The sequence below is a fragment of the Chanos chanos genome, chromosome 6 (genome assembly GCF_902362185.1).
Source record: "Chanos chanos chromosome 6, fChaCha1.1, whole genome shotgun sequence".
In the NCBI taxonomy this organism is placed as follows: domain Eukaryota; kingdom Metazoa; phylum Chordata; class Actinopteri; order Gonorynchiformes; family Chanidae; genus Chanos; species Chanos chanos.
In genome coordinates this window covers 41,369,558-41,439,028 of record NC_044500.1, presented here as the reverse complement: position 1 = coordinate 41,439,028, position 69,471 = coordinate 41,369,558, and the positions used below count along the sequence as shown (strand labels likewise).

Below are 69,471 nucleotides of genomic sequence, written 5' to 3'. Positions count from 1 at the left end.
AGTGTGTATGTGTGTGCTGCTGAGGTGTCACTTTGGCTGAGAGAGTAATTCAGTGTCTGATAACCGGACCGAACTTGGGTGGACCCGTCAGCGTTTCCTGGGGTCAGAGGCCTGGTGTAACCTTCTCGCATGAAGGTGTCACATACGATACTTCCTAAAGCCCCTGGCCAAACACCACCTGATCCGTCCTCGCCGTGGCCAGAACAGAGACCCCCCCCCCCCGCCTCTCCCCCTCTCTCCTCCCCTCTCTGCACATCTCATCTTCCAGCTGATCGGCATGTTCCCTTATTTTCGCAGGTCAAATGTACAATACAGCTTACAGATCAAAGTGCAGTTATGTTTACTCTATCATGAACTGTATTGCTTACCTATTTTTGCACAGTTTTGTGTGTATCAGCATTTTGAGTGTTAAGCTTTTCGCATATGACAGTATCTCTACGTACACTCATCGAACAGTTTGTGTATTTTGTTAATCTAGGGGCCTGACACAGATCTGAGTGTGATAAAAGGAAAGTAGCTGTTATCTAACAAACAAGAGAGAACATGGTTTACTTTTCTTTCTTTCTTTCTTTCTTTCTTTTTTTTTTTTTTTTTGGTCGGTGACGTATAACGTTTCTCAGTTCAGAAGAAGCCGTGGCACACTGGGAATAAAGTGTTACTAACGCGCAACAAAAGTCCTCTTAGATTGTATTGTAATTGATTAAGTAGGGCAGAAATCCATTTTACAGCATAAAAAAAACCAAAACATAGCAGTTCCATTGTTCCATTTGACAGTAGTTTAACTGAAGTTGAGCAGATGCACATGTTGACTCTGTTGATCTTTATTAAGTCCAATCTTTTGGGGGTGGCCATGCTAATGTTTAATCACAGATAAACAGATTAATTCAAGAGACGAAGAAAAAGAAAATATTATACCGTTCTCCATGGAGACGTCATCTAAGCCCGCGCCGCGAGTTTATGCCGTACCCGGCCCGTCTCTGTCTCGTAGGAATGCAATAAATTTAGACCGTGGCCCTCTGTTCCCAGATCAGAGAGTACATTCACAGTCCTCTGGAGCTCATGATGCTAAAAGTGTGACAGGCAGAGAAAAAGGATAAGCGGGAATATTCTCAATGGAGGACATTCAACAAACAGACAGTTCTCCTGCTCCTGATACTCTCTCGGCTTTTTTGCTGCCCTGGGAGGCGTTTTTTTGTTTGGGCTCTGGATTTTTCGACGTCTCGTAAGTGAAAAAACAGCTCCCAAGATTGTCATACTCCCTCCGTTCTTTTTGGATGGATTTAACAGCAAAGGATAACTGTAGATTTCCACTGTTCTCCTACAGTACTGTCTTCCATAAGGGATAAAAGACATTGTCCAAACAAGCCAGTGTTGTACTGTTTGCCTGCATTTTGGCAGCGCTGTTCTCCCCCTAGTCACCTACCCTCAGGACGTATAGATCTTATAGAGAATAAAATATCTTTTTTTTTTTATCATTTATTTATTTATTTAAGCCAAACAGGCTTGAAGAATTTGGGAAATTTTTTTTCTCATGGACACACCTTACAAAGTGCATGAAGTATCAAACCATCGATCTGGTCTATGAAATATATTGGAAGATTCTTTCCAAATTTACCTGAACCACAGAGCCAAATCCATAAAATGCTCAAGTAAAACAGAACGTTCATGTGCGAAGACACTTTAGAAATACTTTAGAGCATAAAAAGTCTGTGTTTCAAGATGAGTTTTGATAATGTGATCATGAAATGGCTTATTTTTTGTTGATTTTACAACCTGTGAGGAACATCTTAAGTCAATCTTGTAACCACAGCTTTTAAAAGTTTGATTACTGCAGCCCCGTTCATCTACAGTTTGATGTTATTTTCCCATATATTTCCAAGTTTAAACTTAAAATGTGCATTTACTTGTTAGTAACTCTATGTCCATGTGTGAAAATTAGCTCCAACACCTGCCTCCCCCCCTCCCCCCCCCCCACTGGAATAACACCCCCAGATCTGCCTGTATGAACCGGTCTGCCTGTCAGCCTTGAGCCGTTGTGCTGATGAGTGTCAGCGCCTGAAGAAAATAGCTGACTGTATCTGCATTCCCTCCTCTGCCAAGATCCACCTCACAGGATCGTTCACAAGCTTGTCTCACCTACGGGGTTTCAAATTCCTGCACTCTGAGAAAGAAACACTTATTTCACAATTAAACTGACCTGCTCCTATTAGTCCGATGTCCTCAAGGGATCACTTTGTGCTAGGTGGTGACAAATTGCTATTTGAACAGAAGGCTGGGATTGTTAGGAACCAACAGAGAGTTTGTTTACCAATCTGTGCATGCTAATAGATGCTAATTATATGGAGCTGCTTTCAAGATGCATCAAGACAGGAACATGTTCTAAAATAACTGAGCAGAATGCATTCTGAGTAGCCTTGAGCAGGACTTTATTATTATTTTATTATTTTTATGAAATACTTGCTGTTTATAATCATATTTATGGTTTTCGTTTCTTTATGTCGCGCCAGACCACAGATCTAAACTCCAAACTCTGTCAATGACACTAAATTTTGTTTTTATGACAAAACATGAATGGACATTTTGTTTCCATTTCTGCCAGAACAATAAACAGAGGACAGTGTAGAAATCCAGTGAATATCTCCTTTTTGGTAAGGAACACTTGAGTCAGGGAATGTAAGTATCGTTTTTTGGAGCCGATGAACTTTTCCCCAGTTTTACCTGGCTGCAGCCACAAGGTTTTCAGCCATGGCAAGCCCGTGGGACCTAGTTTTAAACAGAGCAGACCGCTCTCATATTCTGGCGATGGAAAAAAAAAAAAAAAGACAGTTTAAAAAGACAGCTGGATGGCTCACCTTCCTCCCTTGGACTGTCCGTTACAATTACTGCAAATGACAGTAGGGGCTGTGTCCTAGCACACACCAGCTGCTCATCTTCCTAAAAGCTCCAAGAACACAACCATTGTTAATGTTGTTAATCTGGCTTGTACTTTATCTTTGAAGTTTAAATAAATACACAAGAGAACAAACAGACAGACAGCGAGAAAGAGAGAGAGAGGAGGGGTGGTGGTGGTGGGGGTTTAAGACCATGAAGAAGATGCAGAGAGAGGGAAGGAGAGACTGAGAGACTTTAGCGCAGAGGCTGGACAGAGAGCTGGCAGCTCTTTCCCTGTGTTTCAGTGCGTGCAGGAGGCCAGGTCTGGGGAACAGGAAGTGGTCTCAAACACCTGTGGTTCTCATTGCTGTTCCCTTGACACATCAGCACCAAAAGCAGTAGAGCAGCTTTCTTTGTAATGTGTGTGTGTGTGTGTGCGCGGGTGTGCGCATGTGCACGTGTGTGTGTTTAAGAGCTCTAATCTAGTCCAATATCTGACCTTCAAGTCTAGTGGAAGTGCCATGTCTGCTATTTACCGGGAGCTTGCTGTCCACTAATAGATTCTCATAATCCAAACCACAGACAAAACATTCACCCACTGTTAACTGACCCCCCCCCCCCCCCCCCAACCCATGTAACCCTGCGTGATGTTGCCATGGCAACGTTAAAGGCTTTTCCAGATGTTGCAGGGGCCCTTGTTGAGTAAACTCCCCCAGCAAAGTCCTTGCTTTGGACTCAAAAACAACTTCTGGATTAGCGTCTGTGTACCCACCTGCCTCCAATCTACAGCTCTAACCCTTAACATGTCCTTGTTGCATCACTGCCACGGCCCAACGGGAGTTTTGGTCGTGTCAGCAGTCAGGGACTGTGAACAAAACAGATCCAGTTTCTGTTGTGTAACAATAGAGCATTCTTCTATCACGTAACTGAGGTCGATTAAACTGAAATCTAGGAGGATAAGGAAAATCCTGCTTTTATTTGCTCGTTTGGTTTTCCCGAAGATTTCATAAAGCTCATGATGAACTTTCCGCCTGTTTTGCGCGGTGTTAGCGGTGTTTTTCTAGGACAGACGGAACAGTCCCAGTGAAGGACAGAGCGAGAGCGTGCGTGTCCGGCCGTACCCCTCCAGCTCCGCCTTATTTTGTTTGCTTTGGCAGTTGCGTGAACATCCGTCATGCCACCTGCCATCCTAACGCTGGGAGGCCTTTGCTGGCATGTCGAAAGGGGGCCACGTGGCCCTGCCACCCCCTAAACGGGTGACAATGCCGCTGTCCTCGCCCAGTAGGATTAGGACCTGTCACCTCCAGCCCCTGCCACAGGCGCTCCGTAAAGGGGGAGGAAAAAGAGCAACAGGTGCATGTTTTTAATAGTACCATGTGGAATACACATTTTTCACTGTCTCTTATGAACTCAATGAGGAGGAGGAGGGGGGGGGTGCAGATTTGGTATTCATAAAGCTTACAGCTTGGTTTGTCTTTTTTTTTTTTTAATAAGCCAGTCTTCAAAACTATCAATGGCAAAATTTGTAAACCAGCAAATTAGTTTATTTTGAGGTTAAATAGGTCAGCCAGTGTGCAGTGTAAATTGCTTTTTAGGTCAGCAATGATAAATGCAGGCGCAGGTGGACAGGGCCGACGGCCCATTACGCCCGTGGTGCTATGAACCTGAGGAATCCAACACTGTGTCCTTTCACGGTACGTGGCATCTCCTGATACCCGCGCTGAAGCCTTTTGTTCCCGTGCCCATATGTGCAGCGTAGGAGCTGCTCTACAGCTAGGCCGCAGCGTAAGAAAGAGTAGCTGCCTTTGTCCCCATAATGGACTGATTAGATCTTAAGGACCTCCTCCTCTTCCCCTTCTCCTCTCATGTGAACGCTGGACATGCAAGGTGACGGACAATGTCCCGGCCAATCCCGAGCCCCCGCCTTTCAGAGAGACTCTGTGAGAGAACTACCCTTGTTGCCCAGTGACCTTGGCCTCTGATCCCCTGTCACTAACTACAGTGGACGCTTCTTCTCAGGGGCTGCATTTGTTCCTATAGGGCTACACCGAGGTACCTTGTGAAGCAGTGAGGTGGGGGGGGGGGGGGGGGGGGGGGGGGGGGGGATTCGAGTTGGGGGGGGGGGGGGGCAGGATCGCTCCGATGTCAGACCTCCCAGGGGGGTAATCAGGTCTCTGGGCTGGCCAAACAGCAGACATCACCTCCTGATTCTTTCACCATGCGAGAAGATCCCTGTCGCTGCACACGGAATGAAAGGGTTTCATTCTTCCCCTGCTACCCTGGCCATCTGAAAATACAATCTGGTGGGTCTGTGGTAACTAGACACTGCCATAGCTCCAGTTCCTCTGATAGGACTTTTTTTTTTCTCACTCCTCTCTCCTTTTCTCCTCTTCTGACTCCTTTCTTTTTCTTTTTCTTTTTTTTCCAGAAATCCATAGAGTGCTGATCATTTGCAAGTGCAGGTGTCTGATTTTCATTAAAATTGCAAATTGAAGTGGATGCCTCATCTGATAAGGAGAAGGGCCAGTGACCCAGTGTGCTCTCACTGCCAGTGAAGATGAACAGCACACTCAACAACAATGAACACAGAGAAAGAGAAAAACTACTGGCAAGGAAAGTTCCCATCAATCTCTTGTAGATATGACTCCTTTAATCCATCTTAAAGAGGGAAATAAAAAAAGACCACATAAATAAACTTAAACACCATTCCCTCCATTTAATGGGTACAACAGTTTCTCGAAACTGATTTAAAAAGCATTTTCATCTTCCTGATAAACTGTCTCATATATATATATATATATATATATATATATATATATATATATATTTTTTTTTTCTTTTTCAAGCGCCTAGGATAATAGGTCATTTGAGTCCAGAAAGCAAGAAGAGGCATCTAGCAGTTTGTAGAGAGAATGGAAAAGTCAAATAGAGACAGAGACAGAGAATCTCACAAACAGACCAGCTGGAAAACGAAAGACTGGAAACAACAGCTGTGGGACCAGTTCTCATGTCCCAATGAAATGCCACAGCAAATTTCTTAGTCCAACTTCTAAGTTAACAAAGAGGATTTGCTCAGCTTCCAGGTTTGAGAACTGGTCACTTCCAGTACGCTGAGAAAAAAAAAAAAAAAAAGAGAAAGAGAAAAAACGGAACAGCTGGGACAGATCTTTTGTCAACCGTTCTCACAAAATAGAGTCATGCCCAAAAAGGAAACACATCCTAAGACTGAATCATCCTCTAACTCATCCACAGTCATTTTTCCTTAAATGACACAATATCTTGTTCTCTTGGTCAGCCCCACTGTATTGTGAGGTGTTGAAAACTATCAATGTTGTTGGCTCATTTCCATGAAGACGACTTGCAGGGGCATGGCTCTGCTTCGCTCCTACCATGCACCTGGTTGTCTTTCTGAAAAGAAAAAAAAGACAGGCCAGGACGAAGGGAACAGCTATGTCAATATGTCTAAAATGGGGAAAACAAACATTTCGAAGCAAAGTGTGGTTTCAGTTATTTTTGCCTCGAGATCCTGAATAACATATTCTCATTCTTCATTCATTCGCTCAAACGATGCATTCAGTTCCCGATGTGTCATTTGCTAAGTGTCCTTTCTTCTGACCCTCCTTTTTGTTTTCTTGTCATTGCTTCCATTCATTTTCACATTATTCATGGTTTATATGCTCCCTTGGTACCAACATAACAATACAATGTACGAACAGCGCTTAAAAGGAATTTAAGGTTGATTTATTTAAACTAATATGACGCAAAAGGTCAATCAAAACTATACGCTGAAGGAGAAAAAAACAAAGTGTATATGTGTACTAATGTCTTCTTTTCACAGGGAAGATGTTCCTTTTTACGGGAGTGATTTATGGCTTTTCGTCGGGAGGTGTCCGAGGCAGACTCAGGCCATGTGGGGGAACTGATCCATAGCCTTGGAGAAGTTTCCGGTTCTGGTTGGTTTAGCACGTGGATTCAGTGCAGCTGGACATAAGTGTACAGTTCAGTTGACCTGTCCAATCTAACATTTTCACAACACCGTGCTTTTCTGCAATGCTCGTCACTGGTCGAGCCATCCGTCATGTATGACAGTTAACGGTTGTTAAATCTTAGACTAAATTATGGTTTGCTTTAGTTAGCAAATCAATCACAGAGTTCTTAACTTTAAACACAATCTGTATCTCTCACTGAGGTTTTCAAACTTTTTCCTTACAGTATTATTCATACCAACCCTGTTGTTAAGCCTGTTATAAAGATGCATACCAATCCTGCATTAAAACAAGGCCTGCAGACTCCCACTGCAATATTTTATTATAATTCTTCTCTTAAAACCTCTGCATGATATACCTCCACTATGCATATTCATTAAATATCATCATTGGAAGTGTCAAAATAATTGCACACCAACATACTTTTCTTTGGTTGAGAATTTGCTACTTGATCTGTTACTTGTATCCTCTCTTTGGACATAACCAGTAACATTTACTTTTATAGCAAAATCCCTTGGTCACACTGACCAGCAAGATCAGCCAGTAGTAGTAACATTTACCATACAGTCTACTCAAACTCTGAGCTGCTGGACTTGACATGTGACATGCATTAGACTGAATGACATATTGGCTATCAGACTAGGGTGTGAAGGTGAATGGGTACTTGACAGAAAAAACAGAGACTACACATTCTGATATCTCAGCCAGCATAAGCACAGGTCACTAACAGATGAGTAATTGAGTGAGTGAGTGAGTGATTGAGTGAGTGAGTGAGTGAGTGAGTGAGTGAGTGAGCGAGCGAGCGAGCGAGCGAGTGAGTGAGTGAGTGAGCTAGCTTATGACTAGCAGTAAGCTGAATTTCCTGCTAAATCTGTCTCACTGTAAGCGCAGATCTCCGGCTCTCACTGTCCAAGTGATGTGACTTGTCCAAAAAAAAGTCCACGTTTTAGGGTAACTGATACCTATAATTTAACTTGACGATTTTGAGATTGGATAGCTACAAGCTACAGTGTTGAAATTTAGGTAATCATCATATATAGTGACCGTAAGAGTCTTGTTCTTTCCAAAGAGAGAAAAGAGAAGAAAGGTTTTAGCTCTTTGCACATTACTGGCGAGCCAACACAACACAGCTCTTTGAGAGAGAGAGAAACAGAGAGAGAGAGAGAGAGAAACAGAGAGAGCCATGCAGCTGCACAGCTCCCAGCACAAGTGGACAATTAAGGATTTCGGTTGCCTTGGCAATATCGCCTCCAACAGAGATATGCCATTTGCAAACATATCCAAGTAAAATTGAACAAGGCGGGCCTTGGATCAACAAAAGGGCAAATGACAGCGCTCTTCTTCTCTCCAAAAAAAAAAAGAAAAAAAAAGTATTCTCTCACACTAACTTCAAACAAACCTATCACAAAAACATTATTGTATGTTCTCTACATCACAGCGATTCTAGTGCGGTGTTTGAGTATCTTAGAGAGACGAAGCCCTCGCTTCTTTTTCAGTGGCTTTGGTGAATGGGTTGTGAGTGTGTTTGGCATGGGGACGGGACATGTCGTGGAGACTGGAGTTTGTGTCCGCTGCTCCCATCTGGTTAGTGGTAGGCAGCGGCCTGAGAAACTGTGCATGAGTGGAGGAACTCTCACACTCACACACACACACACACACACACACACACACACACACAGACAGCACAATGAGTCGATTCTGAGTGTGCGTGCTGTAAGGGAGGGAGAGACTCTGGTTTGGGATAATGGAGTCTTGTCCATCTTAGATGTGAAGAAGATGAGTTCCTTTACTTCTCTGTCCTTTTCAATGCTTCTCACACACAGATGGTCAATATGTCCATTAAGAAGAGTCGCTGAGAACGGGAGTACAAGACCAGGCATGTTCTAAATAAAATTATGTTCGCATTACTTTGGGAACTCGGCGAATGGTTTGTGCGAAAATGAAAAGGTTCATTTTGCTAAACACGCAAACAAACAAACAAACAAACAAACAAACAGCAAAACAAAACAAAAAGCAATTCTTACAGGATTCCCATTAACAATAAAATAAGAAGTAATGTCATTTTAGGTTACGTAACTACTTTTACAATAACACATGACATCACCTTGGGAGTAAAATCCATGTCTTTCAGTCATCTCAACAATCTCTTACAGATGCGAGTGCAAGTCATATTATCACAATTATGCTCCGTTCCAGTGAGGTCACACCATACTACCCTTTCTCTCTCTCTTTCTTTTTCTCTGGGCATCCTGTGCCTATGACTAGACAGTCTCTAGTGTTGGATGCACAGTGCTTTTACAACATTACCTCCTCCCTTTTAAAAGCTGATAAGATAGACTGTACTGGAAAACCATGCTAGTTCTGTATTAATGATACGCATTACGCATTAATGATACATTTTGACATTGTTTTTATCTGGTGATTACGGGAGAGCAAAATATGAATATGAATTTAGATATGTGCACCATTTATGACTTGACCTGCAGACCTATGCAAAGACCCACACATAATTTATTAATATTAAACTGAGAAATCTGAAAGATTACTAATTCCGTGAAAAAGCAACTTTGCCTTGGATAAAGTAAACATGCCATGAAACATAATCGCATCTGGCAAACACAAAGGTAGTTCTGACATTACATTTATAACGGAAGAGTGAAAAATTGATCATCCGTCATTTATAGTAAAGGGAATGGAAAAGCAGAGACGGGACGGAGTCCATGAATTCATATCTTGCCAAAGCTGTCCAATATGTTTTTGCAATACACAGGCTATTTACACCAATGGTTAGGAATTGCTAAAAGCGCCTCACACTAAAAGCAATGGGAATACGTCACTTGGGAGAGATTAGGAAAAGCAGTGAAGCTTTGTCAGTCAAATATCAGCAGATAAGCAGTCTGCAAAAAGAACTGGATAGTAATAAGTGTTTGTGGGTTAGAGAGAGAGAGAGAGAGAGAGAGAGAGAGAATGTCTGTCTATCTGTCCTGCTTCTGACATTGGAGCATCAGCAGCTGGTAAACTCCTCTCACACGCCAGGTGCAACCTGTAGCCCTCAGTGCTGCGTCAGCACCTACCCCAGCAACACGACACCATTTAACACACACACACACACAAACACACACACACACACAAACACACACATGCGTGCACACACACACACACAGCGTATTCGTCTAACATGAACACTTTGTATGAATTTTGTTCTTACAATCGTTGCCAGTTAGAGGCGATCATTTGGAGTGAGGCACAGACACATTGCATTATGGATTAAGACAAAAATCTTTAGTATTTCCCCGTAAAAATATTCGAGGAATGTACTATGAATACATTAAAGTGTATATACCCATGCGTGTTTCACTTAGCCAAGTTTCTTCAGCTAACATTGCGGTCTAGATGTATACCACAACTTAACTGAAAGGGACACGCACATGGAATAGGCAATAAATTGCACTTGGCCTCCATCTGTCTGAGTGAAGAATCTCCCATCTGCTCTTGTGATTAGACCAGCACTGGACAGCAATGCCCGAATAATATACCAGATTTAAGTTAAAGACATTATAAGTAGCTTTACAAATGTGGGGTAGGTAATTACAGTAATTCATGTGTTTGTGGTGGTAAATGAACCACTGCAATAAATTTGTGACAAATTTAAACTGACTGCTTGGTCATCACTACAATTTACTCAGAGAGAGCCATTTGGAACCAAGCTTGCACGTCAGATATTCCCAACCACAGATGACAAGTATTTCTGAAACGTACATACATCTTCATATGTAAACTATAATTAGAATTCGAGTTTTGGGTCCTTGGAACATGAAAAATACATATTAGTGTAGCCCATTGCAGAAACATCGTATATGGAGTAGAAAAACTGCTTTAAAGGAGAACATAGTCTGTATATCAGATCAATAGAGCTGACTGGATTTATTACTATATTACTAGTTCTCAAACGTCTTTGTAGTCTGCAGCGGCCAAAGCCGGCAGATATTATTTTCCAACTTATTTCCAGAAGCATAAAATTTACTATAGAACGATAGCAGTCTCGTAAAACCATCAGGAATAGGCGTCTTCCCAGAGTTTCTATGTGTGCGGCTACATGGAGTAGGTTTAATGTATCCGTTATTCCAGCCGTTTGGTTTGTGGGGTTATTTAAAGAAATTTTCTAAATGCTCAGCTCACATTAGGTCAAACGGGTAAAAACTGAAGTAATTATGTCGCAGATGTGTCGCTCTCCCCCATGAGCTACAAACCAGTAAATGTACCTAGGTTCTCTTAATAATTAAATTCAAAATCAGTTCTTAATCACGGAAATTGTACCAAGGGTCAGGCTGAGGGAAGTTTACAGAGCCCGCGGTGACGAGACAAATTGCGGTTTGTTCCGCAGTTGGACATTTGAAGGTCATCCAAGACACCTGTTTCCCGTCTCATCCCCAAAGTTAAGTTGATTCCCAAGGCCTCAAAGCACCAGGCGTCCCTTCGACCTACCCCTTAGAGGGAGTATACAGAGAGAAAGCAGGCCCAAAAGTACACAAACTAATACTGTTTGAAATAGACCCTGACTCTTAAAATAAAAGCTTTTTGAGAGAAACATTTTGCGTATGCTAACAAGATTTAGAGGCCCGTTACTTACAACGACCAGACTTCTCGCGTCAATATCTCAGCACAAACAGCGACATGAAAAAACATACCGAACGGGATTAAACTGTAGGTTTTACGGTCCTTATCAAACTTTATCGCGTATTGCAGTCAACGACGAAAGAAGCAGCATGAGGAAAGTTTGCCCCCTTGCGGCGTAGATTAATACCGACTCGCTTCCCACGCACAACATCACACGCCCAAACGTACCTCTGTGCTTTTCACGTCTTTTATGTTTTATGGTTATTATCTCATCAGGAATCGTGCTTACTTAACTTCTCTTTAGAAAGGTCCCAAACTGCAACGAACTTTTGCAAAATAAGTGATTTAAAGAGACGTTTCGGCATATTTCCCCCTTTTTTGACATTTAATATTTCTATGAGTTTCATCAAAATACTCACAAAACAAATATAAAATGCATTTTACCAGAATGGAATTAATCTCAATTTAATGCATTCCTATTTCCTGACCTTTGGAGCCTATCTGTGGTTGTGGCTGGAATGTTTAACCATTGCCTTCAACATACGGTCTTGTATAATGCTCTTTACACACCCTGAAGGCAGCTTTGTGCTGGAACTGCTCTTCAGAAAAAAAAAGAAAAAAAAAATCATTTGCCCTTTGCTGCTTTATGAGACCTCTTGCTCACTTGAGTTCGTAACAGCTGAGGCGTGAAAGTGTGGCTTGTTGGCCCTGGTCTGAGTCACAGCTGTGTGGTGACATAAGGAACACCCCCCCCCCCCCCCGCCCCCCTCTTCACCCCCCTACTCTCACCCCTGCTTTGAGCAACATGCCAAAACACTTACCCTCTCCACACATATTACATCAGTTACTGCATCCTCACTCTATGAGTAAGACTGTGTCTATGCACACTTATACTGTGTGGCATCAAGCAGTCTGATGTTCAGAAACAGTCTGTGCAGTCCCTCACATTTTCAGACGTGGCCTTTACAACGCAGGATCGTGCAGATTGCCTGTATCTATCTCAGTAACGTATCTTGTTCTCTAACAAGTAGAAAATCATTTCATCACGTAATGAATTATTTTCCACATTCATTGAGAGAGAGACAGAGAGAGAGAGGGGGGTAAAGAAAGAAAGAGAGAGAGAGAGAGAGAAAGAAAGAATGAGAGAGAGAGAGAGAGAGAGAGGGGTAAAGAAAGAAAGAGAGAGAGAGAGAGAGAGAGAGAGAGAGAGATTCATTTGGGCACCACTGTCTGTAACAGTTATATAAGAACAAATCACAGTAGCAGTGGCAGCAGGCTGCAAAATCTCTGTGATTAATTGAAAATATGAAAGTCCACACACCTGCCTTTAGATCTCTCTGTTTGGAATGCTTTCTATATTTTCCCCCTATGTTCATGTTACCATATGTTGCTTTTGGACATGCACATGTAATTTTACATGCCCGTCCTTTGCCAAATGCAGACATACCGTCGCAAATACCAATCTACAGCAACGCCAAAGGAAAGCAATTGAAACACATGTTTCGTGTCTCAGTAATGGTCGTTAGAGCAGTAAATGTATTTTAATCTTTATTACTTGGACTGAAGCTGCAGGTGGCAGTAATGCACCAGTTTTTATCTTTATGTTCCCTGCCAAATGGCCAAAATGACTCAGTTGGCAGGCTGTTTCCCATATGCTGGTCGGTTTTCTAACGCAAAAGAAAACATTTGTAAGCAAATTGGATATTGTGCTCTCTCTGATGTATCAAACTGTCGTGTAAATATCTATCATTCAGCTCTTAAAAGTTAAAGGCTGGACTGTGATATGATGCTTCGTACACAACCCCTGAGTTGGCTGTAAAGATTTGCTTGGACTTAAGTAAACTTCTCTCAGGTGCATTGCGTGACATGATCTGAACAGTTCTTATTTTTTCTTTTTTTTTTGTTCTTTTTTTTTGCACCAGAGTGCAAACCTTACGGCATTTAAAACCTCAGTTTCTCTCACTGGAAATGCAGTACATTTCCGTAGCAGCTAATCCTCTGACTTCACGATTTGGAGGGAGAGCACCTTAAATCATTATCATCAAGTTCCTGCAAGATCTCACATTGTCAAACCGTGGTGTCACCCCACTCTTCCACTGTCCCGTGAGTCTACGCTGAAGTTGTTTTTTTACACTGGACCAGGTGTTGTCACTGTGGAGACCAACTGCTGTGACAGCTGCTTTGGCAGATTTAAGTTGGCAGCTTGGCTTTGCAACCATATGGAGAAGCGGGTTAGAAGATAATCAAACTTTTATGTCCACGCCATACCATTTTATTTACAGCTAGCAAGTCTGAAATGGAGGGCTTAAGTGAAGCCGTTTACTACATTATTTTAAAACAGTGGTAGCTGTGCTTCTGTGTTCAAAGGTGCAGGTTGTGTGTGTGTGTGTGTGTGTGTGTGTGTGTTTTTGTTTTGTTTTTTCTTGTATTTTGTGCCCTGTGATTTGGTTTAGTAAAACTTGCATGTCCCTGCTCCACTTCGTTGGAAAGAACAGTGTGCTCTGCTTTGGCTGACTATTGTTTGGAATTAGTTCCAAGTATGAGTCAAAGAATCACTGCCTGTCTCACATTTCTGTTTCTTTTCTGCTCAACTTTCTTTCTTTCTTTCTTTCTTTCCTTTTTTTTTATAGGTGAAGAGGTAGTTTGTTGTGCTGGAGAGAATTTCTTCAAAGGAAAGAGCCAGCTTTGAATTTGTATGGTCAGGGTATTTCATCGATTGACCTCAAGTGGACACATTTATCTGCCGCTCTGGTGGGTGTAAGATGATAGATCATTTGGGATTATTTCAAAATGAACTTTTTTCCCCTCGGTCACAGCCAACCCACTTCACAAAGACAATTGATAAATCAGTTCTGCTCAGACCTGACCAATATCAGCACAATTATCCACAACAATGAACTGCTGCAAATCACATTGGAAATGATTTGCGATTACTCTAGGCGATGAGGTAATTATTATGAACAAAAATTTCGATCGAGAAATGGAACAATGACCTTTAAAAATTCGGATCGAGTCAACAGGTCCCTTAGTGCTAAGTAATGTTTGTCTTAGAAACAGTTGCCTCGGAGCAATGGATCATAAGATTCATCCCAAATAATTCGCCAGAACACTCTTGAACATCAGCCCCTGTGAAGACATTACACATGAAACCCTGCCAACCAATATAATATTCACCAATCATAACACTTTTTGAGCTGCGGCCATTGAAAAGTTCATAAGACTTTTCAAAGTATAGTATCTGATAGAACGGTGTCTGAGTCCAGGGTGAAGTTCATTTAAATTCTCTCACGATGAGTTTCAGGGGGCGAGGTGTGATATCTCTTGATATTAAAAGAGCAAATGACATTCATTCTTTGCACGCTGTTCCCCCAGGTTTTCTTTCTTGACATTTATGCTGTATGTTCCGATGTGTGGTTTATGCAAATATCTTTTTTGTGTGTGGGTATGGGCTGTGGGAGCCTGCACTACAAGTACAGGTTGATATGACATGATCTCACGCAGGTTTCTTAAGGTTTTGGGCTTTATTGGCCTCAGTTAATTAAAATACAGATCTAAATCAGCCACAGTGTGTGTCTGTTCCCATCTTAGTTTTCAGGGACGTAAAACATACATTTTACTAAAAATGAAAAAAAAAAAATGAAGAAAGAAAGAAAGAAAGAAAGAAAGTATAGAACCTGTACAATCTGCATGATACATAACATGACATAACGTACATAAATAATAAATGTCAGCTGTGAAACTGATTTGCCACAGAAGGGAAAAACAATGGCTAAGATATGGATATAATTCTACAGTAAATGTGTGCTCTGTTGAGCTAATGTGTAACTACGATCATGGCATCATTTACTGAGTGTTTTGCAGCAGAGGAGCTGAATGGGCTTGACCTTTTGCTGATATGAATTCAAGCAATACAAGAGGGAGCAAGGAACACTGACACACGAGTTAACATCATCTTCCAAATCTAGATTTAGCCTCTTATCTCCCTGTCATATTGGACTGATAACATTCATCTATCTCATCTACTGAAGGGAAAACAATCTTGAGGACATTTTGGAAACTAGACTTTCATTTGAAATTCTTCTGTAGTTGTGCACTTTTCAGTTGCAGGTCCTTCATGATGCTCAATATGGATATAATGATATGCTACATTTGCTTGGCCCACTTTTTTTTTATTTCTCTACAAAAAAACATTAGCAATAAAGAGCTAAAGTGACCGTGCGTCTGACTACATTCACCTTTTTGTTGGTGTTACTTTGCAAACACTGTGCTTCCCATTTGAATGATGAAACACATTCTTAGCTTAGACAGGATCGATTGGAAAAAAAAAAAAAAAAAAAAAGGTAAACAAAATAAAATCAACACTGGTCACAATCACACACAGAGGCGCGCGCACACACACACACACACACACACACACACACACACACACACACACACACACACACACACACACACACACACTTTAATTCAGTAAAGTCACTCACAGGAGGTACTTTTTTGCCTAGTCATTCGGCGATTTGTTCTCTGTCCTTATTTCACATTGGCCAGACAGTACTCTTAACGGAATGTTTACTATCACTGTATTAGCCGTGTAAAATGTTACAGAGTGAAACTGTCAGATATACCCTTTAACATTCAGACTGAACCGTGACATGTCTTGGTCACAGGTGAGAGTGAATGAAAACTTTTCGTCTCCTCAGCTGGAAACTGACCATGAGGACTGGCTGTGTTGTGACGACAGATTAAAAACTGCTATGACAGCTATGTTTTCGGTTCAGGAAATTTGTTTTAAAGAATCTGACTGAATATTTAAATTAGCTGCTCTCCTCTTCCGATTCTTCAGGGATGCTAAGTCGATGATTTTCAGGTGACTCATCTTGTTTGTCCTCCGCCATCCACTCAAACTCACCGTCATTCGGTAGAAGGACTGAATCAACATTGTGTGCCTCGACATTCTGTTAGCCGTTAGTCTAAAAACCACGTTGAGAACACACTTCAAATATGCATTCCCATTCATTTCCTATGGGTCTTTACTATTCATACGCTGTAGGCCAGGACTGTATGTATTCATATTTAGCCTAAGAGCATGTGGTTTTGTCTGCTTAACATCAAATGAAGTGCAAAGGCTTTAGGTGAGGATGAAAGTAAGTGTTATTTCCTAAAAGGACCCTGACCTCTGCGGCTCTACGACAGCGAGAGTCATTAGCCTCTCTCGGCTTTGGCTGTAGCCAGCCCTTTTCATGCAAATTTCATGTCAAAACATCAAACGCTCATTTGATCAAAGGTCATCCTTTCTTTGTGTAGGTGTTTGATATAGAAATTTCTATTTCATCTCCGACTGTCATAGCGTGTTAGGAAAGAGAGCGGGGATGATGGTCTCGGTGCTAGCAGCACACAGCGGGCTGAAAGATCGAGAAAGAGATACCCCCCTTCTTTTATTGTTGGTTTTATGAGTGCGCTTGCTTGAACTGATGTTTTTTTTTTTTTCTTTCTTAATCAGAACAATCACAGCGATCTATTAAAAGCGGCAAAGAAAGGATTTCAGGTGTGTAGGGTTATATTTTTAATGGAATGCTAATTTACAGAGAATGCAAATTACCCTGAGAGTACAGAATTTCCCCAATGCCACCCCCCCCCCCATCCAAAACAACAACATCAAAAAACATGCGTTAATCAGTGATTTATACACAAAGACATACACATGTGCACTCACATCTTTTTTTTTTGGTTCTGTAGGCAGTATCATTAGCACTCAGTGAAGAACAGGCTGATCCTTGACTGGTTGGGAGAATGAAGTGTCATCAAGCATGGATTCTATCCTGATCCCCCCCCCCCCATTCATATTTACTTATCTCTTCTATTCAAGTACCCAGAGGCTTGTCGTAGAGACTTGTTTGAGGAGGGAAAACAGTGATAAACATTGCAATCATTATGTCATTTTGGTTAATTAGGGAAACATGGAGTACTTAAAATACAATATGAATCTAAAATGAGGTTTCATAAAGTAACTGCATAGCAATAGCCAAGTCTGTAATATTACACATAAAAATCTGCCTAATAGACAAGAACCATCTCTACTTGTTAGAGACAGCAAGTCACGTCTTTCCGGGAATGCATAGTGGCATGATTGGAGAGGGAGGGGTTTCCAAGAATGCAATAAGATTTAGAAAACATGTGATTGTTATATTAGATTATCACTGCTGTCACAAGAGCACTTTACATTTTCTCCATTAAATATCATTACGTATGTATGTAGGCTTCAGTTATGCAGCATTTTCAATGTAATAGGCCACTGAAATGAAATAAAATTTCACTGGAGATACCACTGGGACACCTGAGCCTGTTTCTTGGTATCATGATTATTTGTAATTTATGGCAATGCTACTGCATCCCATGCAAATGCAAAGCTGACAAAATGTGTGCTAGGTGTTGCCTAGAGAAATAAATTTTTCAAACCACATGCATTTCTCAAGGCCAGGGCCGTGTTAGTATGTGCATGGTGGAGGTGTCACAGAATGTCAATCAGGGAGGAGCAGTTCTGCTCCGAGGCTCAGGTGGAGGTGGCTATGGGAGTCTACCTATGATTAACAGTCAAAACTCTGAAGCCCATTGTATTTTTCTTAAAACATCTTCCCAAAGGGCTGACTCACTATACAAGTATTTGTAGTGTAAATTCTGCTGCATTTCAAGTCACTGGGTATGCTAGGTGCATCCTTGGCGCTTCAGTCACAGAATTTCATCAGTGTGATGAAATTTGTCTCGGACTGCACATGCACATCTGCTTTTACCCTGAAATGAACGCTAAAAAAAAAAGAAAAGAAAGGAAAAAATAAAAAGAAAGAAAGAAAGAAAGAAAAAGCTCATTTGAAATCTGTGAAATGCATCTTTTTGAAGATATAATATTTCCTCTGGGTTCAGTTATCATGAAGTTGTTTGGTAGGTGTTTCAGACTGAAGGACCTTAATATGTGCAATTCCTTTTCTGACTGATAGATGGCAATGTTGCACTTTCAAAGAGCTGGGGAGCGAACTGAATTTACGTTTACGCTGTCTCTTTACATAGAGTTTTTTTGTTTTCATAAGTAACAGGGAAAAAACCCCACAAAAATACCATAAGAGTATTCAAAAAGATTTATGATGTCTCCAGTGTTTAAAGTGTCTCAGGTTATATATATTACAACTGCAAATAAATAAACTGAGGGAAAAAGTCTAGGTGAGTCAGAGAATCTACAAGTATTGGATGAACCAGGGGGTACTTTTTGGAAAAACATAGATTGTTTGTTTTTTTAAAATATCATAATATTTTCTCACACTACATAACCAAAGTCCAACACCCTTAAATTCAAAACTGAGATTCAAACAATTCTTTTTTCTTTTTTTCTTTTTTTTAAATAACGACTGGTACCATGAGACACTAAGGGGAAGCTCACTGTGAAGAGTTAATTTTTGCTTCAAATGTATTATTTATTCATTTCTTTTTTCCATTGTAATCCATAAAATGTTTGTACAGGGGAACAATTTTCGAAAAACCTCATAAACAGGTCACCTTATCATAGAGCAGGAGACACGAGCCAATTAAAATTAGATAGATTGTTTCCAATGGACAATTTATTCCCCCTACAGCTACAAAATAAGATCTGGCCTCTTCTCTGCGGCCATGAATGGAGTTTGTTTATGACTAAGCTGTGGTGTCCATTGACTGATACATAAATTGCCTGACAGGTCACCACAGAGAGAGGACTGTCTCAAGCGAGGAGCACACAGAAAAAAAGAAGAAAAAAAATAATAAATGATGTATTTTGTTTTTACACTCAGCTCACCCATAGCAAAGTGAGCGACAGAGAGAGAGAGACAGAGAGAGAGAGAGAGAGAAAGAGAGAGAGAGAGAGAGAGAGAGAATGAGAGAGAGAATGAGAGAGCTCCAGATGCTAAGCGAATTCCCCTTTTCACAGATGAAGCTCTAGCCTTGGTCCCTAGTGTGAAAAGTGCTTCGGAGGCTGAACGCTTAATTAACTCTCAGACACAGTCCCCACACTTGTCTGAGATATGTCAAGCAGACAAGCGTGATGTTCTTCAATTTTTTTTTTAGACAATAATTTCAGATCTATGGCAGGGTATTTGTGACGACCACATTTACCGTCCCAAAACGCGCTTGCAGTGAGGTGAAATGTATACACAGTTCAGTATAGTATCTATGGTCAGGATTGAAAATTTTCTGTCCAAACAGTTTCCACTTTCCTTGAGGCAGAGAGCAACACTTTCACAGCCTGTGCATTAGGCTGCTGTGTCTTTGCACCAGGTCAGTGACTCTGCAGCCCAGAGCCGCGTCATTAGTATTCCTGCCAGCTTTAAAGCAGAAATTCAGCTTCTGCTTACAGAGGCAGTCTATCTCTGCATTACTTAGACGCTCTTTGTTCATGTGCACCGATACCGTTATTTCACAATGACAGAAAAGCACAAAGATGAAAAGAGAAACTCAACAAAAATTATATTTCAAACAATCCCTAACTATTTTTTGACCAAACAAATGCAGTTATCCATTCAGGTGCATAAATATGAACACACACACAAATAAATACACACTCAGACGTGACCACGCGAACACACACACACACACACACACACACACACACACACACAGACACACAATTTGGGCTGTCTCCCTACTTAGAGTCGTCAAATAAATGACCTACACCTAATTTACTATCTGTCACTGCTCTTCACACCATATTAAGAAGCTTTGCATCTAAACAGAAAAAGCACAGAAACATCAAAGGAAACCATTTCTAGAGCACGAAAAAATAAAATGCATGACAAAGGAAATCTGTCATGTGACACACTTCACTGCCAGAGCAGAAGCTAATGAATGTCTGCTGACAACTCTCACAAAATCATACATATTTAAAAATAAAATAAAATAATAATAAAAAAAAACAAACAAAAAAAAAACAGCCACAACACAATTACTACTGAGCGAATTAGAAATGTAAGAGATTTCTTTCAGTCCTGTTGTAATATATCTATAAAAATAATTGACAATTTACAGGTAATGTCTCTAGTCGGGAATCATACAGGAATCTTGCATCAGCATTAAAGTTTGAGATTTGACATAAGTGCTCAACACTTTAACTTTTTTTTTTTTGATAAATAAATTGAGAATGACAGATGAACACGTTATTCATTAATTACAATACTTTCAGATAAGAATAACTAAATAAAATTTAAGCTCTTAAATATGAAAACTATCAAAAACTCATAAGGAAAGTATACATATAAATTTAAGGCACAAGTAAAGACTAGTTATCATCAGGCAGCATAATGACAATTGTTGTTCTTCATTTTCATTTGAGCATGATGGAGTACTTCATCACATGACTGACTGACTGACTGAAAGGGGAAAAAACCAGCTTTTGGTGTCTTCTATAGCTCTTTGGAAAGTTTAATCGCCATTAAGAACATTCTAAGGTGAATAAATAAAACATCGTTTTTCTCACACCAGAAGCCCACTATTCCAAGGGCAGTGGCTGTGAAAGTGTATCGCCCTTGTTAAGGTGGCTGTTGCACCCTCAGGCTGTTCCAGACCCATCCATATCCAGGGCATGATCTTGGTCTGGAACATTCTGCTCTGACCTCACTCTATGTCTTCCCCTCCAGTCACATATTTAGGATATCAATCACACACTAATACCCACCACAGTTATCCTCTGACTGCTTAAAACAGAGACCCTCTCTCCCTCTCTCTCTCTCTCTCTCCCTCTCTCCCTCCCCCTCACTCCCTCTCTCTCTCTTTCTGTGCCCACTGTTAGGTAGATCTATGCTCTTTCAAAATATATGACAGTTCTCTTAGTTTATCACTGATTTGAACTTCTTATTTTTATTTTTTTAATTCTTCTATTTTTAAGTCAAATTTTGCCCACTTTCACTGAAACTGTTGATACAACCATTGACAGGGAAAAACTTAAATTTATTTCCAATTAGCTGAATCATTTCTCTGACAACAGTTGGTGTTGGAACTATATTTGTAGTTTTCTGAGGGAAGAGGAGATGTGAAAAACCATCTATTTTCTCCGTGATATCTGCAAAACCAAAGCAGAATTCCCCAGTGTAGCAACTTGAAATATACCATGAAATAGCCAACCAAGTTTAGATATACAGCCAATAACACTTGTCACAGGTAAAGCCATGGGCCACTCACACATAGATATGAGAAAAAATAAACTTAGCAGACATGTAAAAAGCTTGGGCAACATCATGACCAGAGCCAAAAATATGAAAGCTATGACTTTCAGTAGGGAAATTTGGTACCATATGAAAAAAATAATATCGACTCGTATAGTGTAGCTGTATTGCCACGATGATTAAGTTCTAGAGGTGCATTTTGTGCTCAGAGCATCCAGCCTAGGGCCTGTAGTCTGTATGATTGCCTCTGTGTGGTACATTACGCTGACATGATGGAGAATACTCTCCCAGGGAACAGAATAATGTAAAAGCAAAAAAAAAAAACACTCATCCCCATTTCTGCTGGGACCTCAGAATTCTCAGTGTGCAATCGGATTTGCTGATGGATCTCCCCGTGCCCACCGCCTCAATATTGATGACAGCCAGAGCTTTCACACACGGGTGCACGGCTCTCGCTGGGGGACTTCTCTAATCCGATTCTGCTATTAGAGCGGCGGACCTCCCAGCTGGGTGTCTCCTGCTCCCATCACATCAAATGAGCTGAACCGTGTATGGGACACATGGCCTGTGAAGAAGACAGGAAAGACAGAGGAGAAGGAGAGAGAGAGGGAGAGAGAGAGAGAGAGAGAGAGAGAGAGACATACAGAGAGAGAGAACATACTGAGGGGGCCAAAGTCCGTTTTTTTGGGGGGTTTTTTGTTTTTTTTTTTTTTCCCAGCAATTAGAGGGTTGCTAAATAAAGGAGGAATTTTATAAAACTGAATCCATCAGCCGGACAAGTGGAACAAATGACTCGGCCTCACAGCGAGTGCGCCTGACTTATTTGTTTACTTTTACAACCTGAAGGGCAGATGAAGCAGAGTCACCCAGCCTAATGAAGTGTTCTAAAAGTCCGTGGATTTTGAGGGCACAGCTATGAACAACTTACAGTGTTCTCTGTACTAAGTTTGTCCTGAATAGTGCAGAGACTGGACTGAATGCCAGGGAAACTGATGACCATGTACAGAGCCCTCCGTCCCAAGGAAGGCATCTGCCGCCCCTGTGTGATCCAGGATCAAGGAGGAAGAGGCCTCCAAAACATTGAAACAGCTATCAGAACAGAGGAATTCAGTCTGGCTGACTGCATATGGTCCCTCAAACAAGATCTGGGACAAAACCATCCAGGTAATCCCCCTAGGAGGACTCTAGAAGAACCCAGAAAAAGGAGCCACGCCCTGATGGAAAGATCAAATGGAAGACACCATGAGGACCTGGAGAGAAAAAACCCTGCATGGGCAGTAGTGATGCCAAGTAGACAAACAACCAACTGTAGAAGAAGCATACAGATGTATGAAGGAAGCTGGTCTCATGACATCAGTAAAAGCTCTCATCACTGTGGTACAAGACCAGGTACTGAATACTAAGTACTGTAAAACAAGGATACTGAAGGTCACCAATGACCCAAAGTGTAAACTGTGCAAGGAACAGGGTTAAGCCCCTTTCACACGTGCGCTGCAACCTTAAAGTAATCTAGATTCTAACCGGAAGGGCTGTATGTGTGAACGCAAATGTCCGAATCAGTCGGATTGGATCCTAAATGGACTTTATTCCATCAGCCCCTTGGTACAAAGTCCGTTCGACGATAACCTGAACATGGACTGAGTCCATGTGCGAACAGAGCGGATTATAGCCTGGAGAATGCACAGTGAGCAAGTGGGCGCGTTGATGCCATTTCTAACACGCGACTAGCACAAAACCAGAAAAATACAAGCATCCGAGGGTGAAGAAGAAGGGTCATTTACACGAAGACGCCAACAAAAATGTCTAACTGGAGACCGCGAGATTCGGGAACTTCTGTCGGTAAGGGCCGACGCCGAAATCGTCAGACAAAAGTCGGTAGCCTCGTCCGCCATTTTCGATGTGTTGTAAACAAAACACTGCTATTTTAGCACTGTACTTTTTGTGTCATGTCCTGCCGCCTGCACATTCTACCCAGGTGCCACCCCTCGCCTAAACCAAATGGAGTATTTCGAGTAGGCGAGAATGTGTCTGACACTGCCGGTCTCCTGTTGTGTGCTACATGTGTGAAAGGGAAACTTCGGACAAAACGCGAACCTGATTCTGCGGACATAGTCCGTAGTGCATATGTGAAAACGGCTTTATGTAGTCATCATCTACTGACTGGAGGCAAGAGGATTGGCAACACTAAGTACTTGACGAAGCACAGCAACATCGCAGGACTGGTACGTAGGGGGATCTGTGAGCAATATCAGGCCCCAGTACAACAAAAGCCATAGCTGCATAAGACAGACGGTGACAAGGTAAAAATGCTGTGGAACATGGATATCAGAACCAAAAGGGAAATCCCCATAAGGTGGCTGGGCCTCACAGTGATTAAAAAGGAAACCAATGGAGCAGTGATTGTCGACACCTCAGTTCCAGATGACTGGAATGCCTCAACCTAGGAGCAAGAGAAAATCAGCAAAAACCAGGACCTGTGATTTGAAGTGCGAAAGATCTGGGATGAGAAGACCCAAGTCATTGCAGTAGTCATCAGAGCCCTGGGCAATCATTCCTTTGAATTGAAAAAAACAACAACAAAAAAAAAAACAACCAAAGACACCTGAGTGAAACACACAAAGCAGCAGCTCTCATTAAAGCAACACTGTGTGGAAGTGGTTACATCCCTGGAAAGATCCTGGATCTCCCAGAGGACTGGTAGGAACTTTGAGATCCAGAAGAACAACAACCGACCAAAGAGTTGTGATATATCAAAGCACAATTACAGATTAGAGGAACTCTTTATATAAGGGAGCCCTGAAGCAGGAAGGTGAAGTGGCATGATTACGTTATTTCAAATTGAAGTCAAAACTATTTAAGCAGGTTAAAGACTGACAAATCTGTTAAAAATTCTCTGCATTGTGTGACATTCTGAGACAATATCTTTTACACTGACTGAGATGTTTTATTGAAAGCCTGCTTTACTCTCTTAAACAATGTTACCTTTGACATATCGACATAAGAAATGTGGAACCGAGAGTCTTTATACCTTCACATTTAAAATGCAGTTGTCAACAACTGTGGCTCAGGATTACAAACACCAATAATGATTTTAAGGAGATAACTTCATAAACAGGTTCAGAGGAAGAATACTCTCGCTTTAGGAGAGCACAGTGAATGATGGACATGTTTGGTGCAGATGCTGCCGTACTCATTCAGTCTCTCAGACAGGGGGTAGAGAGACACTTTTTAAACATGAAGCGGGAATCTCAGGTTGGTATTTACAGCTGCCTCCCATTGTGCTCCTATTTGTCTCATCCTGGGTGGCAGAGGAGACGTAGATAACCTGAACAGCTCTTCACAACATCTGCAGGCGTTCTTGCCCAAGTCCCTGGAGGAATATAATAACCTATTACCTCCATCTCTGACAAAAACACACATTTAAACTACAATTACACCCCCTGCCTCCTCTCCCACATGCATCCCATCTCATTCCCTTGACTCTTCTGCAATTCAATAGCGTTGGCCTGCGGCTTCTCCGCTTATCCCCCTCTCTCATCCGTGCAGGAGGCTGAGAAAGATTGTCTCCCAACCAGATAAGAACTGTTTAGTCTGGGTGGGAAAAATCTATCACAGAGCTGGAATTCATCTTACCAACACATAAAAACACTGGCACATATTTACTGACGCTTTTTTTTTTGCTCGATCTTTCAAAGTTGTCTATACCTTTATTGCCATTGTTTCAAAAATGTTTATCGTTTCTTCAAAAGTCCTTTGTTGCGGTTTATTTTAAGTTTGGCGTGCTCGCACTTCGACCTAAACTTTCTCACCGCTCATGAAGAGCAAGAAGGACATACCCACATCTTATGCGGTTATTCGACAAAATAACACCATTACGCATTTCCCACCACAAATATATAAATACAAAATGGATTTGTAGTCAGTGGTCTATCAGATCTCTTTAAATTATTCTTTAAATTACTTCCATCATCCTCTGAAAACTACTACAACCATTTGTACTACACAGTTCTTACTACTGCTACTACTACTACTACTACTACTACTACTACTACCACATCTACTTCTAATTAAAAAAATTATAGCAAAATCCAACAGTGAAATTTGAAATGTAATGTTTTATTTACTATTTAATACATATCATGCAAAGATTGCTTTTACTTCATATCACATATTGGGCACTGGCCTGACAGCTCTTATCTACGGATCATATTAACACCAATACATTTTTAATAGACCTAAAATTTCTGTCTTGGTACGGGACTTTGAAAATACAGGTTGTGTTCCTGTTTGAATGGGATAATTCACTCTAAAAGTCCTTGACTTAAATGTCCTTTGATTCTTTTGATTGGATTGGTTCTTTACAAAAGGTTGAGATAAGTTCCTTTCTTAAAGAATGGCTGACAAAGAGGGGTTACCATAAGCCAAAGGCATCATTAAATAACGTATCTCCAGCAAACCCTTTTCCCTTCATACTTTAGCAGCTGGAGCCAATTTCACGGGCTGTGCTGGGGGCTGAGAGGAAGGAAATAGGAAATAATATGAAATTGATTGTGTGGTTTGCAGGTCTATTTTATTCAACCTTCATTGTATCATTTTTACAGAGTTATTCAGTATTAGAGTGAATTTCTTGTCTGCACAGTGCTGATAATGGTGTGAGAGAGAGGTCGAATCAGGGCTGCTCCCTGATGTTTGAGGCACATGCTCCTGACCTGGAATAAGGGGCACATCTAGCATGCAGCGAATGATGGGGTTTTAGGGTGACAGCGGTTGACTGTGGGATAGAGGTCTGTATATTTATAAAACACTAGATCTTACCTGATGCTGTGTACACATTCAGGTTATTTAAGATTCAAGACTCAACATGACTTTATTTGTCCGAAAGGGAAATTTCTCTCGGACAAAAAGTCTGTTGCATAATTTAAAAAAATAATACATTCACTGTACATTTACAATACAGATTAAAAGCACAATGTGGTATGCAGTACATTCAGACATTCGTAGTATATACAAATATTTACAGCACAGTTGCAACATAAATTAAGAAACAACGTACAGTACAGTACACTCAGAGTCATAAACAAACAAACAAGGAAGGAAGTAAATTCATTCACTCATTCATTTATTCATTCATTCATAGTGTGATACAGCCACTGCTTTCCCACACTTCAGAGTTTAGAAGAGTAACCTATGGAGGAATGAAGAGGGGTTTTTTTTATCCATTCAAGTGCCTTTTCCTGTCTTAGTTGGAAGACTGGAAGCGTTCAGAAATGTAGTCTGAATTAGGTCACTACCAGTAATGACTTTTAATAATGATTTTGAACAGTAAAGGCGAATTTAAGGAACTGATCAATTAAATAATAAGTATAGATGGCAAATACCAAATAAAAGTAGTGCAGTGGACAAACTCTGGTGTGAAAACAAAACGCCACAACTGAACCGGATTAACAAATCAGGTAGCACTCATGATTAACTCCAGCAAATACATGTTTGTTAATATCATCCAACGAGCGATTCGCAGCTGGGATGTGATGTTATTGGCAGGCCATCTGGTTTGTGTAGTTCTCTCTTATAATTCCAATCTCTTCAAATATTCTTCCTAGTTTTTGCAGAAACTGAATACTATTGGCTCCTCGGATGCTTTCTCGGATAATGATTGGCTGTTTCCTGTTTCCGGGGCACAGATCCTCTAATGACGTTTTCCCAGCCGCAGTGATACAGACTGGGCGAGAATGGCTGCCAGTGGGGGTAAGAGGTTCTTATTTCTTTGAGGAATCCAACTTGTTCAACGAATGTTGAAAGTTTGCAACTTAATATTCTAATAATGTCTTGCCAATTAGTTTTATAAATTAAATACTGTTGTTGATAAATTCGTTATGTACTACAGACAACATGAATGGTTGTTTCTTTCTGCTCTGAAAAGTGCCGTGTGGTAGCTAACTAGCTAGACTGGATTTATCCGAGCCTTCTGGTTGTGTAAACATTTAAGCGACGACAGCTAAGGTGGCTCACTGAGTTCAATAATAATCGGTACTAATTCATTTACTTTCGAGATGCGTTTCCAATTTGTTCTAATTCTTGTGACTGCCACTAAAAATCTGATGAAGTATACACTATTATGTGAGATTCACGACATGTCTATTTAACCCAGACAGCTCGCGAGGTAACGCTAGCATGTATTTAGGTTAGCCGGCTATCTGAGGCTAGCGAGGCAAGCTATTTTTTTTGTCTCGTTCTCAGCAGATTAGGTGGCTGATAAAGTTTGTATGCTAGCTAAATTGCTTGCCATCTAAAATCGGCTTTCGTGTCATCGGGCTATAGAAGCTAATTTTAAGACGATTTTCATTGCTGAAGGAAGTTGGTTCTGAATTGGACTGTCACAGAAAATGTTTATGAAGTGCTCACGAACTACTCATTATGAGTTAACAGTTAATGGTCTGTGAAAGCTTCTTGTTGTTCCTCAACTCATGTGCTTTGATAATCAGTAGTTTACAAAGTCATGTCTGGTGACTAAATGGACTCGGCATAAAAGTCATAGTAGGAGGCAACTTTGGCATAGTTGTAACTAGTATGTTAGCTATCAAAGTGTGGGTCTGAAAAGCCGTAGACTGGCCTTCGTTTCGTCACCTCGCTTCAGAAGCAAGAATCCAAATAATGCCATTTACAAACTTGTTTCTAAACAGCTTTTAATCTAGATATTGACTAGGCAACAAATATGGTCAAAACCAGCAAATGTTGGCCATTAAACAGAATCCATAGATCAGAAAAAAGTTTTTCTCCCTCTCTTAAAGCGCTAATGTTAGTAGATAGGATTATTTCGCTAACGTACCCTCCTCAAATTTGCACGTGACAGTGTTTTTTTTTTTTTTTCTCTTTCATATATGTAGCTCTAGATCTATAGTTTTGATGTTTGTGTATTTACATTCATTTGAACACCGAAGTTCTTCAGACCTTAACATGACCACATATCAATCAGTAATCCCTTTAAATACGTTCAGTGTATGTTAAAAAGCACTTTCCTCTTTCCCTTTCAGTTTTTAGTACACCATTCATGGAAATTACATTGCTGGGACATAGTCAGATTGCACCAGGTCATCAATAGATGTCAGTGAGTTTGATTTGATTTCAGATATCTTCTTCCTGGCATGTAATGTCTCTCACTACAGATGTTGGAAAGCTGTTACAAGTACAGAATGGGACTCCTGCGTGTACAAGCTTCAACGGGGTAGATGCCCTGCATGCTTGCAACATCCTCCAGCAACTGAAAGCTATGTATGATGAAGCACAGCTTACTGACATAGTCGTTGAAGTGGACCATGGCAAAACGTTCTCATGTCATAGAAACGTCCTTGCTGCCATCAGCCCTTATTTCAGGTAAGAATGAGGCATCAAATCTCACAATTCAAAAGCCTTTTGTGCTGACATTACCTCACACTTTATGTAATTGAATGGTTGTACTTACTTTACTGGTTCTCCTTACCAGTGTTATAAAGCAGTGATTTTAATCTTTACTGAAATGTTATTTTGCATATGTGTGAATGTGTGTGTTCGCATACACATTTTTGAATCAAAGTGGTCTAGCTCTTACAGTTTTTTTGAAATTGTGTCATTTGTTTTCTTCCCTAGATCTATGTTCACCAGTGGCCTTACAGAGAGCAACCAGAGGGAAGTCCGGATTGTTGGTGTTGAGTCCGAATCCATGCACTTGGTCCTGGACTACGCCTACACCTCCAGGGTCACATTGTCTGAGTCGAACGTCCAGGCCCTGTTTACGGCGGCCAGCATTTTTCAGATCCCAGCCCTTCAAGACCAGTGTGCCCAGTTCATGATAAGCCGTCTGGACCCCCAGAACTGCATCGGGGTCTTCATGTTTGCCGAGGCCTACGGTCATCAGGAGCTGCGCGAACGCTCCCAGGACTACATCCGCAAGAAGTTTTTGTGCGTAATGGGCGAGCAGGAGTTCCTCCACCTGACCAAAGAGCAGCTGGTTAGCATCTTGAACAACGATAACCTGAATGTGGAGAAAGAAGAACACGTGTACGAAAGCATCGTCCGTTGGCTGGAACACGACCGCCAGCGGAGGGAAGCCGACCTTGCCGAGGTCTTCACCAAATGCATACGGCTACCTTTGCTGGATGAGACTTTTCTCAACGGGATACCCCCAGCCTTCGCCCTCGCCCTGTCCAAGGATCCCTCTGACAAGGGCAGACTCAACGGAACCAACGGCTGCCCCCAGCGCCTCGGCATGACCGCCTCCGAAATGGTCATCTGTTTTGACGCGGCCCACAAGCACTCAGGGAAGAAGCAGACGGTGCCTTGCCTGGATACGGTGGCTGGGAAGGTTTATAAGCTCTGCAAGCCGCCCAATGACCTCCGAGAGGTTGGGATCCTGGTGACGTCGGAAAACGACATCTTCATCGCAGGAGGCTACAGGCCAAGTAACAGCGAGGTGTGTATCGACCACAGAGCGGAGAGCGACTTCTGGCAGTACGACCATGCCGGAAACCGCTGGCTTCCGCGCTCGCCCATGTTGAGAGCGCGTATAGGTTGCAAACTGGTGCACTGCTGTGGAAAGCTTTACGCGATTGGAGGACGAGTATACGAGGGGGATGGCCGCAATGCACTTAAGTCGGTGGAGTGTTATGACACCAGGGACAACTGTTGGACTGCAGTCAGCCCAATACCAGTCGCAATGGAGTTCCACAGTGCTATTGAGTATAAGGATCGTATCTATGTCATTCAAGGTAAGTGAGTCACCGGGTTCCCCATCTGCATAATGAGTACATTTCACTATGAAAGGAATTAAATAAGCCTTTTGTATCAATGCATCAATCAGATCACATTGCCCCATAAGCAAACATCACAAATTTGATCACTTGTTTGCTTTGCTCCTTCCTTCATAGAGCTACCTTAAGTTACTCTAATCGGTCAGAAAATAAAAGGGGGTTCCTTTTGTCGTTACATGTGCAGATTTGCAGTGTGTTTTATAGGTGCAAACTCACCTTCATTTTCCTGCAGTTCATTTCACCTTTTTTACTGGATCAAACTGACCTCTGTGGTTTGTGTTTGTTTCATTTGCAGAAGAATATTTCTTCTGTTTTGATCCTCGTAAAGACTACTGGGGCCACCTGGCCCCTATGACTGTCCCTCGCAGCCAGGGCTTGGCGGCCCTGCATCAGAACTGTATCTATTATATCGCTGGCATCTGCAAAAACCACCAGCGTACCTTTATCGTGGAAGTCTACGACATCGAGCAGAACACCTGGAATCGCAGGAGGGACCTTCCCTTCGACCATGCCACGAATCCTTACATCAAAGTTATACACCTGCAGGGCAAGTTGCACCTGTTTGTCAGGGCCACCCAGGTCATGGTGGAGGAGCATGTGTTCCGCACCAGCCGAAAGAATTCCCTCTATCAGTACGATGACGAGGCAGATCAGTGGACCAAGGTCTACGAGACTCCGGACCGCCTTTGGGACCTCGGCCGCCATTTCGAATGCGTGGTGGCCAAACTGTACCCTCAGTGTCTTCAGAAAGTGCTTTGAGCGAGAGCCGAGAGATGAGACGCGCTGTTTACAAACAGCCAATATCGATAGCGTGTGTGTGTGCGTGCGTGCGTGTGTGTGCGTGTGTGCGTGCGCGCGTGTGTGTGTGCTCCTACCCTATACATGGTGCTGTCTGTGTTCCCAGCAAGAAGACTGCAGAGGAGTCTTAAAAATGGTATGGGGGGGTTTCAGTGACAGAATGGGGATGCGTTTAAAGGTTGCAGTATTTGCCTTTCTCCAATTGAGCACCAAGCACCCACACTATTGCTTGTTGTACAGTAGTAAAACAAACAAACAGAAAAAAAAGAATCATAAGTGCAATTATCATATTTTTTGTGAACGTGTGTTGAGCCATTTTGTTCCATTATATCTCCTTAGTTTGTTAGGACAATTTTTTTTCTTTAGTTGTTTGGGATGCAGTGTTGAGGGACAGTGTGATAGATGTCCTTTAGAAATGGACATGCAGTGTGTTGGCATCAGAAATTTAAATAATGATAAATTAACACACACACACACACATATATATATATAAAAGCTATATATAAATATATATTCATACGGGTATGTTGAGCGGTTTGGCTCACCATTAGGTAGCTAGGTCTGAAGATTTTGTGTTTCTTTTTTTTTGGTTTGTTTTTTGGTCTAGTTTTAACATTTTATTGCCACCGGTAGGAAAGGTGTTTGTTTTTTGATTTGTTAAATTGTATGTGAGAGCTTTGTTATTATTTAGAGTTGTCTTGTTCAGTTGCCAAGATGTGTAGATGGCTGCAGTGCTATTTTAGAAAAATACATGCTTCCTTTTGTTGTAGTATTTTTTTTTTATTCTTATTATTATTATTTTGTCAACCAGTATGTCTCATGATGTCACTGCAGTTTTATGCATCGTTTTCAGTTTTTTTTTTATCATACTTTACATGAGAATTTCCCGTTCCAACTTTGAAGCTATATCTTACAATATATGTCACCAGCCAGGCCATATATGAGAGAGGTAACCATAAAGGATCTATTCTTATAAAAGTCTATACTCAGTCTCCATATTGGAGTAAGCAAAAGGAGACCAGCTGTATGTGTAGCTGAGAGTCATTAAATAATAATGATAATAATAATAATAATCATAATAATAATAAAAATCTAACCAGGCAATAGGGTTGCTGACAGCCAAAATACGGAGAATGTTTGATGAGACCTGAAGAGAAATTGATGGAGAAGAAGTATTGATCAAGAAGCGATGAGAACTGCTCCATTTGGCATTGGCCCTCTGTGGACTTCAGTCTATTGTATGTCTAAAACGCGAAAACGGCGTCCATCAGACGTGGTGGAGACATCTCTTAAATGCATTTTAAATTTGCTTTTTAAGGAGTCTGAGCTTTCAAAGAAGTTTCTGGTTCCTAGTAGCAATAATTCAAAAACTTGTTAAGCTGTTCAATTCATTTGCAAAAGTGCATTAAATATCATTACATGTGGTGATTTAAGATTGTGGATATAAAGTCAATATTATTGGGCTTGCTCTACCAGCATCGAGTGAGGGGTGAAAAGGGAAGACTATGGGAAAATGCCAGTGGTGTATTCATTTTGGACTGGTCCTGTAGGATGTCATTGTGCCTATTGACCACAGGCGTCAGTTTGGGTCCTGTGCCTGGCAGTATCTCACACAGAAGTCTTACAGTACTCAACGTTGCACTGAAGCGTTTTGGGTTTTTCTTTTCTTTTTTTTTTTTTTTCCCAATTTCAAAGGTCTGCCACTGTAAACTTTACCGAGCACCCTTCAAGAAACGAGAAAAAAAAAAAAAGAAGTCTCCATGAAGTATCCCTTTGTGTGAACACTCAATTCGCATTGTATCCAGATCTGGTGTCATATGGAGAGAGAGAAAAAAAAAAGAGAAGATGATGACAACTAATCTTTTTGGTGCTGCTTTTTTGACAATCTTGTATAGAATTTCACAGTTTTGACAGCCATTGGGAAATGTTCCTGTTGTAGCGGTAACAGTTTTGTTTTTTGGTTTTTTTTCATGAGCAGGTTCCTGTGGCATCTTGAGTTTGCACTACATCCCTTTTTTTTTTTTTTTTTTTTTTCCCCCCCTTCCTCTTCTTCTCCCTAAATCAGCAATGTTGAATCATGTAGCTCTGTCTCTACAGCATTGAACAGCGACAGCAAAATTAAAAGCCACATTCTGCATAGATACAATAAAGGCCATTTCTAAATGGACTGCAAATATGCTTTCATGTTATTTGTCACTCATTTGACCCCTGCCAGAACAGCGATTAGCTGCTGCTGCAGAGGTAGAGGATGAAGGTGAAAGGATTTTTTGATGTGACTCTGGTGTGATACACCCTGGGGACAGCTCTGTCACGAATGCTTAAAAGCTCAGTAGCTTGGGAACCAGAAAACGGACTATTCTCAGGATTAATACTCATACACAGTACTGTATTCAGTTGGTTTGTTATACGTGTAATATACTGTACTATACGTTTGCTGTACTTGCACAGTTTTTTACGGTTCCTGTTTTTTTTTTTTCTCCAACTTGAATAATAGATGTGATTTGTTTCATATGTATTTTTTTTTTTTCTATTTTCAATATATACTCATAGTTTCGTTAGGTAAATGTCAAATGACTCTGTTGGAAAAAAAGAAACATGAAAAACCTGATCAACATTTTTATTTTATTATTATTATTATTATTATTATTTTGTAAATTGTGCGTGTGTGTTTGTACCTGGGTTGGCCTATTATTCGTCATGATCAATTCTACATGGTGCATTACAGTCAGAAAGTACAGTGCTCCAGAAACTCCAACACACTAGTCATGTCAGATGTACAAAACTCTTTCCAGGAAGTGAGAAAATACTTTTGTGTTGTTGCCTGCTCTTTGTGCTGAAGCTGTAGAGATTGCTACCATCTACATGTTCAAAAACCATTGTTCAAAGTGTCCCCAAGGATGGATACAAGCGAGTTCCTCTTGTATTTTTACTTCATAATTATTTTTCCCCCCGTTTTGTTTGCTTGTTTGTATGGTATGCGAGTTTGGTAAATATACATTGATCTCTACTGTGAAATTCACATTGCACATAATTTGAAAATAAAACAATAAAAACCCAATCTTGAGTTTAATTATTTACACGTTGCAAGCTGCATTTCATGGCCTTGAGCGAATAAACCACGTGGCTGGGTGTGCGGGAAAATTAAATTAATAATTTATTAAGTAAAGAAGTTGTGCGGGGGAAGTTAAATAAATGAGAAATGACAACGAAAAAGGCGGTGTTTTAAAGAGGCCATTGTCTTACCTATAGTCTTAGCCGGTGTCTCATAACTTAATCACTTTCTTTTCTGTCAAGGCATTGTGTCCGACCGGGTAAAACGAGTTCAAGCCATTTTATAGTCCTTTACTGTTCATTGATTACACTTCAGCCTCTGAGGTTTAACACGTGATTTAATGTCAGTGGGAACGTAATTAGTACAAAGTAAAGCGCGTCGTAGTGCGTAAAAGTTTCATTGCAAAGGTAAGTGTATTCATTTGATTCGTAACCGTATCGCATGTTCTGAAGTTTGTTCTTGATTGTTCTTGAGTGTCGTCGCATAAGATCTATTTCCACAGCATCGTGTGAAACGCATACACATATAAGGTCATTTAGTAGTCATTTCCATTCTGCATTGCAGTGACAAATTAGTATCTCACAATCTAAACGAAAAGCATCCTAGCAAGTATGTGTCTACGTGTGGGGGACTAGTGCTTGTGAAATGTTGCATGTCGTCAGTATAGGCATAATATGGTCAGTTGACACCTTTTTTTTTCAGTTTTTCATTTAAATTGAAATAATCAGTCGCAGTTTCCCCTTTGGTGTTGGAAATGTTTTCGACTTGTGTGTTAGAAGTACTTTGGTAATAGGTCCAGAACTAAGTGCCATCGTAGTCTGCGTATAAGTAATAATAATATTTCTGTATCTTTGCACCGTTGTTATGACCATTTTCCTGTTTTGCCCTTTAATACTGAACGTATATATGAGCGTTCTGCTTAGTTAATAACTTGTGTAAATACTTACAGTTTTACACATTCCAAGACTGGACTGTTTGTTACTTCAGCTGCTCTGGTGGTATGTATGGTGGGGGTTGGTGGGAGGGGTGGAGCAGACTGGACTAGTTTAAAATGATGGTGAGGACAGCAACTTGATGTCACATGCTTGTGCTGCTGCTGAATGGTAAACACTGATTAACTTAAAAAGGGCAAAGGGCACATTGAGCATAATTTGTAAATGAGTGTACTAATGATGTCCACTTTCACCTCCCAGTCAAGTCGACATGTCTCCTGCTCCAGACTCAGGTTTGGGCTATACCCCACCAGATGGGGGCTGGGGATGGGCAGTGGTGCTTGGAGCTTTCATTTCTATTGGCTTCTCCTATGCATTCCCAAAGGCCATCACCATCTACTTCAAAGAGATCCAGGAATACTTTGCTGTATCGTACAGTGAGATTGCATGGATATCCTCCATTATGCTTGCTGTAATGCATGCAGGGGGTAAGCGTTTTTCACGTTCTCTGTGAACATCATCTATAACTTACTGTAAGCTGTGTTCAGGATAAAGCTATATACCAATAATAGCTTTCCAGTCAATTCTCATCAGTGCCTTATTAAAACCGGGCAGTATTTGGAATTTCACACAATTCCTGTTCACTTTGCTGCATATATCAGCATAATGACTATCATACTAATCACAATTATTAGATGTCTGCAGGGATATTAGATATTTACAAAAAAAAAAAATAACATTAAAATAAAATATTCAGACAAAATTCAAGAAACGTTCTGTTATATTGTCATTGTTTTCTTCTTGCTTTTGGAGGCGCAGAAAACATACATTAAGTGAAAATGAACTTTTTAGTCAAAATACAAGTAAATGCTCATAACTTTTCAGAGATGTAAGAGAACAGAATCATAAATCTTCAGAGAAGTAAGAGAATAGAATTAACATTCATATACGTTGTTAACATTATTCCCTGTGGAGAAAGCATGTATAGCTACTCCACGAGTATCTTCATTTTCACTGCAGCTGAAACTGATATGCATTCTGGGCAATATAAACTCTCCCTCTGCATGGGCCATGGGAGGACGCATCTGAGAGCTTTTGAATGGAGACAGGACCTCCATGAGTGTAGAAGTCTTGGCATTTTAGTATTTCTGTACCAATTTTTAAAAATGGACCCTCTTAAATAAAAATTCCCATGACAGGGCTATCAGTAAAAAAAAAAAAAATCAACAAAGTGGTTTTTTTTTTTCCTTTGGCAGAGAGAGGCTTAAAAAATAGCAGGAACCATTAGACATGGGATCTGATAGCTGTTTCAATTTTTTTTTTTTGGTGTGGTTTGTTGTATGGCTTGCTTGGAGGTGGCATACCAAATTGAGAGAAACCTATTCGTAGTCTCAAGGTTAGTGGTATACAGGGTCATCAGTGGAGAGAGTCGCGGTGTTCCCTGGTGGAATAGTGACGACACAGGGCTTCATCATATTGTCCTTGGCTTCACTTTTACAGCGTGACCCCCATGGTAGAAGAAAGACAAGAGAAATACATCAGACACAGGTTCAGTGGGTTCTGAGTTTTGCCCACAGTCCCTTGGGAAGGCTATGATAACCTTATCTGAGGGAATTTGACTTTAGCAGTCAGACATGAGAGAACTGTAATGGGGTAGAGATCTTTGATTACACATGGGATGCCACCCTGCAGTGAGTGAAACTGTCTCCAATGAAATTATATACAGAGGCTTCTGGTCACCATTGGTGGTTGTTTCCCGTACAGTACGGTACACATGCTATTTGTGAATAGTTCGTTTCATTATTTATTTGTTTATCACATTTTGAAAGAGTAATGGCCCCTTTTTCTCTTTTCTTATTTGTGAAGAGCCTTTTCGTGACTTGCATAATTTTCTTTTCAAAATTACGTTCATCCACTTTGTAGCAAAAAAAAAGAAAAAAAAGAAAAAGAAACGCATTAGTTCAGTCTGTTATTTATTTTGATAAATATGTCTACATGCTTCTGAAAATTCCCCCTCGTACCAAACATGTAATTCAACCATTGTTTACGTAGAGTTTTCAGTGACCTGGGGCCGTAGATCTCTCTGAGCCTAGGCAAACAGAATGCTAAAACCCCTGTAATCAGGACAGCCAACACGTCCCTTTGATTGATGGCTTTCAGTTTTCCTTCAATGAGATGCCATGAGGTGGAAGATGATTTATCATTAATGCCATAGGCTCAGAAATGAAATGGAAATATTTTAATATTTTGATTGCTTCCATATACTTTTTTTCTTTTCTGTCTTTTTTTCTTTTTTTTTTTTTTTCATGAACAGCACACATCGGTTTGCGTTGTTTATGAAAATTACAAAATGCTTGTTCAGTTTTTCTCACTTTTCTCACTCACAAGTAGTTTTTTTTTCCTCTTCACATAATAGATTACTGCAAATATGCCTGTGTAATGTTTTCAAATGATATTGGAATAGTGCACGGTCATGTTCACACATTGCTTTTTTTTTTTTTTTTTTTTTCGGTCAGCACCCTCTTTTAAAATATCCCTGTCAGTGTCTCTCTATAATGAATTGGTATTTTTCTTTTCTGTGGCTTTAAGTGCTAAGAGCCTCTGGATTTTTTAATTTTCCTGTGAAAAGAAAAACCCGGGTCCTTCCATAGAGACAAAAAAAAAAAAAAAGCCCAAAAACAACCAACTGATTTATGCACACTATTTAGATGATCAGTTTCTCTTTCTGCGGTTATGTTCCTCAAGATCAAAGTAATGTGAATCGTGACTTTGATCTAATAGGTGTCATTAGAGGAGGTTGCTATTAAACTCAGATGAGAAACAAAATGGCATGATGAAGGATGGCTACAGGAGATAGATAAATGAGAAGTGTGGGGAACATTGGATTGTAATGTTAATTTACTGTTTGCCTTGAGTTAAAAAAAAAAAAAAAAGACAAAAATGACTTCTCTGTCCTTTCTCTCCTGTTGCAGGGCCTGTTAGCAGTATCCTTGTTAACCGGTATGGCAGTCGACCCATAGTCATAGCTGGAGGGTTCATGTGTAGTGTTGCATTGGTAGCTGCCTCTTTTGGTTCTACCATACTGCATCTATACTTGTGCATTGGTGTCATTGGAGGTACGTATTGATTTAGTATCTTCGTTAGAACTTGAGCTCTGTTACTCCTTACATAATTAGCTAACATTTTCAAAGTGATTGTATCTGTAAAATGTTAAAAAGGTTTTATTTATTTTTTTTGTATGGAGTATCAGAAAATTCTGATCGGTTTATGCGCTCCCTGAAGAGAATGGAGTAAAGCACAGAGTTAGAACCCCTGAACTAAAATACGCCATTAGAGATTCTGAATGGAAACTACTGTAGAGCTAATTGGAGTTTGCAGATGGAGTGTGGTTGTTGTTTACCATTTTATAGCCTTTTGGGTCCCTGTTAGTAGATAAAGATTCACTGCAGAGTTCACTATGGTCCCAGTATCCCTCATTGATGTGCTTACAGCCTGAGCATAGGGAGCAAACATCTTCTCTCACTCTCTCTCACACACACTCTCTCTCTCTCTCTCTCTCTCTCTCTCTCTCTCACACACACTCACACACACACACACACACACACACACACACACACACACACACACACACACACTATCTCTCAGTCCCTAAGTGTAAGCCAGTGACTTGAGCCCTGGGACGGCACAGGGAGTGTAATTAAGTTGGTGACATCCTGGTGCCCTACTGTGTGGGGCCGCACTGCCGCCTCAGGGGAGCGCATGGTGAGCCTCATTACTGTTGGACAGCCTGGCATGAAGACCTGGTAGGAGAGAGATGTGGCTCGAAAAACCCCTATGAGGCCTAGGTCAGCTCTGGGGAAAGAAAGTGACCTCTTGTTTTTCCCCTGTCACTTTATCCAGAGAGCCCACACCCTCTTTTATTGCCCAGAGAAGTCCTTCGACTGGGCAGTTCTCATCTGACATGCAAACTCTTTTACTTCCTTATTGTTGGATAATAAGGGACCAGAGAGACTATGTCCGTTGCAGTCCTTACAGCTATCAGTCAGTGACATCATTTATAGTTGATGAAGATCTCTGCACTCCTCTCTACGTAGATCTACACGACACAAATGAATTAAAATGAATCAGTGATATGCATGTTGTAGGTATTTAACCTTTATTTACCAAGTATGCAAATGAAAGCTGTTTTTGGGAATAGTTACTGGTGAACTTTGAGTAGCTATTAAAGAAAGGGATATGACTGGAGAAATTGAAATTCACGGGAAGTATTGTTCAGTGGGGGGATTATGAGCTGCAGGTCTTCCCGAGAACGGAGAATGATGGAATATATGAGTCTTTTCCTCTACCTGCTGTTCTCTATCTTGAAGTGAGGACTCATTTAGAGAATAAGATGCTCATTTAGAGAATGAGACACCATTAAATTGGATTTTTGGCAAAGGAGGTAGAAGTGAATGAATTACCCAGAGTCTCTAATTTATTACCATTTAAATGGAGGAATCATTTCTGAAATTATTTCAGCTTCCGTTAATGAGTTTTTAGTTGGCAATGTGAAATGAGATGGAACCCTAATGTGCACAGAGCAGAATTGGCCTTAATGTAATCACGGCACACTTTGCATTTACGCTTTATACGTGAGCTTTAAAATATAACTTCATATACGTCTTTATTTATTTATTTATTGCTTAGGTTTTGGACTCTCCTTTAACCTTCAACCATCTCTGACAATAATTGGGACATATTTCGAGCAAAGGAGACCTCTAGCAAATGGCCTCGCCATGGCGGGAAGTCCAGTTTTTCTTTCCACCCTGGCCCCGCTAAACCAGTTTCTGTTCAACAACTTTGGTTGGAGAGGAAGTTTCTTCATTTTGGGGGCCATGCTCTTGAATTGCTGTGTTGCTGGATCTCTGATGAGGCCTGTTGACGGAGGCCTTCACGGAAATAAGAGGACGCGGTCCAGCGGAGCGCTGAAGGAGACCTCTGCTGCAGATGATGGACTAATGAACGGACAGGCGAGACGGGAGAAGGACAGCTGTATGGATGTTGTCAACCGATTCCTGGACTTATCTCTCTTTAAGCACAGAGGGTTTCTTATTTACCTTGTGGGAAACGTAATCTTGTTCTTTGGAATTTTTGCTCCAATAGTTTTCCTCACCCCTTATGCCAAGCAACAGGGAGTGGACGAATACTCTGCCGCTTTTCTGCTCTCCATCCTGGCTGTGGTAGACATGTTTGCCAGGCCGGGAACAGGCTTCTTTGCCACTACTAAGTGGATCCGCCCCAAAATCCAGTACCTCTTTAGTTTTTCCATTATCTGCAATGGCATTTGTCATATGCTGTGTCCCCTGGCCTCTGGTTACGAGGGACTGGTGGTTTACGCAGTTTTCTCTGGTGCAGCTTTTGGAATGGTGTGTGCTTTGCTCTTTGAGTGTCTCATGGACCAGGTGGGTCCACAGCGTTTCTCCAGTGCAGTGGGGCTGGTTACCATCATCGAGTGTTGCCCTGTTCTCCTCGGACCACCAGTTGGAGGTAAGCTCAAAAAGGAAATGTATGGCAGCCACGGAAAACCATTTTGTTCTTCTCAATACAGGTGTTGTAAAGCAAACTGGATACTGACAAACAGAGCAGTTTATCCCTATAGTAATTTTGGCATAACTTGAGAGAAATAAAGCCAGCCATATCTTTCCGCAGCTGAGAAATAAAATGAAAAACAAAACTGTCCAAGAGCCAAAGCCGTGTTGTTCCCCCACGCTTTGCTGCCTGCGTCCCAGCGTGCATTCGCTAGAGTTGTAATGCTTTCCAGGGTGTCATTATTGTAAGACATTCCTGCAGAATTGGATTATGGCTGGTGAGCAAGCTGCCCTGGCTTGGTTAGTGGGCCCAAAGAAAAGCTGTAATTGGTCACGGTTATTTACTGCTGTAAATAAGCCGGGGTACTGAGTCTTTCAGGGCACGCCCGCTGGAGGATTCGTTCGCCACACAAATAATGGAACGTTTTTCGAAGCTAAGTAACTGGGAGCGTAATGAAGTCTCCCTACGTCTCTCACTCGTTCTCCTCGCCGAATCCCTTCGGCCCGCGGTATAAGGGCCGCTAGCGCCGTAAACAGGGCTATGGCAAAGGCAGAAATCAGTTAAATTATCTACTTAGAGCGCTACAGGTTTTTTTTTTTTTTTAAGGTTTCAGGGACATGACCAGCATCTCTGCTCTTAACGATAAAAAGTGAGAACTGTTTTCTCTACCAAGCCTTTTATTTCGTACCTTAGAGTGTTTCCGGAGGTTTTTTTTTTTTTGGTTTTTTTTGCACGACACCATGGCTGTGTGCTTAGATAAGAATGGCCCTTTCTGTATGCAGCGGATAGCTTTGGTGTTATCTGCATGCATTGTATTCAGTTATATGTTACCACTTTGGCAACAAAGTTCTTTTTCAGTTTTGTTTGGACCAATTCAAGAGGTAGAAAGTGTGCTTCCATAAGAGGCCTCTGTCGTGAGCCTCCTTAGTTGAAAACATGAGCTATCAAAGAGCAAGGTTATCCCAGCTCTCCTTGCCTCAGATATAGGTTGGCTTTCCTCTACACTTTGAAGGACTGTGTAATTACTGTAGATGTGTATTTTATTCCCTGTCCTCCTTGGATATCAGCAGGAATGCTCCACTATTTCTCTGGGCACACTTTCATTTCATTTTGATTTTCTGGATGTAAACACTGAGAAGGGGAGAGGAGAAAAAAAAAAATGTCTTTCCTCTGTCAAAGTTATTAAAGAAACCTTTTACCAGGGGAAAGACAAACAGTCAGAGTCACCTGTGGGTATCAGCTGACAAAATAGAAAAGTTTCCTGCGGAATGCAGAGAGGTTTTGTTCTGGTAGTGGTTTTTTTCCCCCCTATACGTGGAAGTTATAAGAAACCCTTTCAGAGTGTTTGACCAGTCAAAGTCATTGCTAGGTGGCCGGTAGATGCTGGATGTACTCCCGTCGTTCTCCTTGGGTCTGATTTTTAACGAGGTAGAAATTTATAGGGCTTCTGGTTGTTCCGTCTGACCTAATTTCCAAGGCCTTCGTTTAATGGGGTAAATAAGTGGCTCCCCATACGTTTAGTGTTCTCCTCTGGAGCGCAGAAACATTACAATCGCCCCCACCCCCCACCTTACAGGTCTCCTCGTTACAGGCCACTGTAGTGCGCCAATGCCAAAAACCTCCGGGTCACTCTAATGAGGAAGAAGTGAGGAAATTGCTGTAATTAGCCTTTTGCTTTTTGTGTTTAATGAATCTCAGTTCAGCATTCACTCATTAAAGGCCCTTACCTGTGTGATAATTAAGCAATGAATACATTAAAAAAAAAAGAAAAAGAGGTGACTTGGCCAGATGGGCTTAATTACTGTTGCGCCAATCAACGGCCGCTTTAATGAGGGAGGTGGTCATCTGTACACACCCAAAATGGAGAATGCGATCAATCAAATACCGTCTGTGTTGTTGGCGTAGTGGAGACCAGGTCAGTCCCCCCCCCCCCCCCACTCCCCACCCCCCACTCCCCCTCCTTCATCAGTTTCATAGAAGAAAATGACTCATTAAGATCCTATTTTTAATTGGTTTACCTAACCTGAAGCTTGCCCTTTGCTTTGACAGCCTTCATCAGAGCTGTGTAGAGGTGTTTAACATGCATGCCAGACTACTCCGCTTGACTCAAAGCGAGGGAGATGTGTGGTGGATGAGTGCAGAAGGTTCATTACAGATAACTGTGTGTCAGATTGAAGTTTGCTGAGCATTTGAAGTTCCTGGTTTCTCAACGCATAAATCAATCAGAGTTCTTAGATAACACTGAAGTTGCTAAATCACGCCGGAGCATTTTATCAGGAGAATAAATCAATACAGGCCTTAGTTTTTTTTTTTGTTTTTTTTTTGGACTACTCTCTTCTTAAATGACTTTTACAGACTAAAAAAAAAAAACTGTTTTAGCTAAATGTAACAGTATTTTATCAATCATCACAATTTTGCTACAGCATCTACTGTTTTGTGTGTATGAACTGCTTATGATTCATTTGGGCTTTTTCAGCATTTTTTTTTTATCACACTAAAGTATCAAATTCTATTGAAGTGTCTGTGGCATATATCTCAGCCTTTACCTTTCTTTCCTCCCTGACAGGCGCCATGGTGGACGTCTTTGGCGACTACAAATACATGTACATTATGTGTGGGGCTCTGCTGCTGGTTGCTGGACTCTTCCTATTCATCATGAACTATTATAACGATAGGCTGCTAGAGAGGGAGAGGAAAGTCAAGGAGAAAGCAGTGGAGCTTAGGGAAGGAGAAGCACTGTGTGTGGCCCAGGAAAGCACGGCTGCTGGGGAGGACCAGCTGGAAGATCTGGAGACTCCAAAAGGCCAAGTAGAGACGGAGAACAGCCAAGTATAACTTTCTCTGTCGGTGGGATTTTTTTTTTTTTTTTGAGGTCTTCAGTTCACTTTAGCTTGGCATTATACCTACATTGGAAGCGGTTCCTACAGTATCAAATGTTTGCTTTGCTAGATTGCAGTCTTAGATTATATTAAACACACACACACACACACACACACACACACACACACACACATATATATATATACATATATATATATATGTGTGTGTGTGTGTGTGTGTGTGTGTGTGTGTGTATATTAGATTTATCTGTGACTTTTTTTGACTTTTTTTGAAGATTACTCAGGCACATTTCCATGCTTCAACCATGAGTACCTCAGAAGATATGTCAGGGAGACTTTTGAAGATATCTCATTTATTTTATTCAAAGAGGGATCTTAAGTGACATTTCAGGATTTTAGTGCAGCTTTTATTCGAAATGTATTTTAAAAGATTATCAGAACTACACTGTTAATAACTGTAAAGTTGTATGTGAACAGAGGTATGACGGTATGTACTCAAATCTTTGTCTTTTTATGACAAATTGTTTTGCATTTGATTCTCAGTACGCCATTCACCGTGAATGGTTTTTACTTGAAAACATTCAATGAATTGTCAAATTTCTCTCTCTCTCTTTATCTCTCATTCTCTGAAATGTATATCGTAAGAATGCCACACTCTGTGAATAGTTAATAAGTCAGCAATGATTTAATGTAGTGGTAATTGTTAAGGAGGATATAGTGGTATTCTGTATATGGTATTTTGATGAATTAACATCTGCAGCATATGTTGTTGTGTTCAAAGTGTAAATGTCACATATCTTCCAAAAAGATCATGTTTTTGATTTTTTTTTTTTTTTAAGGAAAAAAATAGAACAGAGTGTATCCCGTGTCCTCGTTTTTTTTTTTTTTTTTTGGTGAAATAATAGCTACTAGGTAAGGAAAAAACTCTCTCATGGAAAATATGGTGTCAACTCAAGATTGACTGCGCAACCGTGACTGTTTGTAGCATTGCTCAATTTTTCACGCCAATTACAAAGCTGGGTAACAAGTTTTAAAATGTCATAGCTAAGGGCGTGACTACCTAATGAAGCAAAACCCGGATGTTCTGGGCCAGTGCCGGGAGCTGAATTCTCTCTGTCTCTCCTTCTCTCTCTCTCTCTCTCTCTCTCTCTCTCTCATTTTTTTTCTATTTCTTCACACACACACACACAACACACTCAGCAAATTGTCAAGCCAATAAATTAGGCTGCCCCAGCTCAAGGTCTTGGGACACAAGGCCATGCGCAGTAAGGAAAGCCCCAGAGAGTTTGGGCTGGTCACTGAGTTGGAGGGATATTTTGTTGATATTTATTTATTTATTTATTCATTTATTTATATTCCCCTTTGACCCCTGCTTCATCTCCTCAGTGCCTTTGATGCCTTTCAGCCACTGTCCTTCACGCTCTTGCTTTTAAAAACTTTTTGATCTCTGGTGAATTTTCACGAGTTCTAAGAGCGACTCACCTGAGTTCACAGCACAATCAGAGGCTGAGACAATTAGATGGAAGAACACTCGATTGCGTTTCACGACTTTGGAAATATTTGGCTGACAATAACAAATCTTAGCAGTTAGAGGGTCTTCAGATAAATGTGTTTGCAAGAGTATATAGTTTTTCGGTGGTCTTTTCCTCCTCCTCATATTTATTTTGTGATATTTTCTTGGAGGTCTAAAGTAAAATGTCAGCATCATATATTTCCCTCAAGGCTGTTCCCTTAGACAGTTCTGCTTCAGTCAGTCCCATTTCTCCAGTGTAATTTCTGACAAACTGTTGCACGTATAACAAACTTGATTAAAACTTTTCTTTCTAAGTTTGATCTAATCAATTAATGCAGCAGTATCATCATATTAAACATCAGCTGATGAGCTATCACTAAGTGACCCATTCATTATTGGAATGAGGGGTTTTTAATCTAAATTTCACATAGCTAGATTGATATATATGTATTCAATCTAACAGTTGAATATGTATCAATCTAACTCCCATAGTTAGACTGACATATTCAAAGATGCTTATGTTTATTGTGGATGCTGCACAATTTGGATTAACAACAATAATTCAAACAGCGACTAGATTGCCACCGAAATCCAAACTACAACTATTTCTATATTATGGGTAATGGATTGACCGGAAAAGAAGCAGAGGCCTGATTACGATCATGAGTGTGTTTCAGGGTTCCCACGAGGATTTTTTCTTGCCGGTCAGGTGTCCGGAATGAATTTATTTTACTGGACAAGTCTAAAACTCACTGGTAAGTTTCAGCAACAGTCTATGTTAAAAACGCAAATACAGTGAAGCCTACACCTAGGTTGACAAAAGAATCCCGATGACCTCAAATCAGTTTGACTGTTTGAAGAACAGTAACGATTGAGCAAAACCTCAACATTCGCTGCAAACATGTAGGCTTTTATGAAACATCTAGGCTAGGCTTACATGGCATCAGATGTGTCCAGGCAAAAACTGGTAATTAGCGGCTAACGGGGAAACCTTTATATATATATATATGTATGTATATGCACACTTTTCTGAAGCTGAAAAAGCTGAAAATGGTATATAATTTAAAAATATTTTTTGGCATAAATACAAGATACAGCTAAAGAATGCCTACCCAGTAAATAGCGCTTTTGTTAATATTTGCCATTGGTGTTTATAAATAAAGCCTTCGTCTCCAGCCTGGCCTTGTAGGGTTTTCCATCACTGATGGATCCTGGGTCACTTTGGGCTCTGCAGATATGTGCATCCAGCTAAAGCCATCCATCCCCACTGTCCTCTCTCCTCGCATTATCATCCATTTACTCTAACATTTGACATTGTCTTTGCTGGACCAGCCTCAGCGGGATTGCGGTAAAAAAAGAAAAAAAGAGAAAAAAAAAGACATACCTCTTTCACACTATTCAGCACAGAACCATGTTTAGAGTGGATTGAAGAAGTGAGACAGGGGGAGAGAGAGAGAGAGAGAGAGAGAGAGAGAGTTAGTGTGTGTGTGTGTGTGTGTGTGTGTCTGTGTGGGTAAGTGTGTGTGTGGGAGAGAGAGCGTGATGCTAAGGGATATATTGAAATACTATTTCATCAGTCATTGCTCTCTCTGTGTCCCATCTGAGGACCAGGGGAGGTAATGAAAGTAATTTAATGTACATCTATAATTAATTCCCGCTCTCTCTCGGCTGCTGGCGGTGGTTGCGTGCGGCGGCGTGGCTGCTGTTGATGGAGTGTATTTATTATGTGCTCTTGAAGGCGCTGGCATGGTAGGGCAGGAGGGCACTGACACGGTAATGCTAGGCTCATCACTCTCTCACAGGGCTCAATCTGGAATATGGGCCACGCTTGGCCTCTGCCTGTGTCTCTCTCTCTCTCTCTCTCTCTCTCTCTCTCTCTCTCTCTATTTTTTGGCCTCCTACAGAAAAAAGACACAATCTATAACACAGCTCTGCCTCAGGCCAGCCCTTTCCCCTTAACTCTCTCTCTCTCTCTCTCTCTCTCTCTCTCTCTCTCTCTCTCTCTCTCTCTGTTTTCACTGATGAAATCCTGGCTTTTGGAGCCTCTCTTTTCTAAAATTTGTACTTATTCAATGCTTGCATTTTCAAATCAAATTGTCTTCTCTCACACACACACCCCTCTCTCTCTCTCTCTCTATGCTGTAATTAAAGCTGGGTAAACAGATGTGAAGCGGGTCATCAGGTTGTTGCTCCTGTGCCAGACAGGTGTGCAAACAGCTGATTTTAATGGACAACATATGGAGGAGAGATGGATGAGTGTCACTCCCATGCTGACAGGTGCTGACTCATCTGTCACAGTGACCCTGCGCAGAGTGGACCCTACCACTGATCCAGGGCACTCTTCACCCACGCACCTCACTGAGTGCACATATAAAAGGACACAGTCTCTCACCGTACATACTGACAGGCCGCAATGGATATGAGTCTCCTTTAGGCTCCTTTAATAGCATGAAAACAGTTGAAAGGTGAAATCGGTGCACCAAACGTCTGTGCACGATACCAGCAAGAAAACTAAAGGAGAAAACAAAGTTAAAATATTCAGCAAGAAAGACTGTTGTCTCAGATCCCTTTTTTCTAGACAGTCTCGTCTATGGACTGACTCCATTTCATTATCAAATATTAATGGGCATATTTAATTTTTAGCTTTGTATCAGCTAACACCTCCACCCCATCTCCTGTGTGCTGGAGGGATACTGTGGTTCTGTGCTTACAGTCGATAGAGCTCATTTTTACTGAGGAGATTATTTTGTCTAATTGGGCCTTCTGTGGTAATGACCTTGCAACTTTTTTTTTTTCCCTCGTAAATGGGAAAAAAGAAATCTAGTTTGACACTGGGCCCAGAAAGATGTATTGCAATTCCATGGCAACAGCCTCACGCAATAAGGTCGCAGTGGAAGTGTTTAATTAGTCCAGCGTGTCTGTCCCCTAGGAGTGGCTTTTTATTACCTCAATATGTCATATGAACGCATCACACGCACACACAAACACACACACACACACACACACAGTGCGAGAGTGAGAGAGAGAGAGAGAGAGAAAGAGAATGTGTGTCAGGAGAGTGAGAAGAATACAGTTAGAACGATTAGGCAGATATACAGTGGCCGCGCTAATTTTGCAGATGCTTTTAAGATTTTTCATGGTGGTCAATGAGTGAGGGTCAAATACTAATATTAAGTGTTAGGTATTCATTAGCTCTGTTCCGAATACCCATCGGTCTCAGTTTTCAAACAGTGACTAATGGGCAAAGAAAAATCTGCAGGTGTTTTTTTTTTTTTTTTTTTTTTTTATCTGGACTCTCCATCAGTGCTGTACATCTGGGTATTTCAACAAACTGTTTCCCTGATCTTTACGGAGTCGTTCAGGGGACATGCCGAACCTATCTGTAAGAAGTCACAACTGAATTGGTTGACACCATTGTAGTTAGTGAAGATTTCAAGTTTGTGCAACACCGCCCCCCACCCCCCCACCCCTTAAAAAAACCCAAAAAACCAAAAAAACAATGGTGATAAAAATGTGCTTCTCTCTCATTTTCAGGCCAAAGGTTTAAACTCAGACTTGACAGTGCTTTAGTCATGGTATACCATTAGAATCACTTTCTGCTCAGATTTATGCTCAAGACAGAAGAGACCTAGAGAAATAATCAGATAAGAATAATGAGACCGGGTTTCTTAGTCAAAGGCGCACATACAAGTCCTGAATTAGGTCCCTGAGCCTGAGTCCGAGTGGGATGAGCTGATCTATAATAAAGTGTCTTATCTGCTGACTGAGGTAGATAAGACACACATTATTGATCTGCACTATGTATCCTATCCATATGTACTGGCTGAGTGAGATTAGCCATTTGAATTGTCTTTGAGAGGATTCTTAGAGGATTTTTTTTCTTTCTTTCTTTCTTTCTTTCTTTTCAGAAGGAGAAGACCAAACTTTTTGTTTTTGCATGATAAAGATGGTAATATGCTTCTGTGTGTCAGTGAGAATGTCATGAGCCGTGTGTGTGACAGGCTCAGAGCACCCACAGCAGGGAAGAATGTGAAGATTGTTGGTCCATTCAACAGGAACTATTTGCCCCGGAGAGGGGCACTTCAGGGGGTGATACCAGAGTCAAATATTTTTATCTAAAGGTCAGGCCGTTTCCATTCATTTTTCTGAATAATCTTGTAAACAAAGAGCCTTCCTTAGTTTTTGGAATAACATTGCTACATCTACTGTGCATTGACAGTATAGTGAGGAACCTAATAATGGATTTTCCCTGTTACACTACGGAAAATGAACGGAGCTGAGTTCTCGAGCTTGTAATTGATGAAGTGCACTACTGTGAAAACTTTTAGCCTGCAGAGTGGCTAAAACATACATATGTGTATTTAAGAGCTGTGGGCTAGTGAAGTTCAATAGTAGTGTTTAATGCTGTATTTGTTAAGCACTAGAGGTCAGTATTGCTCCACAGTAGAAATAAAGCTCCTACTCTACAATATTATTACATCTCTTGTATGATTCAGTCTTATGAACTGCAGGTTTTTTGTAAGTGATGGAGATGTGCACCTCACCCAGTGGAGTCCTAAGCAGAGTAACCTGAGTGAAATGTCCATTTTTTTTATAAATTTTCCTTTGAAATAAGAATATCTCTATTATCCTTTGCTTGTGATTGGCTTATGTTTATTTTTTAATTGTAAGTATTTGGTTCTGAGTGTACAAAGCGAGATCTAGCACTGAATCAATATCACAGTCTTCGGGCAGGTGTCTCTTTGTCTTATATGCATGACTTATATAAGACTATAAGTAATTTCATGAACAAGGCGAGCATTGAAAAGTCAAGCCAAACCTGCACAAAATAACTAAAATATGAAACTTTTTGTCTCTCCTGTAAAACTAGCGAAAGCATAAAAAGTTCTAATTGGATTTTGACTGCGCTTGGAGACCTTGGGAGACGCACTGTCACAGCAATGTACGGGTCGGTAGAGAAAGTGGATTAAAATTCAGCAGGGGACATTTTTTTTTTTTTTTCCTGTTATTGATTGGTGAGCGAGTTGTTGTCAACATTAAGATTTGATTACTGCTGACACGATGGCCTGGGTGGAAACAAAGCCTGGTAATGCATGTGATGCACTGTGCATATTAAATATAGCATGGTTCCTGTTGGGGTAATTAATATGGCATTGTGGTTATGAATTTCCTGGCATAAACAAGGGACCCTGTCTACGTGGAGTGCGTTGATTAATTATGGTGCAGTAGAGGAATAATTCTTTAACATCACTGTATTTTCTCCTCTCTCCCTCTCTTTTATTCAAAGTTCTCTTTGAGGTTTTAGGAGAGAGAGCGAGAGAGAGAGAAAGAGAGAGAGAGAGAGAGAGAGAGAGAGAGAGAAAAGGGTGTTGATGTTTTGGCCTCCTCCCTGTAATGAAAAAGCACATTAATATGATTTCACAGTTGCGTTTGATAAAAATACTTGTCTAGAACCAGGGGATGGTTGTCTCAATTCCCCTGGAACCTCTGTTTTCTTTCTTTCTTTTTTTTTTTTTTTTGGTGACTGTTGTCAGTGTCTTCTGTGTGTAGCTCAGGATTTTGAAAGCTCCCAGTGAAGAACCTTGCGTGCCAGAGCGCTGATGGGGTGTACAGCGCTTCAGCCTCTTCCACAGCCCCCGGTCTCAGAGGAAACCCTCTCTTTGGCTAGTCAGCTCCGGTCTGCTATTACACTAGGACTTTAGTCCTGGCTGCACACTTAGAATTCTCCATTTATTTGGCCTTGGTCAGAATGATGTCAGTTACATACTAATAGAATAGGACGATGGTCACAACCATCGTTCAAGCCAATACTGAGGGGACAATTATCATGGATGACAATATTTTGTGCAAAAAAAAAAAGGGGGGGGGGCTGAAGTTGTATCCCTGTGCCACAGTATCTGAAAAAACAGAGAAATAAATCCACTCTCCCATTTGATAATATTTCACATTCTAGCCTAGCACCAACAACCACATTAATCTGGATTAGGTTTCACCTGTCAAAATCATTTAGACACTGAAGTCACTTGAGAAACTGTGGAAGGGGGAAAAAAAAAAAAAGACATATAAATTCTACGACCAGAAATCCAACAATGTACTTTTTGTACCTTTTTTTTTCTGAAGATGAAATGAATGATTGGACTGCATCTGGGCTCTTTCCTCACTTTGTGTCATTTTCAGGCCAGCGCTCCCATGAGACTACCCCAGCCGTAGGCTTGACATATATAACACATGGGCTCTGTCAGGCAGGCTTATTTTAGAGTGGCCTGCTTGGCTGGAAGAACTTTAACTTATGTAAATCATATTAATAAATTTGCTCTAAAGTTGCTCTAAGGATTTCCACTGGCTCAACCAGGAGGGTGACAAAGCGACTGTAATCCCACTGTTCAGTTAAGGTTCACCGCCAGTCTCTGTACTCATGTTTTCATAAAATGTGTTTCACCACTGAACTGCCTACCATGAACATGAACATTGTGGAAAGCAAATGTGGTTGTATCTACAGAAAAAAAAGGAAGAAAAAAAAAAAAACAGGACTTAGATTAATTATCATGAAGTGTGAAAACAAGTGGAGACAACAAGGAAAAAAAAAATCAGAATTATTCATTACTATTTTGTGGATACTATTCATCTGTCAGGTACACATAGTCCTCTGCCCCCTTCCATAGCTACTGCACTGTTGGTAGCTTAGTTGAAAAATATTCTGTCAGTATCCACAGAGCAGAATGAACTCTGCATGGATGGTGTTACACTGGTGGGATCCAATTAGGGGCTTAATGGCTCCTTTTTAATTGGTTGTAGTCCTGTCTATTTAAAGTGGTGGAGCAAGAGGTGACAGTGGGGCACCAGAGATGGTCAGACAGTCACTGATTTTGGCATTTCGGGCACCCTCCCTGCTACCCAGGCAGCCAAGCTGCAGTCACTAACAGATGGGCTAAGTTACTTCTTGGACTATCACTTATTGGTGTTATGTTAATCTGATCAGCTAATTGGATCCCTGTTGGATTTAAATGCAGCCGTGTTGAAACCTAAATTGCGGTAATTCACTGTTGTCTTTGGCAGTGACTACAGCCTGCCTAATGCTGAGAATTCACAATGATGGTGATGACTATCACACAAAAGGCAATGCACACACAAGTCGCATGCTGCCACACTACTTAGCAATTTCATTAGAATAAATGGAATGTTCCATGAAATGGTTAACACATCCATCCATCTATCCATCTATCTATCTATCTATCTATCTATCTATCTATCTATCTATCTATCTATCTATCTATCTATCTATCTATCTATCTATCTATCTATAATACTTTGTATTTGTGTCTCAAACTTTGTATTTGTTGTCTCAGTTAGTAAGAAGACTTAAAGACTGTACATAGTGTACTCAGTGTTACATTAAACTTTACAAAAACACAAAGTCAACACTGATCTGTCCAGATCATCATTCCAAGAGTGACAGTATCCTATTCCACTGTGATTTTGGACATTGCATTAGGCATTGTTCCATTGAATATGCTAAATAAGCACTTGTTTTGGAAGATGATATAGAATGCGTGTGTGTGTGTGTGTGTGTGTTTGTGTGTATGTTTGTGTGTGCAAAATCCTCTGTTTGATTGCCTCACAATTCCTGGAAAGATATGGAAGCACTTGGGTGAGTGTGTAGGTGCAGGTGTCTCTGGGTTGATTTTTTCACAGATACCCTGAGGGGTAACAGAGAAGACAAAGTAGCTATTTGTTCCCCTTAACTTCAGGCATTTGCTTTTAATAGCCATCCGTTCTCTCCATTCTCCACCGGCTGGCTCACACCTGGGCCTCCATCAGATGAGAAATGAAAATCCTGGGCTCTTGGCTCTGAGCAAAGATCAGATGCAGCATGCCATTGATCTGAGTGGGAGGCAATGTTAATGTAATCAATATAGCACGTTGATGAGGATGCTAAGAGGAACTGAAGCCCTGTCAGGTTTTCACTGAGATGTAGAAAGACCTAGAAAGTGAATGATGGAGGATGAAGGGATAAGGTGCTGGCTATCTTTAGCACATGTCATTAGGCTCAATGTGTCCTCTCTGATCAAAGGAATGAGACAGAGTATCAGGATTTTCCCAGGGAGATGGCCGGCCATGTTGTCATAGCTGTTGTGAAGGGACAGGTTTTAATAGAGTAAAGTCAAAGCTCATCCAGAGGACACTCACAATTTACTACTGTAGTTTAACAGCATACACATTTCTTACATCTGCTCCTCATAACACTTTTTATTATCGTAGATTTTATTATTGGATTGGCTTATAGGATAAGAAATGTAACATTTCTTTTAACTTTCATAAACATTTAGTTAATATTATTTTGTTGTATATGGGTGGATGATGTAACATGCTTTTTTTTAACATGTCTGGGGTGTCAAAAATAGATAGAAAGTATTAAACTGTCTAAAAATATATCAGATATTTAATGAGATGCATTATTAGGACATACTGGAGTTTCAAGTGCCCAAACCTTTCTGTTCAGAATTTTGAACTGAGCATCACAATTCTCATATAAAGTGATTGTCCAGGGCATGTTTTCCTCTTTTCACATTTGAAGCAAATCAAGAAAAATGGAAACAATTTTTATGTTTAGAATGTAGACACAGATGTTTTTAGAAGCACTAAAAATTCTGAAGTCTGTGTATAAAACTGAGGTTAATTCTGGATAAACAGACCTTATCTAAGAAATGGGTATTGATTTGTAACTTTCTCCTTAATTAGCATGTTTTCAGAGCTCCAAGCTCATGTCAACTTTTTTGTCGATGTTGTGATTCTAATTATGCAGAAGTCCAACACCATTTCCATTTTCTTGTCATTGATACAGTAAAAATGCTGTCGCCATGTTGCAGGTAAGGTATGAGGATGGTAACTGATTTCAGCTCAGTTTCAGATTGACCCAATTGCATGAAACAAAAGTATTTTTCGTGTTACACCGTATGATACATAAGTGACACCACATTATAAAAGCTGTATTTCAGACAATTAACGATACAGAACATAATAGTTGCATTTGTTTAATAACTTCTCATTGAATTATCCACATGATTATCATTATTGTTTTTAATTAAGATCTTAATACCAGCCCTGTTTCTGTACATACTACGGCAATTCCTCTCAGAGAAGTTCCCTGATGTACAGTGCATACATACCATCTCTCAGCCATTCAAACTTCTTTTATTTTTTTTGTCTTCATGAGACAGATACTTAGAGGTATAAAGTGTAGAGAGAATAAGGAAATACAGGGAAAGACTAACATCTAGCCCACAAGGACAGAAGAGGTCCTCAGAGAAAGAAGGAGAGAATGAATTGATCAGATCGGTTAATACACCACAGAAAATAATATAGGAGATGTCAGAGTTGTCCAGTTGACTTGAAAGTTGTAATCTGATGTCATATACAGCATTTTAAATATTTGCTGTTTTCAAAAGCTTACTTTCAGATATCAATATCCTCGTTTAATCTTTGCATCCCGGATGTTTTGTTTTTGTTATTGAAAGATGTAAGCATATGTCAGATTTGGGTTGCCATGTTTGTAATAAATTGTTTAATTATTTTATCATTATCCTATGGTGTGATGCAAAATCATTTGGTGTGACGTGCAAAGTAATGCTTGGGATGTGGTTTTGACAGTGAAAAATGATATTCATCTTAGTGGGATATGTTTGAGGTGATTTGTATTTATAACTTTTATTTATAGCTTGGTCTGTCAAATTAAGCTACAATACTGCGAGAGATAGGGATGACGTTGATGTATTCTGTGTTATTAAAAAGGCAACACATACCCAAATAAATACACTTCATCAAAAGTTTGATTTCAGTATGGTAATATTTGTATGTGATGTGTGTTCTTTAGAAAAATATGTCCTTTTCACATTTTTTGTAAGATATATGAACTGTTGCCTAGAAAAAACCATCAAAAATTAGGTTAAAATCCCAAAAAATCAGTTATCATATACTCGCAAGAGTGTACACCAAACAACTATATATTTTTCATGTCTTTTAGGCAAAGATTTCTTTCCTCTAAATTTTCATGCTTAAATGTCCACCAACCATATGTTCTTTCTTTATTTCTTTCTTTCTTCACAAAGGATCTTTTTTTTCAAATCTGCAAACTTAATTGTTGGAGGTGTGTGATGTACTGGAGTGGTTTGCTGTGTAGATGAATCATGGAAGACTGCACAGCCAGTGGATTCTCTTAATCCTCTCTGACCACACCGGGGCACTTTCTCTGTTTAATTCATCAGCGTTCAACTCTAAATTAAAGCCTAGCCTTTAGCTAATGCACTGAGATGTGACTCTTAAGTGAGCATGGGCTGAACACCCCAAGGAGAACTCTCCGTGCAGGCGCTGCATCACTTTAACACTGAGGAAAAAGGATAGAACTCCAGTCTACTAAGAGACTATTTCCATCAGTTTTCCACTGCTGGAATCACAACACGCTGCACCGAGAACACACGTATATGTGAGTGTCTGCATCTGTGTGTGTGTGTATCAATAAATCATTGTTATAAAGGAAGTGTGATTCAGCTTATGAAAGTCAAAATGTTTCCTGAGAAGACAGCATATGAAATCACATGATCAAAAGGTGGTGCAAAGCTGCACTGTAAGTGGAACATCACAATCTAAATAAGCCATATGCTGTTCCAAGCTTGAGTACACATACATATGTGACGTGTCACAAGTAATAGGGTAGAACACTAGAGTAATCTCATTGATAATCATTTAGGATCATCTGATCCTAAATGCAATGTAACAATACCATAATGAGGATGATAATGGTAGTGATGGTGAAGATGACGAAGGTGATAAGGAAACCACTGACAATAATAATCAGTTTGCCAACCATGATGATGATAATTCCACTAATGATGATGATAAAAACAACATGGGCGGAGATTCTCCTATAGCATTATATATATAATCATAACACTGGTGATTAGACTTTGATTCTTCACCCTGCTTAAGTCAAGTGTATATACTTCACTAATACAGCACTTGCTGTCTTTGACCTGTGTAGCTGTGTGGCCAGTGGGGTAAAGTGTGGGCAGAGAGTTAAGGAAAAAGAAGGAGAAAAGAAAAACAAAGGAAGGGAGAGAGAGAGAGAAAGAGAGAGAGAGAAAGAATGAGAGAGAGAGAGAGAGAGAGAGAGAGAGAGAGAGAGACTCACTGCATAGGTCCGCTGCCCTGTACTCCAGTAATTTCTTGAAAACCTGCAGCGTGGCCTTCACATGATCTTCAGGACCAGTCATGTTAATGGACGATAGTGTTAAGTCTGCCAGACCGCCCTCTGAATCTCCTGCTGTTCTGTCAGAGAGCTCTTAGCTACTCATGCCCCTGCTGAGGCTTAAGGGGGCAACACTGGAGCACTGAGCAAATAGACTGCTCTAAGGGCAGTGTGGGGGATTATATTTGACCAGGACTGGAGGCCGAATGGACGCATTCTGTTAGAGAGAGTTAACTCCCCTGTGAGTGCTCGCGAGGTAAAAAGCTTTCCGCTCGAACGAGCCAGAGCTTGCACGTTTGTTTAAGCTGCATAATTCATGAAGGGCGACATGGCACCAACACGGCGTGAGCTCCCTCGGACAGGAGCAGAGGGGACAGCTGAAAGCGTCCTCTGTAACCTGACATTACTACAGCCCTCCTGTCCTGAGGGGAGAAGGTGTGTACCGCAACACACACTCTCACAACCTTTCCTGACCCCCTCCCGCTGTCCCAGACGACAGCGTTCCTCCAATCACTGTCAAACCCCGAGACCCTCCTCACGCTCTCACTGAAACCGGCCTCTGTCTTACATTCACCGGCATCTCACCTCGTACAGTCAAACGCAGACCTAACCCCTTGCTCCAATATGTCCTGTTTCCCTCCTCACTGACCAAGCTCTTAGCACTCTCCGTTTGCTTTTCTCTTTCTGTCTTCTATAATCTCTCCACACCTCCAAAGATCTGTGACACACAGCTTTCCTTCCTGCCAGGATCCTTCTTTCTCTTCCCTGTCCATTCTGTTCTGTTTTTCACTCCTATCACAAGTCCTCCATCCTTTGCACTGACCTAGTTTTTAAGGTTCTAGAAAAACCAAACTAAACGCTTGGACTGTTCAGTGGTATTGTTAAAAATGCACTGCTGTTGAAAGAAATCTGATCATACGTAAATGAGCGATGTAACATCTGGTAAATTACTCATGCAATTATTTTACTTATCTGAAATTAAATCACAAAATAAAGATTGCATTATCTCAGTGAGTTTACCTTAAATGCTCTGCTTTCTCTTTGACCTCTATTCAGGTTATTCTATCTCTCTGTCTCTCTCTCTCTCTCTTTGGCTTCGCCTAAAGCCTGGGGTTCAGAGGTCAATCCCCACCTTTGCAGAAGTCAGACATTGCTGACTCATCCACTCATTTTCATTTTGCAATCAAAGACAGCCAATAGAAGAACACTTCACTAGAGAGGCTTTGTGCAAGAGCTTTCTTCTAGCTCACAAGCAAGCACTCCCTATTACGCATCCCCTTTTAGACTGAAAAACACCCTCTGCATGCATAATATCCAACATCCACTCAGCAGTGTTTCTTTGCACAGCCTCAGCAAAAACTTTCATGATGCAAATTTGTCAAGTGTTTAATATGAACCCAAAGATCAGCAACAAGCATGCAAACTTGACAAAAAAAAAAACAAACAACAACAAAAAACAGCCCTTTAGATGTATCAAAGAGTTAATACTACACGAAAAGACTCACTGAAAACACTTGAGTAACTGATTACTTTATGTGGAACACATGCATTTGTGATGTACTTTGTTTGAGATTTGAAACTAGTTAAGATCCCGACTTCATTTCCTGATCATCTCTCTTTGTCTCATTCCCAACCTCCTCTATTTATCACTGTCCGTCCCTATTTCGCCGGCACACTTGCTCATAAATAAACAAAACCGTGGTGACACCCTGGGAAAACACAGTGAGGTAAATATGTCCACTTGGATTGTCCAGTTTTGGAGTTGATCCAACCTAGTGAAAATAGCAAGAACGTAACGATTCATTCGCAATCTGACATGTTGATTTATTCACAACAAAATCCTTGAGCAGCCAAGCCAAACATTTGTCACGTAGTTAGCATCTTCTGACAAGCAAGAGGAAGTGCCCGTGTACCATTTCCGAAGCCCCAGACTGAGGGAGCGAATGGGCCGGATTATTAAATCCGAGCCGCGGCGGAGAACGATGCCAGCCAAGCATGGGCACATTTACCGTGGCAAACTGCCCAGCATCCTGCCCAGCGGAGGCCAATCAAATATTCTATTACATTATTCTCCAATTTCTGCCTCCCCCCCTCGTCCTCCACAGGACCCTGGGGTTGAATATACAACGCCGGCTTCGGAAATGTTTTCTCTCCTGCCATCTGTCTGGATGGTAAGACATATTGGAAATCAAAGCAGGAATGGGCAGAACACAGGCCCCAGCGCACTAAAGGCCTCTGCTCTGACAAGTCTACCTCACTGAGCCCCAAACACACCAGAGCATCAGCGCAGTCATGTACAGACAGGACATTTACATAGGCAGATCAGGTCAGACGAACACATAAACTGCACCTGGTTCCACAACACACAGACATATGAACTGCATGGCTAATCAGAGAGACAGACGAAAGGATAGCCAATGATACCCAACTGAACTGAGAGGTAAATGTATTGATCAATAACAAAAGGAAAAAAAAAAAACAACAACAACAACAAAAAAACAAGAATTCAGCTAAATGGTGTTTTGCTTTTTGTTCTCAACTGAATAAGACAGTCAGCTGTATACACAGTATTTGATAAAAGTTAAAACAGCAAAGTAATCTTGTGTCTCACTGACTAATGGAACACAACTGTCACAGCGGATCAGAATCAATACTATGGTTACATTAGTTGCAAAGAGACAAGACGTTCAATTGACAGATAAGTCTGGGTGTGTATATTCGGTGATAACACATCTTCAGTTACACTATCACATCTCACAAAATATTAATGACTCACTGACATGATGATCAATCTTGCGATCTTCAGTATTGTTTTAACTGAGGTATTGATTCTCAGAGAATTAACAGATTTCATAGTATATTAAAGATGACAAAACACATTCTCATATTATGACATACATTTCAGGGAGAAACAAGAATTAATGTTGCTACTTTGTTCGTTTATGAAGCACAGAGCGAAACAGGAGACCCACATTTCATTTAATGCTATCTATTTTTGACTCTGCGCAGTCGATGTGAATTTTAGCCTCAGGTGTGTTCCAAGTTAATGTGAAGCTCTGCAATAAGATTGCTTGGATTAAATGGTTGCAAACATAAGAGAGAGAGAGTGTGTGTGTGTGTGTGTGTGTGTGTGTGTGTGTGTGTGTGTGTGTGTGTGTGTGTGTGTGTGTGTGTGAGTGTGTGTGTGTGTGTGTGTGTGTGCGCGTGAGTGTATTTGAGATTGAATGAGGGTAGGTTGGGAGGTTGGTAGGGGTTCAAGAAATGTCTTGACTTTTCTCTTGTGGATTATGACTCTCTGTATTAGCAGAATATGGATCAACAGCGTATGGAACAAGAGTTGGCCCAGCTAATCACCCTCAAACTGCCAGAGAGAAAAAAAAATGATTCAAAGATACCAGCTGCAACTGATGAAAAAAAAAAAAATCCACAATTTCACATGAAATAAATAAATAACTTGGAAACAACACAAAGCCATTTACTCTCTCCATCTTCATCACCTGCTCCCTCTCCCCTGACTCAGACAGGTGTCCAAAAGGTCATCCATCAGAGTGGACAGACTTGGCCAATCACAAGGCTTAAGTAGCATCGAGCAGGAGCTGATAGGACTTTATGCCGGCCTCCCTGGTGGTTAGGTGGTAATTGCCCAGTGTTGCTTTGGGTCCAGCAGGCAGGCTGGTATGGGAGACAGGGAGGGGGATAGCTCTCCTCAAACAGACGGCCAGCACTGGCACTGTGCGCGGGGAGCGGGGAAACCTGGTGAGTCTCAGAAATGAAAGTTCTCATTTCTTAATTAAGGTCTATTTTCCCACCTCCTTTTGGCAGTTTGGCTGGTAATTAGCTATAACCCCTGGCTGATGGGAAGAACTCATACCGCTATATTGACTAGCATATGCTGCATCAGCAATGGGGAGTCTGGAACTAAGGAGAACCTCTGCAGAGTAAGGCTGATGGCTTAAACGTAGCATTCACACAGGGACACCGAAAGGGGGGTGCGATGGGGTGTGTGTGTGTGTGTGTGGGAGGGGGGCAGGGGGTGGGGTGGGCGAGGGGGGTGCCTTTTAGATTAGCTACTAAGTGAGGAGGAAATATGTGGCCCAGCCTCCCTATAAAGGCTCTCTCACAAGAAGCCAATGGACTGCCTTCCAACTCAGCTCAGACTCGGCCGTTTCTGACACATCAAAGCTCTGGGGTGTCATGCAGTTATAGGCCCATAAGCAAACACTTTAATGAGCCGCTAATGAACTCATGCGACAGAAGCACTCCATTGTGTTCCTGTATGGTGTAGGCAGTATTGTATAAAGCTCTATTTTTCTTTCTTTTTTTTTCAAATTAAAACTTCAAATTAAAAACAAATGAGGTGACACAGGAAATATGAGCACACATGTCAGGTCCAAGTCCCTCAGCAGTTTTTCAGATTTTAGCCCGAAAAAATGTGTTCAGTAACACTGCGACACATATCACATTTCCTACACCATCCGTGTGTTATTTACATTTTATTTTCTATACATTTGTGTTTACTCTATTTATTTCTCCTGAATGCTTTGGTGAATTTCACGTTTCTGGTGGGAGCCACGTCCCAAAGCACGCAAGAGCTGTCAGGGTGTCAGGCTTGAGGGAAATCAGCACAATGCTGAGGGGTTTTTCACCCATCAATCACCCTGCTTGTGACCACAATGCACACCAACCTGTTCTACTGTGGCCTAAATATAACGGAAATGACTGTCTGACACGAAGATAAATGAGTAGACAGAACGCACAGTCAGTGAGCATTTCAAAGCGATGGTGTATTCCACATCATATAAATAACACCAATAGAAACCACAATAAGTGAAGAAACAATTCTCTTCAATGTCAGCCCCTTTCAAAAAATATAAAAGATCCATTTTCTCACAGGCATATTTTGATATAGAGTATTGTATAGCAGGGTGCCCTCCCATTACATGGCCACTGTAGCGCATGTGGGGCAACTGAAAGGCAGAGGGAAGCCACTGGACTGGAGATGATTAATGTACCTAATGTCCAGTGGGGAGTGTGCCATGGATCTGCCCATAGGGAACAGGAGAGATCCACTCTTCGCTTCAGGGATTAAGCTGCCCTTGTCCCTCTCCTGAGACACCCCCCTCCCCCCCTCCATCCCTCTCCTTTTCCCACAAACCCCTCTGGGCAAAAAAAAAAATCGAGGCCCACCTAAGAGAGGACATTAAGCCTCGCTAATATTTATGATGTTGAGATGGCTAGCTATTTATTCAAAGCACATAGGCTTGGTAATTCATCATGACTCTTTCTTCTCACTCCCCACCCACCTCTCTCTCTCTCTCTCTCTCTCTCTCTCTCTCTCTTTCTCTCTTTTTACCTCTGATTCTGTGAGGTGAGTTTAGTGGAAATGTACAGAAATGAAAGGGGATGCCTGTAATGAGCTTAGAACACAGCCTCACTGGCTCCTCTGAAGCCACAAGGCAGCATCAGTCTACCACATCATCGCCCACTAATACAGTTAAATATCAACCAGCAGTACCATTTAAGAGTTATACGCTTTAAATCAACAATGAGTTTGGTGTAATACAACGCGCTCTTTCAGTATCAGTTGGCATCCAGCGATGATACACAAGAATAACAACGTGGAAGATGTGTTCCTGTATTTGTCGCATCTAATCAATTTAATCAAAGCTTTGGTTTCTTTACTGAGGAACCTTTTAAGGACAGCGATGACCAATTGCGGAAAGGATTGAATCCAAGCTGGAGACACAAATTACAAATATTGTAGAAATAAATAGCTGCCAAAAGCAATTTTTCACCATTTTAAAATACATAATTCTGAAGACGCATTTATCCATGCAACGGCTTTCAACAGCAGTAAAATGTCCAAAGACCAACAGCTTTGAATTCAAATATGTTGAAGACCGAACCAAGAACACAGCGGTGTCAGCACATAAACCACAACGCAATCCCGAAGGCTGATAGAAAAGCATATAGTATTGGCACACAGACAGACCACCGGCCCAGGCAGGGAACTAAAGTCTATGACACAGGATCAATAACGGAGTTTGTGAAGGGTCCCAGGAGGGCTCCAGAACTGCATGAAAACCACAGCCAAGAGTCTGAGGTCGTCCCAGTCCATTCCCGTGCATTTACTCCAGGGTGAAGGTTAAATCCACAGCAAAGAAAGAAAAGAAAAAAAGAACGACCCGCAGGCTCTTCCCTTTGACATGGAGAGCCAGAATGTTGTTTTTTTTTTTCTTTAGTGCAGATGTTGTTTACTCATCTCTAAGGCAATCCATGGACTGAATCTTAAAATATCACTGAATACTGGATGAACCTGGAAATGTTACACCTACTGAGACCTCGTTAATCTCAAGTATTAAAACGCAAGGTGTATGTACGAACTATCTACACGACTGGGATGATGCTGAATGACTGATTATACTGAGTTACTACGTCCACAGAAAAATCCTGGCTCTGAAATTTGCATCCGTGGAAAAGGCTTTTTTTTTTTTTTTTTAATCTTTTGACGTTCTAAAAGAAGCTGGATGAAATAGCACTGAAAACTACTAAATTGGCCCCTAGAACTCCATCAGTTTTACCTGTCAGCCACAGTCTAGCCTCTCTTTTTCTCTCTCCCTCTGTCTCGACAGGCTGTCATCTCCAGAGCTGTTGACAAAATGTTAATTAGCAAGGAATCACTTGAATTATTCATGCATCTTAATTAGTTAGCTTCTATCCATCAGGGTTTTCTTTGTAACAGTAACACAGTGTCTCCTCTGCTCAAATCAGGCTTAACCATCCACTTTTATCAATAACGAAACCTTCGCCTAATGATGCAATTCACCTGAAAAACGACTACTTTTTTTTTTTCTACTGAAAAACAACGAGGAGAAAATTCGACACTTGGGGTAGCTATGGATATAGGTATTAAAAAAAAATCTGCCACCACGCAGTTCCACTCATCAGGTGTATGCAAATATGTGTGGAGTCATGTGAGCTACTAAATGAGCCAATCAGAGTATGTGAAGAGAGCAGCACACCGTTATGAGGTTCAGCAGGTCGCTAATGTGGTTAGCGATTAGCACACTCTACAGGTATGACTGCTTAAAAAGAGCCATGAAGCGGTTGATTTCCTGCTGCCCTTAGCTTGCCCACTCATTACAACTGAACTAGAGCAGTCTGCTCCGGCTTCACTCTCCTCCATCTGCTGCCACACGGAACAGCAAAATTAGGCACTTAATGTTCCGTATTTGTTTAAGTAATTAGCGAATTATTAATAACCACAAATCTCTTTGCTTCATTTCACTTTTTATATATATATATATATATATATATATATATATATATATATATATATATATAAATCTTTTCTACTGAGGAGATAGGTGTAAGAAACAAAGGTTGTTGAAAGATACTATCAGCTCACCAGCACATACTCTTCAGGTGAGGAGCTGCCACTTTTTTTTTCTTTCTTTTTTTAAAGTGCGCTGACACATCAAACGGATGTAGGGAGAGAAAAATCAAAAGAATTAAAAAAAAAAAAAAAAAAAAAAGTGAGGGGTGTGTGTGTGGGGGGGGGGTATCAGGGCATGTAACATGACAAAGCTCGGTGGAATCCCTTTAAATGCCTGCTTTTTATGAGGGTCTGTTCCTCTCAATACATTGGAAAAGACCGCAGAGAGAACGTTATGGGGGGGGGGGGGGCATTAAATCCTGCCTCTAATTACAGTGTTCAGAGGTTGGTTTTTTTTTTTTTTTATAAATATTTGATGATATGTCATCTAGGGGCGCTGGAGGAGAGTTGCAGATGCAGAGGGAGGGGTGGGCAGTTTTAGAGGCATCGCACACACAGCGAACGAATTCTTCAGCAGCTGTGGAACGAGACTCGCTGGCATTGTTACTCTCTGATCTGAGGAGGCTGTTGTGTACAGGGATCCTCAATGTGACAGGACATGTCAAGGGCTATGGATCCAGGAGGGCCCCACAGCAGCACACAGGTCACCCAAACAGACTTCACACGTACTCTGCCAGCTTCATCAAAGCAGCCCGCAGAGAACTGTGCACACGCCACTAAAATAAGGACTCGATTCTGTAACGAAAGACAGCAGAAGTGAGATTAATTTGTTGTTTTTAAGGACATTGTGCTATATTTTTTTTAAAATGAGAACGCTTGACACTTCTGTAGAAGTTTTACTGGCAATAATAATAATAATATCTTGTTGAGCATTTTTGATGTGGTTGAGGGTGTCCTGAGAGAATTTTGTGCATGTGCACCCTTGGAGTACCAGAATGTTCACACTTATCAGGGGAAACAAAATTTGCAGTCATTTAAGTAGCTTGGAAGAATATGGCTTTCAAGTCTATACATGTGACATATGGTAATTCTCTGTGGAGATGCTACATGTTGCTTTTAATATACCTGACAAAAATACAATAAACATATTTAGGGTATTATGTATCCTTGGCTAAAACCTACAAAGGTTTTAGCCTTACAAATCTCTATGGGAGACATACGATTCTCTATGAAATGCTAATCCTTATTGATCAGATATAGACACCAACAAGGGAAGGAGGAAATATACTGGTTTATTAAAAGAAGATCCCCTTAGGCAATTATAAGTTAGATACCTCAGAGCTCTAATTGGAGGTCAGGTAACAAACGCTGGACATTCAGTGAGGAGAGAGGAGAAAGGAGGGGGGAGTCAGGGCTTCACAGCAACAGCTTCAATGACCTTGTGAATCTGACAATGAACCATTCGCATTGTCATAACTCACACGCTACGTAGGTATGCTTAGTTTATGTCAGCGGCACAAGAGCTTGGTCTCGCTAGACAGACCGGACTCATTAACCAGAGGAATGGATGCAGTGTAAAATTTAAGGGAAAAAAAAAAAAAACAGACATGACCCCTAGACATTCTGACCAACTTAAAAGGACTTTTTTTGCTTATATGAAAGAGGAAAGTGCCTTTTCATAAACTGGAGTTTGAACTGCGTTAGCTTGCATAATTTAAGGTTAATGAGAAAACAAGCTTGGCATGAATATTAAATCTTGTCTTATCCAGCTCAACTGGCGGTAGGGTCCCTTCATTAAAAAGGCATCAGGCGCCATGTTTTAATGATTTCTGAAATCATTAAATTTTCAGCGCATTATTACATCATATTCCATCCCATTATAAAGGCATACATATCCTTTTCAAAGAAAGGCTCAGTTTCATTTACTTCCAATCAGATGTCCAGTAACATATTAGTCCAAACTAGACGGCAAACCCCTACAACCCAATTATCTCCTCTAAAGGATCGGGTATTAGCATCACCCAGCTTAGCCTTACAATATGGGAAATAGCCCACTGATTGACAAAAGGCCTTTGGACCCAATCAGAGCTTAAAACATCAAACAGTTCATTTCTAATGGGTGAATAGTAGGCTTATGGCTGAAGTCAAAGTGAAAGCTGTGAGACCCATGTGCTTGTCCAGTTTAGTCACAACAGATACGGTTTACATGACTTTATCATGTGTTCATTTCTGTCTCTTAACTTTTGACATATTTTATGTGGATCTTGAGAATATTCGGACGATTTCCTTCTACTGCAGCACAGACAAATATATACATTTTTTTTCCCCCAAAGTGCCACTATCACAAATATTTAACTTATATTTGGATACTTGTATACATTTGGTATTTGACCAAAAATGAAGAGTTGATTGTTGTATCGTGGAATTTCATTGATTTTTTAGAAATTCAAACTATTTCATTACACCTGAAAGCCTGAGATAAAAAAAAATATACTGGATATTTAAGCATGACGTCATGTATTTTCTTTTTTGATGAGAAACGGAAAAGAATGGATAATAATTCTTAGGACAGTGTGAGGTTTCATTAGTTAATGAAGGCAGCGGTGCTTTGAGGCATGTTGAGCTCACACTCTGCTGTTTGTAGACAGCGACTCGTCGCTGTGGTAGGTGGTGTGTGTGATGGATTTGCGGCATTAAAGTGCATTAAGCATCCCTCAGAAAGAGTTGGCTGACTGCAGTGTGTGCTAATGACATGGGCAGGGGGAGACTGGGGGCTTTCGTCCTGTAATACAGGCACCAGTAATTGGGCAGAGGGACAAAGTGTCCTCACCCCGTCGTCGCTACGCCACCAGAACAGAGCACCTAATCACGGCTCAATTTGCATGGAGGGGTTGAGGAATTCAGCCTCAATATAAGAGCGTTGCTTTGAGAGATGAGTTTTTAATCTCAGGGAGGAGATGAGATTTTGACCTGCGCGTTCCCATTTTAAGATTTCTTTTCTTTCTTTTTTTTTTCTTTTTTTTTTTTTTGCCTGTTCCGGTTTGCGATGTATCGCTGGATAAATTTACGCAGGCAGGGTTCCCATCTTTCTCCTGAGGGACTGTCAATGCGCATTCATTAATCCCCCAATAACTGACTCGGCCCAGAAAAAGAAAAAAAAAAAAGCTTCCTTTTTAAAAAAAAAAAAAAAAAAGGTACTTGTCCTTGTGAATAAGGATTCAAAAAAACACAATCAAAGCAATGACAGATATTTCAACAGGAGGAATTATCTCTCCAGCCATATCTTTGGCGAAGGTTTGGATACCCATTCATATCCCATTGCCCTTGCCTGACCTATGTAATGGAGAATTGTACAAGTGGAAGTGTTTGAAATATAGAGTAGAGGTCAGTAATGTTCTCATTTAGTAGAGATAGCAGAGCTGTGTGCTAAGCGCCAGTCACATTCGGAATGCGGGCTGCACACTTATAGCAAACACCGCTCTTGACTACTGGGGGAAGAGTATATACTCCCTGAATACTGAATAATATTAAATATCTGTTTAAAAAAAATGTGACGTAGGCATGAGTCACGCAATTTTCCTCACACGTGTTAAATAATTACTAACTATTACTTGATATCTATCTTTCCAATAAATATTACATTGATCAGTTTATAATGGGGTTTCTGGTGTAATATCAACATTAACTACAACACTGAGGAATGACAACTGGTGAAGAAGAAACTCTTCTTCCTCTTCCAAATGATGCAAGACTTTGTCACATAGAGCTTTGATTTTAAAATATATGGATAAAGGCATGGCCTTTGTAATTAATTTTGACAATCATTAAGGCATTAAAGTTGCCGAAACATTGACTGTGAGTAAAGCATGTAAAAGATATTTGGGCCACTATGGATTCTAATGAAAAGGCAATGTTTCTACTGCTTTAAGTTATAAAAAGATGAAAGCTCCCATTACCAGATGATAAGGCAAAATTAGTGGCTAAAATCTTTCTATCTATGGCCTAAGCTTCGCCTAGCATATGAGGTGAACCTTTTTTAATGTTGATGCGTCTTAAAGCAGTCCACACTGCACAAATGAACAGCTCAACTCACATGAAAAGAAATGGGAGTTTTAAGAATGAACTCTAGCCAGGAACTTTACTGTCTGCTGTCTGACCTGGGTGATTACTCTGAAGCGAGCGTAGGCTAGAACTGCAGAATATCTTTCCCCATTACATTTAAACTGAAAAAAAAAAACCCCAAAACAAAACAAAAAAAAAAAAACCTAGAAAAACAAACAAAATAAACAAACACACAAACACATTTTCTCTGTTTCTCCTCCATGTACACACACACACACACACACACACACACACTCCTGTTTATCTTGCGCACTCACTTCAAAGTGTAAAGAAGCAGGGGAGCTCTCGTCATGAGCGAGGACGCCAAACTTCATCACCTTCAGCCTGTGCCAAGAGGTGCCTCATCGCATCTGTAACCTTCATCTTCTCATTACAGAGGCGCTTTATCACAGAGCTCAAATCACCGCTGACAGCCCACTTTTCCTGCCCGCACACGGGACGCACTCGGCACGCCTTGCGTTCCACACTCCAACTTATTTGATCCCAATAGCACCTGACATGCATGGGTCTCACATATTCACCTTGAGTGTGAGGGCAGGAAGGGGAAGAGATTGCACAAATCTCTTCTTTCTGTTGCTAAGAAGGAAAGAAGTCACCTTCAGCTCCTGGTCGCAGAGCTGTACGGGTCTATCACCTGGAGAAGATCATCTCCAACACATCTGATTAATGATGCTATTTAAGACTTGTCAAACGTTGTGAGAAGCACTAGACATCACTACTGTCACCAGAGATTACTATTGTTAAAAATTACTGTATGTAAGCATATATAGCTATATATATATATATAGCTACTTATAAAATGTATCAACTAAGATTGACATGTGTATCCATATATCTGTCTCTACAGACAGATAGATAGAGACACAAACATAGTGCAGGAGACTAAAATGAAGTGAATCACATAGATATTACTGTGATACATAAATTTGCACCTTGTATTGAAGGTTTTTTTCCCCCATTTCCCCTGTAAGCTGTGAATTCACACAAGTGCATCCTGGATAGTGGTGTGTTTGAGCGTGTCACCAACACACCTGCTGAGAACTCCACCAGGATGCAGCAACATCTAATTATCAGGCAATTTTCAACCAAATGATGTTGCTTTTGCTTCTGTTTTAATTAGAGAAGCTTTCGGAGGTCATATGAAATGAGCTTTTAATTAGTGTAAGCCATCAGTTGGTTTCCCTTTTATTGAAGCTATCTCTCTGGATACCTCTTTGTAGTTAATTGGATCAGAGAATGCTCACAAACACACATACAAATAACTGTCAAAAGTTTTCGGGGGTGAAAGTTTATCAAACAAAGAGAACTCACAAATATTTGAGAAGATTGCACGCTTGAACGCTGAGGTGTACTCAAGCCATGGTTTTGTTGTTCTCACTTTTAATTAATAAAGAACTATTAACATTTCACTGACAATGAGGGATTATGTAAATGCCCGACCGACTGGCGGTGAAAGCCTGCAGTAGCAGCAGAAATAAAACGCACCTGGGGTGGATAAAAAAGATGACAGAGGTTCACCATCACTCGCAATAGTCAGGTAGCCTATGTCAAGCTGTTCAGAGTGACATAAAAAGAATACCTGTAGAAAACTTGGTTTCTTCTCAAGACAATAACCTACTGGTTAGACACAATTTAGGAAACTTGGCATTTCGACAATAGAATATACACCTGTGGAGATGGTACTACACCCTAA

The 69,471-nt window shown here is 40.8% G+C and overlaps 2 protein-coding genes across 2 annotated transcripts; both read left to right on the top strand.

Annotated features, from left to right (window-relative positions):
- The first annotated feature begins 27,375 nt into the window (after positions 1–27,375).
- On the top strand, positions 27,376–31,476 carry kbtbd8 (kelch repeat and BTB (POZ) domain containing 8). The gene is made up of 4 exons (XM_030777674.1): positions 27,376–27,397; positions 28,816–29,023; positions 29,276–30,393; positions 30,731–31,476. Exons 1-4 carry the CDS (start codon positions 27,382–27,384, stop codon positions 31,192–31,194), a joined length of 1,806 nt encoding a protein of 601 aa, XP_030633534.1. The 5' UTR covers positions 27,376–27,381; the 3' UTR covers positions 31,195–31,476.
- A 4,012-nt stretch (positions 31,477–35,488) lies between these two features.
- Positions 35,489–43,620, top strand: LOC115815425 (monocarboxylate transporter 2-like). Its single transcript, XM_030778379.1, has 4 exons — positions 35,489–35,705; positions 38,190–38,333; positions 39,904–40,743; positions 43,352–43,620. Exons 1-4 carry the CDS (start codon positions 35,489–35,491, stop codon positions 43,618–43,620), a joined length of 1,470 nt encoding a protein of 489 aa, XP_030634239.1.
- Positions 43,621–69,471: the final 25,851 nt, after the last annotated feature.

Excerpts from the sequence above, each read along its gene's own strand:
- LOC115815425 (XM_030778379.1), top strand. The coding sequence starts at position 35,489 with ATGTCTCCTGCTCCAGACTCAGGTTTGGGCTATACCCCACCAGATGGG. Across the intron at positions 35,706-38,189 it reads TGCTGTAATGCATGCAGGGG|GGCCTGTTAGCAGTATCCTT; the intron begins GTAAGCGTTTTT and ends CTCCTGTTGCAG. Across the intron at positions 40,744-43,351 it reads CCTCGGACCACCAGTTGGAG|GCGCCATGGTGGACGTCTTT; the intron begins GTAAGCTCAAAA and ends CCTCCCTGACAG.
- kbtbd8 (XM_030777674.1), top strand. Across the intron at positions 29,024-29,275 it reads GCCATCAGCCCTTATTTCAG|ATCTATGTTCACCAGTGGCC; the intron begins GTAAGAATGAGG and ends TTTCTTCCCTAG. Across the intron at positions 30,394-30,730 it reads TCGTATCTATGTCATTCAAG|AAGAATATTTCTTCTGTTTT; the intron begins GTAAGTGAGTCA and ends TTTCATTTGCAG.